Raw genomic sequence first — 71,652 nt, 5'->3', positions numbered from 1 at the left:
CAATTTTTAAAGGATGGTGGCTTCCCTTGAGTTACTACCAGTCTCTTCTACAGCTTCCTTAAAACTGTTCAATACTTTAAAAATCTATGTACTGTAGTAAGGACACAAAATTTTGTGAAAGTGTGAATTATTAAGTGATGTGTCTACATCTGGAGCTGCGATATCTTTACAATGATTGGCTACATGTGCATTTATTGATGACTCTCTACATGCATGAATCTGTGTGAGATGTTCGTAAAGGCACAAAGGTAATGCACAACACTGACGCTCAGAAATACTCCTCCCGTTCTCTCTCCTCCTCTCTCACACACAAGTTTAGAGTTTGCTATTTTGTTTTATCTTCTTAAATTGTTCCGAAGATTTATCAAGATATGATTGACACCTGCAAATTGTAACATGATTTTTGACGTGTAGGACATGATGATTTGATGTATGTTTGTATTGTGAAATGATCACCACCATCAAGCTAATTAATACATTCAGCACCTCATGTAGTTACCATCTGTGTGTGCAGTGAGAATATTCAAGATCTACTCTCTCAGCAAATTTCACGTATACAAAACAGTATCATTAACTGTAATCACCACGCTATACCTCACGTCCCTACAACTTACTCATCTTCTACCTGAAAATTTGTACCCTTTGGCTAACAGCTCCCCACATTCCCCACCCGCAGGCCCTGGCAATCACCATGCTACTCCCTGGTTCTATGAGTTTGACTTTTTTAGATTACACATAAATAAGATCATACAGTATTTGTCTTTTCCTGTCTGGCTTATTTACATTAACATAATGTCCTTCATAATGTTGTTGCAAATGTTCCTTCTCTTTTATGGTTGAATCATGTTCTTTTTTTATTATTTTTATAATAAATTTATTTTTTATTGGTGTTCAGTTTGCCAACATACAGAATAACACCCAGTGCTCATCCCATCAAGTGCCCCCCTCAGTGCCCATCACCCATTCACCCCCACCCCCCGCCCTCCTCCCCTTCCACCACCCCTAGTTCATTCGCATACATCTTTATCCATTCATCCACCCATCAGTGAACACTTAGGCTGTTTTCATGTCTTGGCTGTTGTGAATAACACTGCAATGGACACAGGGATGCAGATATCTCTTTCAGATCATGATTTCACATCCCTCAGATAAGTACCCAAAAGTGGGATTGCTGGATCATAGGGTAATTCTATTTTTATATTTTTGAGGAACCTCCACACTGTTTTCCAGATTGGCTGCACCAGTTTGCATTCCCACCAACAGTGCAAGAGATGGTATCTCGTTGTGGTTTTGATTTGCATTGCCCTGACACCGAGTAATGTGGAGCATCTTTTCATGTAACTATTGCCCATTTGTATATCTTCCTTGGAAGATCTTTGCCCATTTTTAAGGTTATTTATTTATTTGCTACTGAACTATAACAGTTCCTTATATTTTGGAGATATTAACTCCTTATTGTATATGTGATTTGAGACTATATCATCTCACTCAGTAGGTTGCCTTTTCATTGTCTTAAAGGTTCCATTGCCATGAGGAGCTATTTAATGTGATATGAGCCCACTAATTTACTTTTGCTTGAATTACTTATGCATTTGGTGTCATATCCAAAAAAAAAAAAATCATTGCCAAGACCAAAGTCAGAGAGCTTTTTCCCTGTTTTGTTCATGATTTTAGGTCTTTCATCCATTTGGAGTTCACCATTTTGAATAAGCAAGATGTATGTCCACCCCTTCCTAGGAAACGGTCCTGGGGAAACAAGCAATGGCCCAACTCAAAATTGTTAAGAAAGGATCTGCCTTGTTCATCTGGGGGAAATTCTGTGCTTTGTTCTAATGTCTGTGATCCTGAGTTCCCCATCTCTCCCCAGTTCTCCCCCAAGTAGCTCCTCAGCCTCAAAAAGGCCCATAGTGGCTGTAGTCACAGCTTCCTCCTCAACTCTCACTACTCAGAGGAACCACCGAAAACAATTTACACGTGGCCCTTGGCCAGGTGGCCTGAGGCCCTTCTGGACAGTGGGCTTGGGGTTCTGCAGAACTATACAACAGATCTGATCTCGGCCAGCTCAGTGAGGCCAGAAAGGGGGAAAGAAGTCTGAGCCCCCACTAAAAAATAGGAAAACAAACAAACAGTAACAGAAAGTGCCTAACAGAAGGTATTTTGAAATTGTGGCTGGTGTTTAACTCAGCATGCCAGTACTCGGTGAGCCAGTGGGAAGACCAATGCTACTTTGGAGACCATAAGGAAAGTCTTGATTCCAAAACAGAGGAGGGACCTCTGTGGATCGGTCTGTGCTGGTCAGGTTACCTCTGTTCTGGGCATCATGCTCTGACTGCAGCCCTGACAGTTTCCCTTATGACCCCACTCCAACGTGTGGGTAGTTACGGGGCCTGTGGGTTCCTTGGGGAGTGAAAGAGGTTCAGATATCCCTCTGAAAGAGGGACTTGGTGTGTTACTGCCACACTGGAGTGTTACAGAATCTTCTGACGTTGCTAACTCCCCTGAAATACAATGTGCAACAAGACCAGACAACCTATCTCTAAAAGGCCTCTGTCTCTGCTATTCTGGTTTTTTTCCCAAGTGATCACCAAAAGTGATCTCATAGAGGGTCCCAATCTTCATAGCATGATCTGCAGAAATTATAGGCTGCTGTATTTTCATTTAACACAAGACTACGTATTTTGTTTAAGAATATAATGTTTTATGTTAGTTGAGCCCTAAGTTGGAAGAGATAAGCAGAGGATTTATGACAGGAGGGCACCTGGTTGGGTCAGATATCCCCAACTCTAACCCTTCTTTATCAAGGCCTGCCAGATTTCTACTTTTTACCTTGGATATAGGGTGGGGAGGGGAGTGGGCTTGAAGCCAGGCACCACCTTCCTTCTCAGGATAGCTTCTGACACCACATAAAGTGTGTCCCATAAATTCTAATGGCAGTGGCTTTGGTCCTACCCACTACCCTCCTCACTCAAACAGCTGGAAGAGAGCTGGGATCTTCCAGCTCTCTTCTGGGATCAACCAAGAAGGGAGGTATGAAGGCACAGGGAATGTTTGCTGTCATCTACGTGGGAAGAAACAGAATAGAGGGACATGTGCTACTTGGTGGCCCAGGGAAAGTGGGACCAGAGTTGCCTCCCACAGGATAAGAATTCAAAGGCCAGAGGGATGTCAGCCTACCTAGCATCTACTGAGCTCCTCATAGGGGCCCTTTGATGCTTTGGAGACGAGGAAGTTTTGCATGAATTGTGCAAAACTTGGAATCGTGAAGGTCACAATCAGCTCTGGGTGGGTCCTGCATCATGAGGCACCAGGCTGGCCAGTTAGGGCTGGCTCTCTGAGACGGCTCACAGACAGGAGATCTTTGTATGCCTGCCTGGTTGCCCTGCTCAGGACCCAGGGCAGAAAGAAGGGCAGGGCATGGAGAAGATGCTTTCTCCAGGATCAGAGGGAGATCCTGTTTCTCTTGGCTCGGGATCAGCAACCTGACACGGAGGCAGGGTCCACAGTACGGTTGGTCTGATCCACCTATTCACCCGGATCCATTTGCAAATCAGCCTAAACAGGAAGGTCCTCAAAATTTGCTATACATGTTCCAAAAATATCCCTGAGCCCCCAGACCCTTGTTATCAGGCAGGTGATTGGACAGGCACGCGGCAGAGAGATTGGGGTGGCAAAGAATTCATTTGCATCTATCTCCTCAGTCTCCACCTTGCTCCGACTCAAGTGTCCATACAGAGATTTTTAACTGAATTCTCCTAATCTTCAAGCATTTTCCAGCCACCCAACATATTCTTGCTTTAGGCAGGGAAGGCCTCAAACCAACCCACGAACCCAAAGAGAGCCCATCGAACCCAAAGGGAGCATGGCTGAGAGGCTACCTGCCCTGGCCCTGGGAGCCGACTTTGTCCTCATGTTAGCACTTAATCTTGTGTAGTTTGCAGCAGTGAAAGGCACGGATGATTAAGTACTGTGGGGAGGCATGGGAAACCCACTGGAAGATGGGCTTGCCTGCATTAAACCGTATTTATAACCTTTGCAGTTGAGGACAATTGAACAGCCAAAGAAAATAGCCCAAGAGGGAAACCAAAGAGATTTAGGATGCCTCAATGGAAGGTTCTTGACAAAGCTCCAAGACTGATAAATGCAACCCATTTCCCGATTTACTGGAAGAATCTATGGATAAAAGAGGAAACAGCCCAGGATTGGTCTTATCTGTATGATCAGTGGTGTTTACAAAACACATGTTTGTTGTGTAGCCAGAGAATGTCTGGTACAAGCATGATGTGAGCAACACAAGAGCTCCATTCTCTGTGCCCCCAGGTCCTGGACTGGTCCGTGGCTGCCGTGAGTGGGGTCCCAAAGAATCCCATCTGAAGAAATCAAGAAAGACTGGATGTGTCCTTTAAAATGGATCAAACCAGGAGAAAGCTTCTTGTTCAGACATAGCCTATAACTTCACTCGAAAAGGCTTGCACACCTCCTGGGCACAGCCAGGGCACTGATGAGAACAGGGGATTCAGAAGGACCCTACTCAACTCTAATCACTCAGCTGGAAGTGCAGATAAAATCCCAGAGCCAGGGTTGGGGAGGGAAGGGACAGGAGCACCAGGAGTGTGGACAGTCGTGGAAGCTCTGGAGGGACAGGAGAGCACTGCATTCAACGAAACGTGTCTGTCCTCCAGCCTCATACTGAATGGCCCCTGGATCAGACCCTCCACATGCCTGCTGCGCCCTTTCCTCAGGGCCAGTAAGCTTTGCATTCACTGTGACCCCTCACCGCCTGGGGCCCTGATGCCCCACCTCCTCCACATCCCCAGGTCACCCGGAAAGCCACCCATCCCCAGCCATCACCAACAGAGGACACTTCATGTGGATCTCCAGAACACATGGCAGTCTCTTAAGATTTAGATGCAGAACTCATTTTTATATGTCGATCCATCATCTGACCTACTCAGGAGCTCGGTGGTAAAACGCAGCCTAATGCCTTTAAGAACACACATTTTTGGTGTGTTTGGTTTTCTGGAAGTAAGGCCTACTGGACAAGTTAAAAGATACAGTGTCCACTGTGTTAGTGGATGAAAGGCAGTTTTGAGAGAGTCCTGTGAATATTGCTTCGCTTCGACCACCACCTAACCATTAACAGTCCATTTACTTCTCCATGGGGGTTTGCTGCCAAAGCGCTGCCCTCTGATGCCTCTCCCATCCCGGTGACCCAGCTCTGATCAGAGCGGGGGTATGTGCACATTCTGGGGGTGGATGAAACGCCCAAAGGAGCGGAGCCGCCACGTGTCCACGCCCAGCCGAGCGCACAAGCCAATGCTTATGAGAATGGCTGTCCCATGTGCCAAGCCGCATGAGCCATGGGGCTGCACCAACTTCGGAGGGTGCCTATGGGTTCCTCCAGGTCCAGAGCCTCAATCCAGAACATACTGCACTGATTATTACATTCTGACACGAAGGAGGTCAGAAAGGCAGAGGCATGCACTTGGCATCGAAGAGCAGGCCTGATTATAAACGGAAACTGTCAGCCTGTGTCCAGTTAGGAAACTTACTCCAGGTATTTCAGGGTCTGAGAAGGGTGCGGAGGCAAAGAGAGGTAAGGTTGAATCCACGTGAATGGGAACCAGGAATGCAGCGGGGCCTCCTCCCCACCAGAGCAGGAGCCCCGACAGTCTGCACAGTGTAGGGAGCTGGAGCCCAGGATCCTGCCCAGGAGCCCAGGAGCCCAGGAGCCCAGGCGCCCGGAAGCCAGGCGCCACGCCTCCTGGGGAAGAGCCCAGCTGTGTTGTCCACAAGGGGCTGTTGCTGCCTGCTGGACGTGGCTTCAGATGCAGGGGGAGGAAGGGGTGGAGGTGCGGGCATCTCCCCTCCTTTTGAGAAGGAGAAATGCAGTCCCTGATGCTGGAAGCAGGCATGGCACATACAGTGTTCCCGCGAACGTGAACCACGCACAGAACACCCACAGCAGACACTCGCCTGCACCAGGCGAGAGCAGGCCAAAAGCAAGGCCACTCCCCCATCAGGTGTGAACACGGACCAACCATAAGCACTGTTCAAGCCACGGAGTGACCGACCGTCCCCCGTGCTGGCTGACACTCATGGCTCAAGGCACTCTCCTCCCAGATCAGACTCCGTAGCAAACCCAATCATGGAAATGCTCCTGCTTCCTGGCAGCATGGACCCCTCCTCCTCAGACTCTCCCAGAACCACCTACCACAAGCCCAAACTCTGTAATGGGTTCTTTCCAACACCATCTCACTGGGACGCCTGTGTGGCCATGGTGCGCAATCCCCGCCACGGGACACATACTAACTGAGCTGGCCAACTCCAGGAGAACGCCTTGTGGTCTCCAGCTGGAGGGATTGGCACTTGCAGCCTGCTGCCAGCAAGGGGCACAGTCACCACCTACCAGACCAGTCCAGGCAACCCAGCAAGCCCCAGATGGGAACCAGGGTGACTAACTTGTCTGCATTCTTACCACGTGGCTGTAACTCGCCAGGATGGTCCTCCGCCTCACCCAGCTTCCCTGTGTCACCTCTGTCCTCATCATCTGAGTGCTGAAATAATTTCCATTTCACTAATGCAGTTGCCTGTCCCTCCCGGACAATGGGCGCCTAGCCCCATAGTAGTTACCTGTGTCGTACTGGACCCAGCCAGGTGGAGACCCACCTGATGAAAGAGATCTCCACCCATGTCCTCCCCCCGGGGGGGGGGGGGAAGGATGGCAAGCTCTGGGACGCAGACACCTGGCACCAGCTCTACTGGACCCGTGTGTGTCCTCTTGAGCCTTCTTCATGGCAGCTGTTGTTGGTCAGTTGACCCTGGGTGCCCAGCTGGGTGTTCCCACCATCATGCCACTGCCACCATTCATGCTTGGGCAGACCCTCTCATGCCATGTTTCTGCTTGTCATTGTTATCAATACCAGGGCTGACCCAGGTCTGTCACAGTCACTGGCAGATTCCAAAAGCTGCAGATAACACCCCTGCCCCAAGACTGCAAAACAGATGAAAGTCAGGTCTGGCTCTCTATATATTTGTATATTTTATTTTTGAATGTTTGGTTTTTGGACTTGTAATTCAGAACAAGGCAAAGAACTCTAGAACCCCAGCATAACCCCGGAAAGTTGAGGACCAATGAGGGGTCTTTTCCCCTAGACATACTACAGTATTAAAATCCCCTCTCAGCTGCCTGGACCAAATTATTTGTCTAGGAACTTGACAGTGGGAAGGTTTTATTTTCGTCCTCTTTGTGACAAACACATAAATGAAAGCAATAATGTCATGTGATCATTACTATCATTAATATTCACGAAGACACTCCCTGTTTCCTTCTCTGGGACCAGGAACTGCTCAGGGCTTTGCGCAAGCACCGCCCCTGCGAACCAGAAGATGGTAACCACTCAAGCCCTGAGTCCACTCTGCACGTCCAGGGTGACATAGCTGCTCTGGAATGAGTGAAATCCGCAGGAAGAGGGCCCACTCACAGGAGAAGCTGTCCCCGGGAACGAGCGTAGGGACGGGTTTTACTGGGGAAACACACAACCTGGTGTGATGTGGCACACAGTCCCCTGCGCTGTCCTCATCCAGGGAAGAACACAGGGGCTGGGGCACGTGTGGACGGGGAAGCCGTCCCTCTGTCGCCCCTCCTATCCAGGCCAGTATGAGAGCACGCAGAGTGAGAACAGCTGGTGCTCAGGTGCCACGGGTCTGAGTTTAGACACCAGGTGCTAGAAAGTGGTGACGTTCGAGGAAGCGGCATTCTGGCTGAGGGCACAGGAGCCTCTGGTTCATGGGAACCATGCGCCCAGCCTCTCTCCCTAAGTGGCAGGAGATGCTTGCCCCAGGTGGATGTGCAGGCACCCTGGAAAGGTCCCCTTGGGTCACCCCCAAACAATTCTGGGGGTCTCTCCACAACGTGCAATGAGCACATTCATCTCCAACCTTTCCTTAGCAGAATATTAAAGAATAGGTTCCTCTGAGGGAGCATCTGACTCTGAATCGAGACTGCAAATCCGAGCTTTCTGCAAACAGTAATCCAGGCATCATTTTCTGCAGCCAGTGATGGAAGTTACCATCCTATGAGTGCAAACACACTTACTTGGAGTGAAAGGAAAAAATGCACCAAAACACAAATGCAGCCCATTCAACACAGAAAGGAATGCTGGACGGCCACGTGCCAGGGGTCCTGCAGCTCCTTCCCCACAGTCACGCAGCTGACATGATAGTGACCGTCACCTGGGAGCCTAGGTGTTGGAAGCCAGCCGCAGGCACTGCTGGCAGTCTCAGGGCTGCCACTGGGTGCTCAGCCCTGGGATCTCAGTGACCCGGCTTCTCAAAGACACGGGGCTGGAGAGGAACTTGGTGGACAAAATGGCCAAATGTGCCTTTGTTTTACAGCAAAACCAGAGAAAGGGGAGAAATGTGCTTCCTAAAGCATCATTTCTGCTGCCTGGCTGCAAACCATCTCACTCACTGTTTTAGTACAACACTATATATTGTTAGAGAGGGGGGATCATTGTCGGGTATTTCTTGGCCAGCTGTATTCTGTGAATGATTTATTTCTGCCTTTTGTTGTCATTTTTCACTCGGAGTTTTAAGAAGCGAATCGTAAACATCTCTTACGTGTTAAAGTTACTGGCCATTTCCCTGTGATGCGGTTGGCAGGCAGTTTTTCCCGGTTTGCTGCTTGTCATTCTCACTATTTGACTTACAAACGTCGTAAAAGTAATCAGTTGGATCTATTGATCTTTTTCTTTAAAATTTCTGCCTTTTGTGATTAGAAAGTATTGTCTAAGATAAAAGTTATGTAGGTAATATCTGTGCTTCCTTCTAGTGATTTTAAGGGTTTGTTGGGGCTTTCTTTTTTAACATTTAAACCTGCCCAGACTTTATACTGCTATTTGGTAGGTATGAGCTACATATTCCAGGTATTTTTTCAGTGATCTGATTAAATCATTTCTCCCAGACATAATGTGTTGCTTTTCCTATGGAATGAGCCCTCAGATGCACCTGCACCTGAATCTGAGCTATTCTACCCTGTTGACCAGGCTATACCTGGTCACACAATTTTCATCTTGTAACTTCAAAACATTATATTGTTTTGCAGGACACATTCTCCCTCTTTTTTAAATGTCCACAACCATCCATATGCATAAATAAATCTTCTGTATTAACTTTAAACAGTTTGGTAAAGTTCTCCCCCCAAAACCTCCCATGGGAATTATATTAAATGTGTTAACTGATTCTGGCAAGTTGACTGCTTTGCCATATCCCCTTTGCTATCTGGGAACTATAAATCATGTAAATAATATAAATATATAGAAAACATAAATATACGTAGAAATAATGTAAACTAAGCCAGAGTTCATGACTTCAGCAAACTTTTGTTTTCCTTCTCATTGACCCCAAACATTTTTGTTAATTCCTATGGCATCTTATCTTTGGATAATGGATCTCTTATTCATTACATTATCCAAGTGGTTAATGTTCGTGATTAAGTTTTCCATATTTATTTTATAATCAGACACATTCTGAGATCTCATGTTTGTTCTAAGGCTTTCACTTAAGATAACGTGGGACAATCAGTTTAACATGGGGCAAAGTACGTGTCAATCATAATACTGAATATTTAACTAATTTTAGAATGTAAGACCAAATGCTTTCACCTGAATGACCTCATTTAATTCTCATGAAATTATACGAGATAAAATTCAGTATCCTCTGTTACAGATGAAGCAGCTCAGGCTGTGCAAACGTGAGTCTCCCCAGTCCACCACCCCCACCCCCCACCCCGGCCAGTGGCAGAACTGGAGCTTGAATGAGGGGATTGGATAAAAATATCAACTACGTGGACGATGTGTAACATGACACACCTATTTCATGTGGCTCTACAGCACTGTCTCGGCGCTTTTTTGCAGCTTATACTTGAATTTCTTTTTTTTTATTTTTTTTTTATTTATGATAGTCACAGAGAGAGAGAGAGAGAGAGAGAGAGAGAGAGAGAGAGAGAGGCAGAGGGAGAAGCAGGCTCCATGCACCGGGAGCCCGACATGGGATTCGATCCCGGGTCTCCAGGATCGCGCCCTGGGCCAAAGGCAGGCGCCAAACCGCTGCGCCACCCAGGGATCCCTGCAGCTTATACTTGACAGCAAGAAGAGATGACAAAGAGGAAGAGCTGACACCATGTGGCACATGGGTCAGGCACACAAGCAGTGGGGGCACCTGTCACCACCCAACACCTGTAACCCCATTGCCGGGACATTCCAACTTAATGATGTGGAAAGAGCCCCCTGGTGCAGTGTTGGCGGCAGTGCACAGTCGTGAGAAGTACACGCGCAAGGGCCCAGAAGCCGTACCTGGAGTATCATTGACCCTCAAAGGTGGGTTATCTTTCCCCTTTTCTTCTGTCCTTAGGTCAACACAGAGCTGGTCTCCTTCTTGTGCTTCAGGAACCCGTTGTGATGGTGAAAGACAGTAGCTATGTGGCCCCAGGGTTTCCATTCACCCACCTAACAGCCTGTATCCTCTAACAATTGAGGGCCCCCCACGTAAACCTGAGGCTCGGCCCTAACATCCAGATACAATGGCTCAAGGCCATCCCAGGCTCTGTGTGGAGCCCCCCCACCTCCGCCCCGGCCCCAGCCCAACAGTCCCAGGAGCTTCCGAGTGGATTGGATGCTCCAAACACCCTGGGGAGAGGGGGTCGGTTCTGCAGCCGCTGTACCTGTGTCAGCTGCACCCGACCGCCCTCCCTCTACCTGCCTCCACCCTGCACTGGGACCTACCTGGCCCCAGGTCCTAATCCATCTGCATAGTCTCGCTTCTAAGTATGCAAGTGCACAGAGCGCCTACTTTTGTTCTGAATTACATTGTTCACTCCTTCCTTCTGGCGACACAGGCCTTCCTCACCTACCTTGTCTCTCCTCCCTGGGAAGATTGGTCCAAGTGCCTGTCTCACCAAGTGTCCAGAGCAGCACCCCTCACATGCAAGGCACTGGGGCATCCTCTGTCTTGTCCCCGCCGGGACGCTCCTAGTAAATGTAGGTACGGCATGCTGTCCACACGATGTAGGAAGAAAAGCTGCTCCTGAGTGCAAATCAGAGCAGCCACTGTGGAAAACAGTATGGAAGTTCCTCAAAGATCAGAAATAGAGTTGCCCTACAATCTTGTAATTCTACTTCTGGGTATTTACATGAAGAACATGAAAATATTAATTCAAAAAGATGCATGTACCCCTACATCTACTGCAGCATTGTTTACAATAGACAAGATAAGCAACCAACCCACCTGTCCATCCACAGATGAATGCATAAAGCTGTGATACACACACACACACACACACACACACACACACACAATGGAGTATCACTCAGCCATCAAAAAGAATGAGATCCTGACATTTATGAGCACTTATGTTAAGTGAAATAAGTCAGAGACAAATACTATATGATTTCACTCATATGGAATCTAAAAAACAAAACAAACAGAACAGGAACAGACTCCTAGACACAGAACAAAGTGGTGGTTGCCAGAGAAGGGTGAGGTGGGGAGACAGAGGACAGGGGTGAAGAGGATGAAGAGGTACAAACTTCCAGTTATAAAGTAAAAAGTCACAGGGATGAAACATACAGCACAGGGAATATGGTCAATAATATTGTAATCACTTTGTATGGTGACAGGAGGTGACTGCACTTACCTCGGTGAGCCCTTGAGAATGCACACAGTGTTGAAACACTATGTTGTCCATCTGAAACTAGTATGCCAACTATGCTCCAATAAAAAATAAAAATTAAAAAGTCAAATTAATTTAACAAGTGCCCCTTCCCATAGCCCCTTCTCTCTGCTCCCCTGATCCATGCAGACGAACATTCAGGAACTGAGTTCAGATCACAGCTGTCCTGCCCCGACGACCGGCTTCTCATTTGTCTGAAAAGTTCCCAACGTTTCCAGCCTGGGCTGCAGAATGGCTCCCACAAAGAAGGCTGGTAAGCAGAAAGGCTGTCGTGCCATGGACACTCACAACCGTGTCCATGGAGTGGCTTTCCAGAAGCGTGCCCCTGGGCACTCAAAGAATCCAGACATTTGCCACGAAGGATATGAGCACTCCAGAGGTACACACGAACACAGGCTCCGCAAAGCTGTCTGGGCTGAAGGAGTAGCGGGTGTCGCCTGCCGTATCCATGTGCAGTGGTCCAGAAAATGCAACACAGATGAGGACTCACCAAACAAGCTCTGTACGTTGGGTACCTCTGGGCCTATCACCATGTTCAAAAACCTACACAGTTAATATGGATGAGAACTAACCACTGATTTGTCAAGTAAAGATATAAACCCACAAAAGCAATATTAATAAAATAAAAAATATAAAGTTCCCAGCACAGTGCTCCTTGAGGGAGCGAACAGACCGAGCACCTTGACCTGGGATGCTGCATGGGGCAACCTTCTTCCTGCGGTTTCACTACTAGCACGGGAGAAGGCAACGTTGGCATCTTTGAAAGTAACATAGATCCTGCTGATGGAAATATCGGGGAGGCAGTGATCAGAGCCCTGGGGTAGGCCCATCATCTCCTTCTAGGCACAGCTGGGTCCTTTCCTTGACCTGCTGACCTGGAGGCTGGATCCTGCAGGTGGGGGTCATGAAAGATGGAGTCTATCTCCCCACCTTCCACCCCAGCTGGAGCCCATCACTCTCAGCCTGTCCAGGAAGAAGTCACGGCCAATAAAACTGATCTTTCTTCAACCGGTCCAGCTGTGGGCCATCTGCCTGCATCTCCCTGCAGATCTGGTCCCGGTTACCCCAGAAACACAGGGCAGGGAAGCACCTAAAGGTTCTTGGAAGGGGCGAAATGAGTGTCCCCCCCCGCCACCTGGTCCTGGCTTGCAGTCCTGCCCCCTGTCCTTCGGGCCATGCTGCCTCCTCCCCGTGTCACAGGGGAGCCCAGATGGACAGTCCAGCAGAACCTCCCCTGGAAGAGCCTCCTCCCAGCCTGCCTCTCCTCACACCCGCCTGCACCCGGGGCCCCTGGCAGAGGACAGAGGGCAGGTCAATTCCCTCAGGGCGCCCCCCATGCCCTGGTCTTCCTCTCGTGTCTGATCCCTTGGGGATCTGCTGTATGGTTAATAAACCTGGGAAAAGCTATTTCACACATTCCTTCATTCATCCGCCAAATACACACCGAGCACCTGTTTTGTGCCTGTGCCATTCTCTGCACAGGGAGCATGGCTCTAATGAAAACAGATGGAAATCCCACCCCATTGAGCGAATGAGACTCATCCCAGTGGGGACACTGAGACAGGGGCTGTGTTTCCTCTCCGATCTAACAAAACTCTGCTGAGCTGCCCCATCCCTGGAGGAAAGCATCATACAGACCCATACCAACCCCCAGCCATCAGGTGGTCTCTCCACACACACCTCGCCACACAGGACATATGCTGGGGATGAGCACACAGGTCACCAGAATGTTCCATCAGGGCCACCTCTCCCAACAACAGGGAAGAGCTGGCTGAAAAGACTGTACATTGCTGACATCTCTGACATTTAATTCATGATAATGATGTTTACTTGAGTCAGAATAGCTAAAACTAAACCTCACACTTAAAATATGAAAAGTAAATAGCATTTTCTCAAACATCTAATCAGTAAAAAATCCTGCTGTGATGTGGGCAGTAGCTGCCATCCTGAAAACCACAGTTAAAAAAACTTAAAGGACGGATTCAGGGAAGGGGCGGACAAGCCAGGCGGCTGAGGGTCAGGCGGCACCCTGGGGAGACTCTCTCGATGGCACACATCTGCCGGTTCCCCCACCCAGACACTGGGTGAGCCCCACACCGAGGGGCAATGACCGGCCCCCCCTCTCCCCTCCTCAAACCTGGCTGTCTGTTGGGCAAAGACTAAAGTGAGGTTCCAAACCAGTGTCTGGTTGTGGCAGATGTCTGGCTTGAACTTCCAGCACCCCCAGGACCAGAGTCCTGCTTTTGATGGCAAACTGGTTTTCTGGGACTCTGAAAACCTTCTTTCTGGCTGGCGTCACTCGGGTTAGCTGGCGTGGCATTCTTCTGGACAGAAGCCTGTGTCCCCAACCAGGCCAGTCACCTAACCTACCACCTGGATCCTGGGCTGCAGGTGACCATCTACCTGGACACCCTGGTGCTGGCCACACCCACCACCTCTGGATTTGGTAGTAAGTCCAGAGGTCCCTGGAAGCAGCTGTCATCATACCAGTGAGCTGTGTCATCACAGAGTAGCCAAATTATCCCACCAGGTGGGCTTCTGGAGGCCATATCTGACTTCCTGGTCTCATGTGCAATGTCGACCTAATTGATAGAATATTCTGGCTCATTCCTGAAGACCCCGGGGTGCTCAGCAATGGGATAGTGGCACAGGCTCACTTCCTGTGTCACTGATATGAGGAAGGGATGCAGGCCCAGGGGCAGAGATCACACAGGAAGCCACACCGTCCTGGTCCCCCTCCTGATCCATCAGAGCCTTTGCTGTTTATGTAAGAAAAATAACTCATGGGGGACACTTAGGAAATGTCTGTTTGCCTCTCCACCCCAATGGAGGTAATGCCTAAAGATAGATCAGAACAAGCCAAAAATGAAGCTAGGGAGCAGAGCTCAAGGGGGCCGGCTGACACAACACTCTGGCCTCCACAGGGTGACGCTGTCAGCAGTTTCTCTGCCTCAGTCCTGCTCCCTGTGGTGGGCAGGGGGCGGTAGGATGGGCCTGGGGCTCCCTGTAGCCGCTCAGAGAGGCTCCTTCCCTTCGTGCACTTTCCCTGAGTACTTTTCGCTTCCTACCACTGGCGAGGTTTTACAGGAATGTGAAGCCAGGTGTAGGAGGCTGAGAGTTCAGCTGGCTTGCTCTTAGCAAAGGCCGAGGGCCTGCCGTGGGCTGCGGGAGCTCCCGTGGGGAGGGTCCCATGGTCCTTGGGTAGGGGGGAAGGGTACATCCAGGGCTTGCCCTCAGTGCAGACACCTTCCCTGGCTCTGTCTAGCTGGAGTCACTATACTCGAGGAGCCTGTTGGTCAGGAGGACAAGGTCTTCTGGTCATTTCTCTCTCCCCCTCTCTCCCTGTCCCCTTCCCCTCTTCCATCCTGCTCCAACCAAGAACCACCAAACCATTACTTTCATCTTCTGGACAGAGATGAATGGCAACACTGGGGCCTTTATATCAGGCCAAAGAAGAGTATGACACATTCCTACTGTCCCAGTAGTTACGAGCCTCAATCCTCAAAACGTCAGAAGACACAGCCTAGCTGCACACAGGAGCTCTTTTTCCTGCACTTGGGCTCTTCACTGTCACTTCAGGCTTATGCAAGGGAAATGTAGGGGCCACCCACCATCTCTGATCCCAAACACAAGCCTCCAAGCCTTACTCATGATCATCTAGGCTAGGATCCATGGGAAAGCTGGGGCCACTGGCTTCTCCCTGAGAGGTCAACAACTATTCCATGAGCTGAAGAAGCAGGTGACAACATGTGGACTGGGGGGGCAGGCAAAGTGAGGCAGTGGCATCATTGGGTTGTGCTGAAGGCACTGATCTTATTTCTTCCTTTTTTAAGATTTCATTACATTGAACAATAACATGTTCACTTTATAAAAGGTAGAAAATGTAATTGACCAGAACACAACAAAATCTGCAAATCACATGTGATCTGTCGTTGAGAACCAAGATTTGGTGCTGTCCTGAGGATATTCTGTGGGGACTTTAGTCTATGCAAAAATGTGTGTGGGGGCACTTTGAACTCCAAATGGGACCACACGCTGGACCATGTTTTATAGCCTTCTTTTTGGCTCTCAAGAAAATTATTTTCTTCAAAAGTTTCCTGCACATTTTAAAAACCTTTTTCCTCTAATGGTAAAATATAAATTTTGTCATTACAGTAACAGGGTTTTTTTTTAACATTAAATTTTCTAACCAGCTATCCTTGGTATGTAAAAAAAAATATTGATTTTGTATATATTTTTTTAAAGCTTTTTTTTAAAAAAAATTTTATTTATTTATGATAGTCACACAGAGAGAGAGAGAGAGGCAGAGACACAGGCAGAGGGAGAAGCAGGCTCCATGCACCGGGAGCCCGACGTGGGACTCGATCCCAGGTCTCCAGGATCGTGCCCTGGGCCAAAGGCAGGCGCTAAACCGCTGCGCCACCCAGGGATCCCTGATTTTGTATATATTTTTAAACAGCCTCTTTACTCTTGTTAGTTCTAATAGATTTTTAGCTCATTGCTGTGGGTTTTCCACATTGAGAATCATCTCAGCTACAAATAAAGATGATTTTGTTCCTCTTAAAATCATGACTTTTATTTTCTTTCCTTTAGAAGGCTTAAGTGCAGAAAGAAAAATCAGTTCTTGAAAGGAATGTGACCCACTAGTAAAGGTCTTAAGCATTCCCCAGCTTATCTGAGTACTGTGTTGATTTGGGACAGACTACAGGACACCCTACATTCTGGCACTGGGCAGAGTCTGTCTCTTAAAAAAAAATGGACGTAGACTCGTGGCAGGTGAGCACCAAGGCTGGACTGTTCACTGGGGACCAGAGCATGAGGGGAGTGCCACCCTTTGGGTGGGGAGTCCTCTGGAGAGGAAATGGGGGTGAAGCCAAGTCAAGGGAAGGTCTGCTGATCGTAGAGAGTGGAACCAATAGTCTGTGCTACATAACTGTGTCAAAGAGGTTGGTTTTATTTTTTAAATCAATTTCCCCAATTCGCTTTATGAGGTATTTTTTCAGGGGAACAGAGGAGAAGTAATGGATTCTGAAGCCCTAGTTATTACAGGCTTTTTCCATCTTTTCAATAAGCAGATTCACAATTGACCACCAATCCTAAAACTGCACTTGTCATGGATTTGTGTGTGAACTGAAAAGGCACTTCTCTGGGGTGTCCTCCCTCCAGCTGATCCTGTAAGTCAAAGGGCTGTAGGATACAGACCTGCTTTTCTATCCACACTCACCCGTGATGACTGTATTGGCACACGGTCATCTACACATCTACGAGTCCTGCATCCAGCTGTCAAGTTGACATCCCATGGGATAGTTCATGGGTTCCCCAGACTTCACATGGCCAGTAAAGAGCCCTGGGTCTGCCCCCACCACCCCCACATGAAAATTCTCCTTCCCACAGGCAGACCCACCTCAGCAAATGGGGCCATCTTGCACCCAGCACAAGTCGTCAAGTTGTCCTTGACTCTTCTTTCTTTTGTACTTTCAGCCCAAGAGCCCACCCCTCACCCCCATCCTCACCATTCCACCCGCTGAAGCCACGGTCATCTCTGCCCGGACTGTTATGGTGGCTTCACGCCCGCATCCACCCACACAGCAGCCAGTGGGATCCTGTGAAATATAATCCAACCCATGGGAATGTTTGTAGCAGTTCTACGGGGAAAATCCCAACATGTCCCTCAGTGTTTGAGTTGCTGAGTTGTGGCACACACACACACACACACACACACACACACACCACAGGATACTTACTACACAGAATCAGATGGAATGTGCTAAAAGACACATAGCAACCTCGATGGTCTCAAGGGCACACAATTTCATTTGTACAACATCTTCAAAATGACATGACTACAGAGATGGAGAGCAGATAAGTGGTTGCCAGGGCTCAGGGATGGTGGGCAGAGGGCAGTGGGTAGAACCATGGGCCAGATCTTTGTGGTGAGGGCACGGTTCTGGATCTGGTGGTGGCGGCTCCATGGACCTGCATGCAAGACAGATGAGTCGGGGCTGCACACGCAGCACCACACGTGGCACCAAAGTCAATGCCTGGTTTTGAAACCCTCCCCTAGTTACAAGAGACATGACCACTGATAGAATCCAAGTGAAGGGGATGTCATATATCTCCTAAAACTCTATCTTAGGACTTTATTTTTAGAACAATTTTAGGCTCACAACAAAATCGAGAGGGTAACCCAGAGATTTCCCCCATCCCTCCCACCTCTACATATATGCAGCCTCCATATCATGTCACTCACCAGAATCATTACATTTTTACCAAGGATGAATCTATGTTGACACTCTGTAATCACCCCAAATCCATATTTTACCTTAGGGTTCACTCTTGGTGTTGTTCTATGAGTTTATCTGAATGGTTAATGGCCTATATCCATCATTATAAGATCACATCTCACTGCCCTAAAAAAATCATATTTCCCCTGCCTATTCATCCCCTCCTAGCCCGGCAACTACTTGTCATTTTATTGATTCCAGTTTTGGCTTTCCCAGAATGCCATATGGTTGCAGTCATATAACATGTAACTTTTTCAGATTGGCTTCTCTCACCTAGTGATATGATTTTAGGGTCTCATAGCTCATTTCCTTTGGTGCTGAAGGATAGTCCACTCTCTGGATATACTATGTTTGTCTCTACATGACCACAAAGGGCATCTTGGCTGTTCCCAAATTTTGGCAATTATGAATAAAGTGGTTGTAGATGTTCATGTGCAGGTTTTTGTGTGGACCTAAGTTTTCAATTCCCTTGAGTAAATGCCAAGGAGTGAAGATGCTGTGTGTAGTTCTGTAGGAAAGTGCTGCCCTGGAGGACAGGAGCATCTGTTGCCATGAATGAGCATTTCTGCTGCTCCACATCTTCACCAGTGTGTGTCGTCAGAGTTCTAGATTGAGCCATTCTAATGGGTGTTCTGTACTACTTTTGAAACCTCCTGTGAACTTACGATTATTTCAAAATAAAAATATTTTAAAAAGCAAAGCTTTAGAAGAACAATTTGCCCATCCTATCTTTTTGGTGGCTTCCCATCTCAACTTTGCATAAAATTAAGCATATAGTCTTACTGTGGCCCAGAAACTCTACATGAGCTGGCCCATAGCTACCTCTCAAAATTCATTTCTTACCAGTTGCCCCATTGCTCACTGCCACACCTATTCCTATATTCCTGAAGTTCCCCAAATATGCCCTGAATTTCCTGCCTTGGGGCCTTGCAATTGCTCTTCCTTCCAGTTGGACCATTCCTGCTCAGACACCATCTCAGTGATCCCATCCTTCCCCCCCAATCTCACTAATACCTTTCTGACTCTGTCTCCATCTCTACCCCAGGCCCAGCATTGTCTGTCTTCACTGCACTATCATGACCTAACATCACGCATTTACTGGGTTATTTATTGTGACTGTTCCATATAATGTAAGTCTTGCCAGGGCAGGAACTTTATTTATTCATTATTCTCTTTCCAGTGCTTAACAGTGCCCAGAACATAGCAGACATCTAGTAAGTGGTCATTGAACCAACTACTTAATCAGGACTATTGGCCTTTTTTGTCATGAGTTACAACAGGAGTATTTCTCGGTCTTTGGTTTTGTTTATAGCGTGTGCACATGCAGGTTCTAGTATCGACAATCTAAAATTCTGAGTGGTTGGACTCATTTCTCTCTCCTTCTGGATACTGTGTCATATTTAGAAGTATCTCCCCCAGGCCAAGCTTATTTTAAAATTGTTTGGCATAAAGTAGGAAATAGAGATTTAATTTTTCTGACCTTGAACTTGTGACCATCACTTTGTTTTCCTGTTTGTTTTTATTTGCCTGGTACACCTCTGGTAACCCTTCTATTCTCAATTTTGCAGGATAACTTTGTTCCAGCTGTGTTTCTAGCACACAATGTCTTGTACATTTTGTCTACAATATAGATTTATAGGAGTTCTGCTTTGTGAGCCAAACCTTTTCTTCAAATAGGTGAGTTAGGCCATTTACCTTTGTCTGTATGTCAGATATATGTGATGTTAGTTCTTTTATGCTATTCTTATAGCTTGTATCTCTGCTTCATACTCTTATAAAAGCAATTGCTTCATTATTTTTTAATTGATAATGACATATTTGGCCATAACTTTTATCTGCCCCATGCCAACATTTCTGTTTTCCATTTTCAATGTGTTTTCCCAGGTCTTTCTTCCTTTTATCTTGTTATATGTTTGGATAGACCAGGGCTTCTCAACCTAGGCACCCTGGCATTTTGAGTCATCCACGGATTTGCTGTGCAGATGTTCAGAGACATCCTAGAACCCCACCCCCTAGATGCCTCTTCTCCAGTTGTGACAACCAAAAATATCTCCAGACATTGCCAAATGTCCCCTGGGGGCAAAGTCACTCCCTGTTGAGAACCCCTGCATAGATCAGGAGCTCCTACCTTTGGTTGCTTACCTCTGAGAAAGGATTTTCCCCATGTATGATGATGACCCCTGCTCAGGTCAGGCATGAATCTCCCCTGAGACACAGGGTGAGGGGGTGAACAAGTGCCCATGCCCTCTGCTTCTCCAACCTACCGGGCCTGGCAGCTGTTGCTCTCTTCATGGTGTGTCTCTCCCCTCTACCAGCCTTGCCAAGGGTAGCCCAAAGCCTACCCCTAAAATCTCTCCGAGGATGAAGCCCAACTCCTCTTATGGTAATTCAGACTATTCACTGGCCTCCTCATCTCCACTACTGCTCACACACCCATTCCCCTCTCCTCCATGGCCCAGCCAGCCAGAGTCCTGGCTTCCCAAAGCACTCAAGCAGCAGGACACCCCTGTGCCTTTGCTCCTCCCCCCCCACCCCGCCCGTTCTCCTTCTTCCCCACTGGCTTTCAAGGCCCATCCCAGGAGCTGCCTCCCCCAACAAGGTTCTCTGGTCCTGCCCTGCCTCAAGTCTGGACCTCAATGAATCCATGGGTGCATGAATTAGTGGGTGGACGCATGAATGAATGATTTGCTTTTCTTACTGATTTCATTCTTGCCAGCAGTTTGACTTATTGAAAAATAAGTGAAGGATGTCACTTCCAAGTTATGTCAAATCGAGATAGAGAACAATGATACATTTAATGAGGAGAAACCTGGGGAAATGACTGTTTGTATTTAGCAGCATGAGAACAACAATTACAGCTGACTCATTGTTTACGGCATGCCAGGTGTATCGGTTACCTACTGCTGCATAACAAACTACTCTCCAATTCAGCAGGTCATAACCACAATCACCATTTACCAGTTTCAAGTGGTCAGGAGTTCAAGGCTGACTTAACCAGGAGGTTCTGGCTCATGAAGAACCCTGAAATTGCAGCCAAGATGTTGGCTGGAACTCAGAAGCATGAATGCAGCAGTGCTCAACAAATTAAAGCCCCTGATACTCTGTGAATAATCCCCATCCACCAGATTTCTCTGCAGACACATTTCTCTGCTCAGAAGCCGGCTGCTTTTTACCAGCCCAACCCTTAAAGCAAAACAGAGCTTCATCGGTGTTTCCATGCTGTCCTCTTGTGGTCATTTCTCACACTGCTGCAGTTCTAAGAAAAAGATGAAATTCACTTTGTTTTCATGGAAAAAACTAAGGTATTAAATATGGTACTTTGGACAGTGTTTACTGGGAGCAGTGGAAGATATGCATTTTTGCAGATAAATAAATTTGGAGAATAAATAAATTTTGGAGAATCTATTCTCACCGCGAAGTAAGACACTCAGCCCAGAGGTGTATGAGGGTCTGCGGCGGCTGCACAGGCAGGGCTGGGTCAGGAGTCCAACACTTACTGCTCTCACCCCTGCTGTGGTGGAGGGGGATCTGCTCTCTGCTTGCGCTGGGACGACACTCCATTCCCCACATGGTGCTCCTTGTCCTCGGGCTTCTAGACTCACATCAGGATCCATACCATGGACCCCTTGGCCTCAGACTAACAGCCCTGGCTCTCCTGGTTCTGCAGCCTGCATTTGGCAGACCCAGGGACTTCTCAGCCTCCAGGACCACGTGAGACAATTCCTACAGGAAATGTCCTGTCATAAATCCTATGGCTTTCATTTCTCTATATCTCATACACCAGTCTGGAAGAATATTCCGCCTCCATGCACCAGAGTCACAAGGACAGAATCAGTAGCTCTCTCTAAAAAAAAAATTTAAAAATTAAAAAAAGGAATGGATTTTATTAATCCATTTATTAATCCAATTTATTTTTCAGAGCCTCTTGAGAGGACCAAAGAGCATCCCTCAGTCTACTCTTACAAGCTAGATGGCCTTGGGGAAAGTTGAATCATTCTCCATGCCTTGGTTTCCTCCTTATAAAACAGGAATGTCAGCGGTCCCCATGTAATAAAGCTGTTTGGAGCGCTAAGTGAAAGGATGCACATAAAGCACTTCAAACGGTGGTCGGCCCACAGTAAGAGTAGAGTGTGATTCTTCTGTGGTTGTCATAATTAGGGTGACTTCTTAAATCCCCAGGAGGAAAAATAAGGAGGTTAGCATCTACACCTTGCCCCCCATCTCCCCACACTCCCTAATTCTCAAGTTCAGCTTGCTTACTATTAAATCACTGTCCAATGATCAGGACTGATAGAATGTATTCTAAGCGGATTTTTCCTGGTTCCCTGAGGCTCCTCCTTGGCGACTTCTTCCAGAATGGGTGCTCCATCCCCTGAGTTCTAGATTCTACCCTCGTCCCCTCTTCCCCTGCATCTGGATGACAGCTCTTCCTGGGACTGTCCTTGTCCCCGTTCCCTCTGTATCTGGAGTTGCCGGCAGACACGGTGTTGCTGTCTCTTCCGGGAAATGTCCTGGAAAATCTGGAAATCACATGATGTCTCCCCCCTGTGGACCATCTGCTCTTTGGTCTCTGTGTTTATAACCACAAGTCACACGTGGATGGTTTAGTTTCCTGGAAGCCAAGGACCTGGCCAGGATGTCTATGGTTCTGCTGCACGTTTCCTGAAGTGCAAGGCACCCTTTTAAGCTGAGAATTTACATCTTCCTTTATGTTTTAAAGCTTTAGGTTTTTTTTAAAAGCCAGGAACTTGTGGGATGCCTGAGTGGCTCAGTGATTGAGTGTCTGCCTTTGGCTCAGGGCCTGATTCCGGAGTCCCGGAATCAAGTCCTACATCGGGCTCCCTGCATGAAGCCTGCTTCTCCCTCTGCCTGTGTCTCTGCTTCGCTCCTTGTGTATCTCATGAATAAATAAATAAAATCTTAAAAAAAAAAAAAAAGCTGGGAACTTGCCGTTGTGGTTGTATTTCCTCCTCCAGGGACACGGATGACCTGCACAGGGCACACTCCCATATGCAAATCCCTCAGTCTATCCCCAGTAACTTTCAGCTTGGTGCTCCATGTCTGTTTCAAGCACCTGTCTTGGGTTCTTCTCCAGACTCTCTATCTGTGACCCGGAGGCACCTGTTCTGTTTGGTGTCTTCAAACCTTCTGGGATGGTCCTTCCCTCTTGCACGTGCTTCCTATGATGAGAGAGTACTTTCTCATGTCTTCCATTACAGTATCACCTCTTCTACAATTTCTTGTGACTCTTCTCTGAAGCCGCATTGCTATTTTTCTTTCTTTAAGAATATGGGGGGGGGGGTGTTTGCACTGCTCTGCCTCTTGGGGTGACTCTCCCCCCAAATCTGTCCTTTGTGTGCCTCTCGTCTGTTGCCTCACTCTTATGCCTGGTCTGGAGCTGTCACTCCTGCTTCTGACATATTGGCCACTGGCCTTCAGGAAAAGTGTGCGGGGAAGCTGGCGTGGGGAGCCTGGCCTCAGATGCCTGCTCGCTGGCTCCTCGGGGCCTCCCAGGACAGGCTTCTGCTGGGCAATCTCTCCATCTTCGGCACCACCAAGGAGATGGCAGTTTCCAGTGACACCCAACCAACCACAGGTCTGCTGGAGACAGTTGTGTGAGGGTGGCTACACACCTGCCACTCTCCTGCCCACCCATCTGACAAGCCTGTCTTCCAACCCCCCATGCCTTCCCATTAGGAGGAGAGGACTGGAGCAGGGGCCACCTCTGCCGCTCCCACACAGCCTCTAGAGACACCATTCCCAACCCTGCTGCTCGGCCATTCAGAACAACACCTCCTTCTCTTAGGACAGTCTCAACCCACTAGAATCGCTCTAGGCATCTCCCCCGCCGTTTTAAGCATTGCCGAATTTGACAGCCACTCCTCATAGCTAGGGATTTGGGACTGTGACCTTCTGTGGTTTTAGGGATTTAAATTCTAAATTCTCTGATTAGCTTGGGTTGACCTCATGGAACAGCAGTGGGATGGGGAGGAGGAAGGAGTCGGCTTCCTACATCAGAGTCCAAGACTGTTCTCTTAGCATAGTTACTATTATGCCATGATCCAGAGACTCAGGGGTCGTCTACAAGTCTGCTCCTGACTCTCGGTAACTGCCTGGAAACACCAGTGCTTAGGGGGACATATTTTCTCCAGTTTCTTACCACTCAGGTGAGGGCCTATCAGTTAACCACACTGGTTTCAGAACAAACCATGCTCAAGGGAGAAGCTGCCTGGATACCACCCTGTTTTACTTTGTTTGAGAATGTTCTACTGTCGTTGTTTATGGTCACTGTGGTCTCAAACACAAGGGTTTGGGAGCCTCAGGAACCAGAAGTCTGGCTTGAACACACTCAGCTGAGCCAGAACTGGTTCCTGCGCACCACTGAAAGCTGAAAATAGATCTACAAATGATGAAAACAGTCCGATCAGGTTCTTAGAGGGGTTCTCCAGGATGGGACAGGAAATGTGGAGAAACAAGCCATATGTGAAGCCTGTTGTCTCCTGTGGCCAAATATTGGACTCAGAAACATAAACCAGCAGGAGCAAAATAGCACAAAGCTATGTCAGAATCCAGAACCATAACAACTCAGTAGTTCTGAGGGTAAAAAAAGACTTTTGTCAGAGTTACATGGAGCGAAAGATGGTTGCTTTCCATGCAACTCACAAGGTCCAAGCAGGCTGGTGCCAGGTGAGCAGGGAGGACCTGCCTGACCTGTTACTGCCACCAGAGTGGAAAAGCAGATGCTTCCCAAAGTTGCCCCATAGCCTGTCAGCCAGCTGTGTTAGATCATGCTTGTGTGTGTTTGGCCAAGATGCTCTGTCTGCATTCTTATAATTTTTGCCTGAGGACATGTCACAAGGGACATGGTGGAGTGGTCATCCCCAGGGATCTGCTCCAGGTGAAGTTCTTGCACGCATGCACCCTGGCCCGTGGCTCTCCAGAGATGAGTCTTCTCCTAGAATATGGGGGATGGAGCTTCACAGGGGTTAAATTGGAGAAGGAGCAGACCAAGGTCCAGTGGAAGCTGGGCGGGCAGCAGCTACTCCTCTCAGTGTGGACTGGGGGTGCTCCTCTCAGCGTGGGCTTTACCTGGGCCACAGTTGTCTCTACAGCCGGAAGATGCACCTGAAACTCTGACAGTGAGGAAATTAAGCTTCTCCCCACTCTATGTCATACACTGTTAAAGTCTAGAATAAAACACCATAAACAGTAGACCAGATGCTTTTGTTCAGAACCTCGCGCAACACAGAGATATAATCTCTGGGAAACTGCACCCAGATCCTGGAGCCTGAAGGAGGCAATCGCTAGCCCCTAGCAGCTCGGTGAGGCTGGGGGCAGGCTGCAGGCTTTGACTTGTCTGAGGAGTTGCCCATCCTGCCTCAGGACAGTGGCCAAGCCTCTCAAAGGCAGTGCATTCCTGATGATAATCAACTATCGAACTATCGCTGTCTGTATCTGGGCATAAAAAATGAGCATTGTCCTTAAGAGAAACTCACTCTTTTGCAAGTGTCTTAAAGGGAGGAAGGTTCTAGTAAAACAGGGGCTTCAGGTTGCCCTAAGTACTCCCCACTCCGCCCACCACACCTAGCTCATCCCTGTTGCTTCAGTGGAAGCCGCTCTGGAGTGTGGGAGGCCTGGTGCTCTCTGGGTGCCCTGGCGGGAAAGGTCTGGATCTTCTGAACCAGGGGAGTCCTCAAGGGTCCACTGCAGGAGGTGCTTGCATGCTATCCACTCCACCCGTGGATGATGGAAATTCTGACTTCCTCTCGAGTCTCCTCACACACACACAAGACACTCACAGTGCTTCTGATAGCAGGTGGTTCCCCACACCGAGCAGCTGTGTGGCACCCACGGGGTGTCCTCATGTCACTTGCCTCTGTCATCCACCAGGAGACAGTGTCACATCCCGCCAGCCAAGGGCCCAGTCCTGCCCAGCTGTCCCTACATCAATCGCCAGTCACGAGGTCAGCCTGTCACCTGTGTTCCTGACCCACCGGCCACAGATTGGAGGTTCTCATGTTCCCTTCTCAAGTTCCATTAATTTGCTGGAGTGGCTCTCGGAGCTCAGGAAAGCAGTTTAGTTACTGCTCACAGTTTATTATAAAAGAATATGATAAAGGAGGCAGGTGAACAGCCAGATGGGAGAGGCCTCAGGTGAGGTATGGGGAGGGGTGCGGAGCTTCTGTGCCCTCCAGGGGACCCCTCCTAACACCCCCATGTGTTCACCAGCCCGGAAGTTCCCTGCACCCTCCACTGCTGGGAGTTATATGGAGGCTTCACCACGTAGGTGTGATCCTTCCACTCTCCTCTCTGGAGTATGGGGCATGGGGCTGAAAATCCTAAAGTTCTGAGTGTGACCAGGTCTTTCCCACGACTGGCCCCCCACTTGGGAGCCTCCCAGTGTCACCTCATTAGGACAATAGATGCCTCTGGTGCTCCTATCACCTAGGAAATTCTAAGAGTTTCAGGAGCCAAGCCAGTGCCGGGGGATAGATGTGTCCAAGCGTTTCTTCCTAAGTCATGAGCAGCATGCTGCGTTTGGATCTTATGTGTTTATGTGAGAGTTTTTCTCATTGGTTACACTGTCACCATTCCTCAATTAGAAAAATGCAGATGTGGGCAGCCCTGCTGGCTTAGCAGTTTAGCGCCACCTTCAGCCCGGGGCATGATCCTGGGGACTCAAGATCGAGTCCCACGTCGGGCTCCCTGCATGGAGCCTGCTTCTCCCTCTGCCTGTGTCTCTGCTTCTCTCTGTGTCTCTCATGAATAAATAAATAAAATCTTTTTTAAAAAATGCAGATGTGTGTCTATCTTCATCCCTGTTTTCATTTCCCACGCTGTCTTCTCTGCTTTCCAGCTTCTCATTGGACAGATCCCGCGTTCTTTTCCCGACCTCAAAGTTGTCATTTCTGATTTTGTTCCTATGGTGGTTGCTCTTCACTTAAGGCCCAAGCACACACCCATGTAGCCCTGCAGCCTTCTTCAACTCATCAACAGCAGGATTCCTCCCAGATTAGTCAGGAACCCGACCCGTAGCATCTCAAATGGCAGCTGCAAACACAGCTGCCCTGGATCAGGACGCGGGTGCTTGGCTGCCACGGGTCTCTTCCTTTCCTCCGGCCTCAGACCATTCAGACAACAGTCCCCGGGACTGAGGCAGGTGACAACCCACCTCATCTCTCCTCCTCTGCCCTGCCAGGGCCCCCGACCAGCTTTCCTATTGATGATTTGGCTGCAGGTGGATTTTTAAACCCATAGTTTGGTTTTGCCTTTTCTGTTGGACACTATTACCCCATTTTCTGGGGGGAAATCTGACTCAGTCTGATGGGCAGGGGACTGGCTCCTCATCTCTGGAGGCGCATGGGGCCTCCCCTCGGCTTTCTGTATTCCTGCCGGTCATTGTGTGTCCATGCGGGTGCTAAGCGTGTCCCTCTGTGGGCTCTGTCCTGGGACCTCCCATCTCCCCTCAAAGGATTTCACTACCTCACACATGTTTTTCTTCCTTGCACTACATGCACCCCCAGCTCCTCCCACCTCCCTTGGCTTCACCTTCTTATTACCCAGCTCCTCAGGGCAGGATGGCAGACTTTTGGGCACCTCAGCCCCTCTGTGGTCACCTTCACTGCCAGGTTAGCGTTCCTCATGCACAACCTCTGCACCCAGTTCTCTTTAGACTTTTGTAACAGCAAACTGTCATTAAAATCTCACAGCATCGTTATCACATGACTTAAAGGTTCTGGCCCATGTGTCCCAACGGTTTTCCTTCTAATGACACATAGTGATCAGTGTGTAGTGTTGCTGTCACGCTGTCCTCTGGGGCCTTGTTGCCTGGCCTGGGAGTTCATGTGCCCCCAGGCCCAGAAATGCATATGGACCAGAACCCAGGCCAGGCCCTAGCTGGATTCTTTCCAGGGAGTTTAGGACAGGAGGATGGAGCCCAGGATGGAGGGTTGTGGTGTGCAACAATCTGTTCAATCCAGTGCCTGTGACTGTCAGGGACAGAACAGGGCTGAGCGGGCACCCTAGGACAGCTGGTCAGCTTGCACCTATTCTTGCCAGCCATGCCTGCCGACCTCGGACAGGGCCTGTGATCTGCACTCATTGTCCCCCAGACACAGCAGTGTGAACTGCTGCCCTGACTCTATGTGGAGGGAAAGGCCACGGCAGCCTCAGGACAACAGGGGACTGGTGAGTCAGAGCCCAAGAGCTCGTCTTCCAGCCTCACTTTCAGCACCTCCCACCTTTCCACATGCGGCTCCATGGTCGGGTATGTAGGGGAGTCCTCAGGTGCAGGCTTCCCCTGCTTCTGTGGTTTCTCCAGGCTGGGTGTGGAGGATGGGTGCTTGCTGGGCCACCAGCCTGAAGATGACCTGGGGTCTCCATACACATCCCTTCATGAGCACACACACACACACACACACACACACACATGCCCACACACACGCATGCCCCTTGCTGCCCACCCACCATGTCCAGTACAGACTCAGCACATTCTGCAGCGCTGGCTGGACCACATATAAACCAAGGGTCACTTCACATGTGTGGTCCACCTGGGCTCCAGATCTGAGGACCAGTCCTGCTGAGCTGCCCTTTCATCAGAAGACATGAACAGACAATTATCTAAAGAAGACATACTCATGGCCAACAGATATAGGAAAACATGCTCCACATCACTTGCCATCAAGAAAATACAAATCAAAAAACCATAATGAGATGCCACCTCACACCAATCAGAATGGTTAAAATTATTAAGACAGGAAACAACAAATATTGAAGAGGATGTGGAGAAGGGGGAACCCTCTTGCATGTGGTGGTGGGAATGCAAACTGGTACAGCCACTCTGCAAAAGTGTGGAGGTTCCTCAAGAAGTTAAAAATAGAGCTACCCTACGACCCAGCAATTGCACTACTGGGTATTTACCCCAAAGATACTGATGTAGTGAAATGTCGGGACACCTGCACCCCAATGTTCATAGCAGCAATGTCCACAATAGCCAAACTGTGAGAGGAGCCATGATGTTCTTCGACAGATGACTGGATAAAAACATGGTCTATACGTATGACGGAATATTACTCAGCCATCAGAAAGGATGAATATCTACTATTTACATCGATGTCGATGGAACTGGAGAGTCATGCTAACAGAAATAAGTCAGAGAAAGACAATTATCATATGGTTTCATTCATATGTAGAATTTAAGAGACAAAACAGGATCATAGGGAAAGAGAGGAAAAATAAAACAAGATGAAATCAGAGAGGGAGACAAACCATAAGAGACTCTTAATCAGAGGAAACAAACAGGGTTGCTGGAAGGAAGGGGGTGGGGGTTGGGGTCACTGGGTGATGGGCATTTAGGAGGGCACATGATGTAATGAACACTGGGTGTTGTATACAACTGATGAATCACTGACCTCTACCTCTGAAACTAATACACTACATGTTAACTAAATTGAATTTAAATAAAAAAAAAAAAAGATGAGTTGCCCTGCTTGGCGTATGGAAGAATAGATTCCACTTAATACTTTAATTGCCTGAAATTTAAAAAAAATTGCCTGAAATACAATTTTATAAATCAAAAATGAGAACGTGGCTTTTAATACTTTGCAATTAAAAATGCAACTCAAACACACCCTCCCCTTGAAGGCAAATTATATAAGCAGTCAGATGACTGGTCATCCAAGAGACAGAGCCTTGACTCTGTCTTCCTCCCCAGATCCCACAGCCACCTGACCCACCTGTGCCTCCCCTCCTTTGGCAACAGGCACTCCTAATAAGAAAGGAGACTTTATTTAAGATCTATTTATTTGAGAGAACGAGAGAGCACATGTGAGGGGGAGGGATGTAAGGAGTAAGAAGCCTGATGCAGGGCTGGACCCCAGGACCCCAGGGCCATGACCTGAGCTGGGGCAGATGCTTCACTGAGCCCCCAGGCGCCCCGAAAGGCAATGTTTTAAAGTGAATATGGAGTCACATTCCACAAGGAAGTATGGATGTGCCAAGTGGCATCCATGGAGGGCTGAGCAGTAGCAGGGTCATCTCCTAGGGGTGGCATGACAGGCTCCAGCAGCCCAGACCATGGCATTTCCTTCTCCAGCTCCCGGTTCTCCACATAAGCCCCCAAACACATGGCATCTTCTTAGGAAAGTATGGCTGTCGTCTGCCACCCTCATTAACCTCAGGGCAGCAACTGCCTTCTATTGTAATTTGCACGGCTTGTTTTGGGATAAGGCAAAATGAGAGAGCCCCGAAGTGAGCACAGCGCAGGGGAGTGGTTGGACTGCCCATCCCCACAGGGAGCAGCAGAACGTCAGGATGCAGGTTTCATGTTTCCAGGTAGATGTTCGAGCTCTCAGGCACCATCATATCTGGTTTATTTACTCATGTTTTCTTGGACATTGTGAGGAAAGAGCTAGAACTAGCAGGTGTCCCATCAGCAGCACGCGGGGCACATTCACAGACAGACGCAGTCCCGCAGCAGGGCCAGAAGGAGCAGAGTGCAAGCACAAGGTACAACCACAGGAGCGCCGGCCTTTCTGGGGGCTGTGACTCTCCGCTAACACTCGCTTCCCAGAACCTGCAGCAACTGACCATCCATCCCTTCCTCCCTCCTTCCCAGTTTGAGGAGGATATCAATTTTTTTTTTAAAGTGATTGACTGATTTGAGAGAGGAGGAGAGCTTGCAAGAAGGGCAGGGGCAGAAGGAAAAGCAGCCTCCCCGCTGAGCAGGGAGCCCAACAAGGGGCTCGACCCCAGGACCGAGATCATGACCTGAGCTGAAGGCAGATGCTTCACCAACAGAGCTGCCCAGGGGCCCCAGGAAGGTATTATTTTTTAAAATAAGGAAGAAGAAATAGTATCAAACAGTTATGAACAGATAAGCAGCATCCCTCACTGAACCAAGCTAGGCAGGCCCCATGGAGCTTCTCTGCCACACGATGCAAACCGTGCCTCTGTGCCTACAAGGCAGGAAGAGCACCAGCCAGGCAGCTGGGTTTCGGATCGCTCGGAAGATGTCTTTAGGGCAGACCTCAGATCTTCCATGGAGACCTACTTCAGAGACGCTCGGTCAGACACACTAACTTCCAACAGGCGAGGCCATCTGCTCAGCAACTGGTACATGTTAAGATCTGAGTCTGCAGGACGCCTTGCAGCAGCGAGCAAAGCCATCCCCCTGCCCCGCATCCCCATGGTGGACCTTACATCCCACGAGGCACGAGGGACAGTACATGCACAAGTGAACATCTGTATCAGTGGTGACACATAGCTGAGAAGTGAAGCAGGGGTGGGGAGGCAGGAGGCAGGGGCAGGTGGGGCGACTCCATCTTGAACGGAGTGGTGAGGGTCGACCTGCGGGTAACATGACATCTAACCATGATACGATGGAGGTCACACAGGTATCAGGGAGAGGTGTTCTCATGGGACATTGTGTGTGCAAAGGCCCCAGGGCAGAGGCATAGCCTGGTGCGTGGCAGGAAGAGCAAGGAGACCTGGGAGGGGTGAATGACGACATGGGGTCAAGCAGCCAGTACCCAAAGAGGCGAGACTTCACAGTCCCCCATGGCCTGAGGGACACAAGGAGCCACGGAGGGTGTCAACCAGGGAAGACATGGTCTGACCTAAGGTTTACAGAGAGAGACCAGCGTGGCTGCTGTGGAAATGGCACGCAGCACAGCCACTAACTGCTCTGCTCTGTCCCCTCCTGTCCTCAGCCCCTGTGCTGGGACAACAATCAGATGCCTCCACAGTGACCTTCGGAGTCTGACCCTAGAGGATAACCAGCTCCCACTTCACCGCTTTCATCCACTGGGAGGAGGGCAAATGACCCCAGGCTCTGCTCCCCAGCAAGCAGCACCTCACACACGCCTCATGGGCAGCAGGTGCCCCCCACCCTGCACACCCACGTTCCCAGGACACTGCACGCTCTGTCAGGGCAAAGAAATACAAGCACTAGGGTCCATGGGGCTCCTGCTTAGTTTTTATTAGGCAGAGTGCTGCCTCTGGGAGGCACGCAACTCACCTCAGGCAGCACCCGGCCACAGGCCCTTGCTGCTTACTCAGAGGTCTCCTCTGCCCCCCAGGGCGGGGGGGGGGGACACAGAGCCCAGCCACATGGATGGCCCTTCCCCTCCATGGAGGACAGGACACATGCAAGCCCAGCGATCCACTCTGTGGAGCACAATGAGCGCCCTGAGCCGCCCCCAGGAGGACAGGGCACTGGGGGTCCTCATACAGCCAGACCATGGGCCCTTCCCTACCGAATGCCCTCCTTGGGGCCACACGGGCTGCTGGGCTCTGCAGGCACTGGCTGCTGGGGGGCCACCTGTGTTCCCTGCCCAGGGCCGCCCTGGGGGAGCCGCTGCAGCTTGGCGGCAGGGCCCGGGGCAGGACGCAGACCTAGGAGTGCATCGCCCGGGGGCTGGCTCGCTTCTCCGTGAAGAAGCTCTTCAGCAGCAGCACCTGGCTGAAGCTGACCACGAACAGGGCGACTGTCTCGCCAACAGACCAATAAGACACCCGGCTGTTGAGGTCTTCCGCCCGCGCCCGGTCCTGGGCCTCGCGGAGCCGGTAATGTGTCTGGGAGTCAATCACGGTCTTCAGGGCCTCGTGGATGGTCACACAGGCGGACTCCATCTGCGCAGGAAGAAAGAGGCAGTCACACTCCCCCCAAGAGAGGAAGGCGGCCCACACCCCGGCAGCACATGTCTGTGCGAAGGGCATCTGCGCCTCACTTCCATCTTCAGATGAGCTAACGGGCTCAGGGAGGGTAAGGACCTGGGCCACCCTTGCAGGTTGGCAGGTGGCAGTCAGGTCTGCACTCACCACCTGAGTCCCGAGCCAAACGCTTTCAGGAGTGTTCTCTTCACACTCCTGACACCCGACGGGCAGGGTCCACGGCCCCTACCACGCTGGGTGCCAATGAGGGAACAGAGGTTCAGAGACGCCATGTGATGTGCCCAAGGTCACACAGCTAACAAGCAGCAGGGAAGTAAATGACGACCGTGTGGGGCTCCGCTGCTGAACACAATCTCTGCATAGTGTCCTGTACACACACACACACACAGGAACACGTGCCTCTCATATACGTCACACACACGGGTTTACTGCACCTGCCACAAAGAATCCCGAAACCGTCCCAGCAGCACCAGGACGCCCGGCCCTGATGGCAGCGCCTGTAACAGGATGAGCTCTCCTCCTGGACAGCACAGCCTTCCTCGATGTGGCAACCACCCAGGGTGCCCAACCTGATCCCGTAAGCCCTCCCAAGGAGTAGATTGGGTGTGCCACCGCTGGCCCTGAGGATGGAGAGGCACATGCAGGGACCAGAGGAAGGCCTGGGGCGGGTGCACGAAGCCAAGGAAATCAGGCCACGGTCCTTCAGCTGCAAGGAACTGAATCCACCGACAGCCTCCCAGAGCCCCGTGATGAGGTCTCACCAGCCATGCCCTGACCCAGCCTGGGAGGACCCCAGCCAGACCCAGCCGAGCGGCCGGACTTCCCACCTGCGGGGTGGAGGTAATAAAGGGGTGTGGTTTGAGGCCATCAGGTGCGTGGTGATCAGAACTCATGTACATACGTCTGTGGTCATGAGTTCTCACGGGCAATCTCTAACACGTGAGTTCATCCAAGACCTAGTAAGTTCTATCCCAACAACACGTTCTCGGGCTGCAGCAGTTGCAAAGTGTCCAACAGTCACCTGCTTCGGTCCCCAGACTGCAGAGGTGAACCATCCACACAGTGAGCATAAGGAGGGGAGACCGAGTCACTGCACCACCACCTCACTGACCCCCAAGACCCTCCTCTCTCACACAAACTAAACCGTCCCCAGAAGACAAATGGGTCTCGAGACTCCAGCCAAAAAGTGCCATTGGCTTATTCCTCTGGCTGGGGACTCCTGACTCCTGGGCCACATGAGGAAAGACAAAGGCATCCCCTCAGCCTTGTATTCAGGAGGCTGTGTCCTGGGTCCGCCTGACAACCAGCCTACCTTCCAGGGCCATGGGTCTCCTCCATGCACATGGCTGGCCCTCTCCTCTGGCCTGTGGGTAAGAGGTGGGAAGAGCCACACAGATGGAGTAGTGACAAGGTCACCAAGCATCAGATGGAATTCAGAGAACCCTGTGGGCAGACTCCATGATAAAGGACAGCCTGTGTGGCCTCCAGTGGGCTGCCCAAGGGTACCTCTATACTGCTTTCTGGGTGGCATCCTGCAGACCTTGCCATCTTGGGTCATAATCTCCAGGCCAAAGTAGTCGGCACTGGGTAGTTAGCTCGTACCTACTGTTGCTTGATATTGAGAAACAGCCAGCTGATCCTAGAAGGGATCCTGATGTCAAGAAGCTGGTCCCCAAGGGGACTTTCAATGCCAACTGGCTTCAAATGACAGCCTTCAGCAGGACCGCTCTGGGCACAGACCTCTGTGCTGGAGGTGATGGTAGCCTCTGCAGGCACGTTCCCCTCTGCCCCCCAGGCCTCTGGCGATGCCTCTAGAGCTCATGAAAGCACAGCCACCCTCACAGAAGGAACAGGGGACCAATCTGGGAAGGACCAGGGAAGGGGCAGCAGCACAGTCAGGCTTACGCTCTGGGAGCCTGCATCCAGGTCAAGTCAAGACATGGCATTTCCAGGAGCCTCCCTAGTGCTCACTTCTGGTCACTCCCTGTTATGCGGGAAGATGTGGAAAGTCAACATGGTCTGCGTTCACACTGCTCTGCCCATCCCTGCAAGACCCGAATCACTGCCAGGGGGTGAGGGCTACAGACGAGCACCTGTAGGAATGAGACAAGAACTTCAATGGTGCTTGCTGGCTGTTCTCTCACAGTCTGGACTTCCACTAACACATTCACTCACGTGTACGGCGATTCATGCCTCACCAGCTTCCGGGCACTGTGCTAGGCCCCAGGGATCAAACACAGAGCAGGCTCAGGCCAGTCCTGGATGCCACAAGTTCACAGACTAAAGGACAATAGAGAAGACTGGATGCACCCTGAATGGGGCTGGCCAGGGGGGTGTAGCATGGTGGGACCACCCAGGGCTGGTCCTACAGGGGGAGGTGGAGGCACCCTTCCCACAGGAGTGCCCAAGGGGCAGATGGAGGGAGGAAGAGGAAGGACTCAGAAGTCATGGGTGTAGAGGACACATCAGAGATGTGCCATGAGAGGCACCACCTGAGCCCTGGGTCAGAGGCCATGGGCCAGAGACCGGCCAGAGACGGTTCTGGGCAGAGAGCCGAGGCAACTGCAAAGTCTCAGATCCAACTGGTGACAGGGAAGGGGGCCAGGTCCCAGAGGGCAAGCCACAGCAGGTGCTAACACAGCTTTCCTGGCATCTAGTTAGGACCTGGCACAGCCCCACAGGAGACCTGATGGCACACACCCGGAAGCGTCAACCTCCCACAAGAGCACACTCCATCCCATCCACAGGGACCTTCCACCAGTGCTGGTTTAAGAGGCACCTCCTCGGCCTGGTACCACAAAATTTCAGTTGGGCAATCCGTCCAGCTGCCAGCGGAATACATTCTGTCTTTCCAGAGCCATGTGGCCTGCAGGGTGGAGTGCAGCCTTCTGCACTGCCAAGACCACCAGCCCCAGCTGCTTTCCAGGGTCTGAAAGCCCCCCAACAAGCATCCTGGTTGCTGCTCCATCATGACAGTTGGTCCCTGGAGACACCCTGACCTGTCCCCTACCCAGGACCATCCCCTTCCTCCACTGCCCACTGTCTCATCCTGTCTCGACCAGCTAGTGGTGCTCAGGCCTTCAGCCTGTGACCACCAGCACATTCCCCCAGGCCTCGCCTCCAGAAGGCCTCCACTGGCAGGATTACTTGGTTCTTTACAGACTTCAAGAACTCAAAGATGGGGAAGCACGAGCTGACCTCAGAGCAGGCACAGGAAAACATTTAATCCTCCCAGACCACCAATGAGGCAGCCCCAGGCCTCTGACCAAGTCCCCGTGGCCTCCAGCCCTGGCCTGGGCCTCGGTCACTCTGGATCCTGCTCTTTCATCCTAGTATGGATTCCTTTGCTAACATAGCGGACAGGTTGTGCAGGCTCCCACACAGAACCTGCCCGGGCTGCATCTTCTACCAGAGTCACACAGCCAGGCTCAAAGCCAGTGCTGCCAGCGCACCTCTCCATGTGTGGCCACTAGCCACCTGTGATGCTGAGCACCAGAAATGCTGCTAGAGAGCCAACAAGGAAGGGGTTTTTAAATTTAATTTTTAACACATTTAAATTGTTACAGCCATGTGTAGCCTGGCCACTATGCTGGACAGCGCACCACTAGCCTTCCACCATTCGGAGAGGACAGAGGAGCCCATGGGCAGAGCCACGGAGGAGCAGGGGCCACCTAGAGGCAGCCCAGATCATGACCTGGCCCTGGTGGAGACTCAGATGCTCTGGTCCAAGAACTGTGGCCACAATGATCCATTCCACAATGATCCACAATGATCATCCCTGTCTTGCAGGGTTCCCTGGGCCCTGTCACTCAGTGACTGGATAAATACTCCTTGCCAAGCTCCAGGCACTGGGACGCAGGGGATAGCAAGGTAAATGACATGGAGCGCTGGCCTCGGGAAGCTGGGGGCCTCCACGTGAGAGGTAGGAGCTTTACCAACAGGGGTGGGGGGAAACAGATGAAGGAGCCTGGGATCAGATTATCACTGACCCCGAGCACCATGCACAACGGAGAGGACTATCTGCCCCGATTCCAGAGTGTAGGGCCCCTGCTACGAGTGCACTGCACAGTGGGACATATCTACCAGCCTGCCCTGCACACAGATGCACCACGTGACTATGAGCGGCAGGAACGCACGTGCTGTATGTCACTTCTGGGCAGGGGCTTTTAAGAAACAGGTGGGGCTTTCTCATGCCCCCTTCTTCTGTGGTCAGGGATAGAGGGGCCTGGAGTCCTGAGGGGCAGCAGAGAGATGACAGGAAAGAGAAACCCCAGGTTCTTGAGTCAGCCCCTGGAGGAAAGCTCTCCACCAACCTAGATTATCACTTGAATGAGGAAAAATCTTCCACAGTGTTAGGCCATCGACACCTGGGGCACCCCTGCTACAGTGGCTCCTGTTACCGTAACTAACACACCACACAAGCAGGCCCCCGGCCTCTGATGCAGACACACAGTGTAACGAGAGGGGAGCACAGCACTTCTAAAGCAGTGCTGCTTGCAAGCCTGGGTGGGAACCGAGGAATTCCAGAGGAGAGTACCCCAGGGATCCCGCTAAACAATGCAGGGGGGCCAGAGGGGAACAGTGTCCTCGAGGACTGAATGTGGGGAGGAATGAAGCCCACGCTGAGCCTTCCAGCCCTGCAGCTGGATGGGGTGGTGACGCAGAGCAACAGCCATGACAGGAGCGGAAGGGGGACAGACTGAAGGCTGAGCCAGCCTATGCCCTCCAACGTCCACTCACCTGCGTGAGAGCTGTGACCCTGTTCCCCATGTCTGGGAGGATGGGGGGCTCGTCACCAACTTGAAAGTCAAAGTAGACGGTCTTATGAGAGAAAGTGGAAAACTCGTTACTGAAGCAAAACTGATAAACGCCCTTGACTTCAGCCCGGTGCGTGAAGCTGTCATACTGCTTCTTGGTCTCTCGGTAGATTGTGTTCCCCAGCGGGTCCTCCACGTAGCAGTCCACGTCGTAGTGGCCTCCAGTGATGACCTGACAACCACAAAGACACCCGTAGTGCGCTGCGACCAGCGGGGCAACCACCCAGTACTAAATGCCGACCAGGCACCACCATCAGACTTTAGGAATGTTTTTGTTTTCAGGTAATCTTCACAACGTCCTAAAGTAGGTGCCAGGACACTCTGTTTTACTGGGGACTACACTCAAGCTGAGAGAGAAATGGGTCATCATGGTCACACTGCTTAAAGGTGACAGGACTAAGATCTGAATCCCTGTCTGCAAGTGTGCAATGAGCTTGATCCTTTCCATTTTACAGAGAGGACGCTATGGCACCAGGCTCAAGGGGACTGCAGAGCGGGTCTAGTAAACATTAGTATCCCTACTGATTGAGTGCAAGAAGGCAAGTGCAGATTAAAGTGGCCATCAGAGGGAAGAGGGTCCCGGGAAATTCGGAAGTTCAAATTCTCTTTATAAACCTAGGAAGATGGGCACCCGGCAGAGTCACACAGGCGGTCAATAGCTACAACCCAGGTCCACCAAGGGACGTATCAACTGCCTCCATCTGCTTCCAAACTTCCAAAGTTCCTCTGCACAGGTGGGAGAATTTACTTTGCGAAGTGGTGAGCGCCCTGCGGCTGGAGGGGTTTAGACTAAGCTGACCGGCCCTTGGCAGGGGATTCCCGACCTTGCAGTGACCTCCGAGGCCCCTCCAGCCTCCTAATGATCGCGCTGCAGCGACAGGGCTGAAGTGGCCGCATCAGCGACCCCGAGGCCCCCCCACAACCCCCCCACACACACACAACCCCCCCCCCCCCCCCCCCGCTGTCCGCGGCACAAGCCTCTCGCAGCGGCTGCGGCCGGCGAGGACCAGGGAGGGGCCGCCACGCCGGGAGGCCGGGACGCCGGGCCGGGAGGCCGGGAGGACGGGCCCGGGCGGGCAGCCGCGGCGGATCCGCCCCACGCAGCCCGGCCCCAGCGCACCTGCCGCGCTGCCCCCGCCCCCCCATCCCGGCAGCGGGCGGGGCGCCCCGGGCCGCCCCACCTGGTAGTCCAGGGAGAACCGGACGCCCCGGTCCACGTCCTCGTGGAAACACTGGCGGGCGCTGTCCGGCAGCTCGAAGGTCAGCTCGGCGCCCCGCGGCCGCCCGGCCCGGAGCAGCAGCAGCAGCAGCAGCAGCGCGGCCGAGGCGGAGGCGGAGGCGGACAGCGCGGCCCCGCGGCCCATGGCGCTCGGGGGGCTCCGCCGGGTCCGGGCCCGCGGCGGCTGCGCAGTGCGGCGAGCGGGGCGCGGACGTGGCGCGGCGGCGCTTCCGGGGGGGGGGGGGGCGGACGGACGGCCGGGTGCGCAGGCGCAGACCCGAGCGCTCCGGCGGGGGCCGAGCCTTCCCCGCTGCGCGTGCGCGCCGGCTCCGCGGGCGGGTCACGCCCCTGCCACGGCCCTGCCCCGGGCGGCGGGGCGCTCCCGGCTCTGGCCCGCCGACTGCCGCGCGCCCCCGGGGCGGCCCAGGGCCGCACCCCGCCACGGAGGCTGCACGAGGCACGGTGCGGGGCCAGGCGGGGGACCCTGGGCGCGGGCCCCGCAGGTGCTGTCTGCACCTCCAGACGCGGCGGGGTGCACCGTTCCCCCGGGTCCGTCCGGGTCCGCACCCCACCACCACCAGCAGCCACAGCGGCTGCACGAAGCACTGGGGAGGGCCGCCGCGGGGTAGGGGGGAACACGGGGTCACCCTGCGCGCGGGCCCCGCAGGTGCTGTCTGCACCTCCAGACTGCGCGGGGTGCAGGGTCCACCCGGGTCGGCCCAGGTCCGCACGCCTCCCCCCGCCCCACCACCCGTCGCAGCGGCTGCACGAAGCACGGTGGCCCACACCGCCCTTCCCTGGAGGACCAGCCTCCGGGTGCAGCAGTAGGCGCCCCCGCCCGCACCGCAGTTGGGGGGCTGCAGAAACAAGGCCTGGGAACACGCTGAGGACGCCACCTCCGCCTCCCGGTGTAGAGGCTGCAGCGACGCGGGGAGGTGACCTGCGCTTGCACACCTGCGCTCACACGGATGCGGACTCAGGTCTCTGGCTGGGCAACGCAGAAGTCCCGACCATCACAAGGTGAAGGTTGTCCTGGCATCACACCCTCCCTCTTTCCCTTTGACTTCTCAAATGCCCCGAAGCTGATCAGTTGATTTACTGCCAGGGGCAGGGGCTGGAAGTCCACTACCATTGGCTCCAAAAGATATTTTGTATAATCATTACTACAGGTTTTATAGTCTATGATCAGATAAAGAGAAAAAGACACTGATTGTGGTCTGGCTACTCAGTAAAGGGTTTTTTTCAGGTCAGCATTATCAGATGTGCATCTTGATTTCAGCAAAGATTTTAGCTGCCCATATAGATGTCTACTCAGATGACGGAAGAACTGCCACCAGGCTCGCTGGGCGGTGCATTACCACGCAGACAGATGTGAAAGCAATCACACATAATGCTGTTGTTGATATTTACTGACTCTGTACCAGACTCAGAGAAGTTATGGAGGACTGTACCTTGGGACTCTTGCCCTGGCTCTCTACTGCTGAACATTATTTTTTTGTTACCCATTTTTTTAGAAAAATGTAAGAAATAATCATTTCATATGGACGCAGCCAGGGAAGAAACAAATGACAGATGTAAGAGCAAGAGGACCTTGGCCAGCTGGCGGGCTAAGACTAACAAAATGGAATTTCACCGGGTTTAATGTGAAGTCCAGGTGTAAGTTCCAAGAAAACACCTGCATAGGATCAGAGACGGGATGCCTGACTTGGCAGCCGCTCAAGTCAGAGCACTGGGAGACTGATCATCAACAGGTAGCAGAACGTCAGTCAGCAGAAATGGATGAACTGGAAAAGGAGCCTTGACTTGCGCCTGTGAATCAAGAGCAGAGCTGTTTCAGCACCTGCAGCGTGCAAGCAGCTATTCCTGGAGGCCACTGTTGCCTGGTCCCAGGCAATGATCAGAGTACATGTGTCATACTACTTTAGGAGGGGGCTAGTATACATAGTAAATTGCCAGGAACGCTTCTCAAACCAGATGAAGTCCAAGGAAACAGGATTTAACCTCAGAGAATAAAATCTAAGAATGAGGAAAGTGATAACTTTAAAAGTTTGCATAACAGGGGTAGCCCGGCTGGCTCAGCAGTTTAGCACCGCCTTCAGCCCAGGGCCTGATCCTGGAGACCCAGGGTCAAGTCCCATGTCAGGCTCTCTGCATGGAGCTTGCTTCTCCCTCAGCCTGTGTCTCTGCCTCTCTCTCTCTCTCTCTCTCTCTGTATCCCATGAATAAATAAATAAAGTCTTTAAAAAATAAGTTTGCATAACAGCTACCACTTACTTAGCAAATGAAGTGCACCTCCTGCAGTACTAGCTACGTATGCACTTTGCATATTTTGCATTAATTCTCACTAGCAACTGTGCAAAAAATATTATCTTCCCCCTTTGATGATTAAGACACAGCAGCTCAGGATGTGTAAAGAAATCACATTTCCGCTTCTGTCGGCCTTTCCTGTGTAACAAACTACCCATGGCTGAAGCCAACAATGATTTACAATTTCTCCGAGACAGCATCAGTTGGCTGGATGGTTCTTCAGCTGGCTGGCTCGGACTTATTCATGCACCTGCCTTCAGCTGGTGGACCTCTGAGCTGGAAGTCCAAGATGGCCCCACTCACGTGTGCACCAGCTGATGTGGGTTGTTGGCTACAGCAGCTCAGCCCTCGTGCATCCTGTCACCTCTTGCAATTACATGACTTCCTTATATAGCAGGCTCAGGGTAGCATCCCAGAGGCCAGGGCAGAAACAGCAAGCCCCCCCCCCCAAAAAAAAAAACTACACCCCAGTGTCTCTTTTGCCAAAGCAAGTCCCAAGTCCAGCCCAGATTCAAGGTGAAGAATTAGACCATCTCTGGATGGGAGCAGCTCTAAGTCCCATTCAGAGGAGGAGGATACTGGGACAGCAGGAATTTGTGGCCATTGAACAAGCGGCCATAGCGCCCAAACTCACTCAGCTTATTCATGGCTAAGCCAGCAATTGAACTCGGATGCGCCTGATTCTAAAGGCAACATACCTCCCAAACACACTGTGTCCACCTGTACCTCAGGGCATTTCTGTCCTGCATGTTCCATCTTGTGTAACCTGGAACAAAGCATGAGTCTGACAGTGAGGTGCACTTTAACTCAATATAAGAAAGGACTTCTGGCAATTAGGGCTTTCCAAAGCTTAATGAACAGGGATACTGATTTTTTTCATCATTAAAATATTCAAGCAGAGACTAGATAAGCAAGCAATTCACATAGTGTCCAAAGGAAATGAAAAACCAACTTTAATTAAAGAATACAAGGATATCTTCTTTCATGTAGCAGAAAGTTCAGAGGTGAGTGGCTGCAGACATAGCACGATCAAAGTGGATCAAGGCTCCACTTTCCTCCCAGTGCTACCCTCCTCTGCATGTTGGCTTCATCTTTAGACTCTATGCTCAAAAGAGAGTCATCAAACTGAACAAATAAGCTTTGAAACAACATGTTTATTTGGTCATGTCTAATGGAAGGAACAGCAAATCTTTCAACCATGGGACATATGTCCTTACCTTCAGCCCAACTGGTCCAATTAGGCAACCTATCTGTCTCTGGACCTAAGGCACTGACTCGAGGAGAGTCATGGAGATTGGTTTAGATTGGATCCTTTAGCCAAGGGCTGATAAGGAGAATGGACTTGTTCTGATTAACTATGACCAATCAGGACTTCCCTAGGGGTGACTAGAGGTGGAGCAAATTTGCTTCAGTCAAAAGAGAGGCAGGGATATATACAGCAACTACATGAACACAATCAGGTTTGTTAAAACAAGAAGGGAGAAATCAAACCAGACAGGCAACCAACAGTGCATACAGTTGCAAAAGGTGGAGGCTGGGGGGGGGGGTGTTAAATACTTATTAAATTCTAATGGGATAATTACAAAATCAGTTCAGCTCCCTTAGCTCTCCCCATATGAGAAATCCTTTTTGCTGTAGATCAAGGGTGTCTGTGCTTCCTGGGTCCATCACCCCAAGGGAGGCTGAGGACTCCCGGATGGAGATCCAGGAGATGTTTCTCCATGTGGGCTCCCACCCACCTGCAGGACCTCGACCTCTCTGCCCTTTCCTTCTCATCCCCTCTGTTCCTCTTCCTTCCCTGTCCTTCCTCACAATGCTGACCCTTTCTTTTCTCCAGCGGGTGGCGCTACATTTTTACTGTATGATTTCAAATCCCACATCCACCGTTAGCGGCGTCAGATCAGGGAAGCACTGTCAGCGGAGGATTCCCACGGAGAACTTTCCAACACCCTCCTCCCTGTGGACCCTATCTGGCATCCTTACAGCTGGACAGTAACCACCTCCCTTGTCTTGCCTGAGGTTTTCCTCGCCTTTGACCACCTCCCCCAGGCAAGTTCCAAGTGTGATGTAGGTCTCTTCCTTCTGACACTGTGCTATAGAGCAAGGATTGCTACAAATTTCATGACCTTTGGATATAAGAAACATCACACTTCTTCACTTTCCTAAATCAAATTAAAATGGATCTGGTCCCCCACCCCCGACCTTAACAAAGACGATACGAATGTTCATCTCAATCATGGAAGAGCTCTCCTGGCCTCATTCCTTTTTTTTTTTTTTTTTAAGATTTTATTTATTTATTTTGAAAGGAGGGAGAGAAAGCACAAGCGGGGGGAGGGGCAGAAGGAGAGGGAGAAGCAGACTCCCCACTGAGCAGGGAGCCCGACACAGGGCTCCATCCCAGGATCCCGGGATCATGACCTGAGCTGAAGGCAGATGCTTCACGAGCTGAGCCCACCTGAGATACTCCCAGGTGCCCCCTGGCCCCATTCTGTGGCAGTCTTCAACAGTGCACAGCATTCAGGCTCTGGGTGCCCTTCCTCCTCCTGCTCACCAGCCATGCTGAGGTGTACACCGTCCAAGCTGCAATGTTCCATCAGGACAAGTGGCTTAGAGTCCTTCCTGCCCAGCCTGACCCTCACCCGCCTCCCAGGATGCACCACGTAGCCTCTCCCCTCTACGGTTTTGCTCTGGAAGGGAACAAGTTCTACTCAAGGGACCCCAAACTTCTAAGCCTTCTATCAATCTTGGGAATGCAACCTCTCCCTCTGGTGGGCCACTGTGGCCTTGTCCCTCATCACCTCTCCCCCATCACTCCCATCAGTTTCTTTCCCCACCCCTGTAGGGTCCCTCAGGGATTTGGAGATGACCTGGGCCTGCCTTTCCCGAAGACAGAAGTGGGGAACAGATATACTGAACCTATTCCTTTCTTTCCCTTTTTTTTTATAATAAATTTAATTTTTTTTGGTGTTCAATTTGCCAACATACAGAATAACACCCAGTGCTCATCCCGTCAAGTGCCCCCCTCAGTGCCCGTCACCCAGTCACCCCCACCCCCTGCCCTCCTCCCCTTCCACCACCCCTAGTTCGTTTCCCAGAGTTAGGAGTCTTTATGTTCTGTCTCCCTTTCTGATATTCCCCACACATTTCTTCTCCCTTCCCTTCTATTCCCTTTCACTATTATTTATATTCCCCAAATGAATGAGACCATATACTGTTTGTCCTTCTCCAATTGACTTACTTCACTCAGCATAATACCCTCCAGTTCCATCCACGTTGAAGCAAATGGTGGGTATTTGTCGTTTCTAATGGCTGAGGAATATTCCATTGTATACATAAACCACATCTTCTTTATCCATTCATCTTTCGATGGACACCGAGGCTCCTTCCACAGTTTGGCTATTGTGGACATTGCTGCTAGAAGCATTGGGGTGCAGGTGTCCCAGCGTTTCATTGCATCTGAATCTTTGGGGTAAATCCCCAGCAGTGCAATTGCTGGGTCGTAGGGCAGGTCTATTTTTAACTCTTTGAGGAACCTCCACACAGTTTTCCAGAGTGGCTGCACCAGTTCACATTCCCACCAACAGTGCAAGAGGGTTCCCCTTTCTCCGCATCCTCTCCAACATTTGTGGTTTCCTGCCTTGTTAATTTTCCCCATTCTCACTGGTGTGAGGTGGCATCTCATTGTGGTTTTGTTTTTTTTTTAATATTTTTTATTTTTATTTATTTATTTATGACAGTCACACAGATAGAGAGAGAGAGGCAGAGACACAGGCAGAGGGAGAAGCAGGCTCCATGCACCGGGAGCCTGACGTGGGATTCGATCCCGGGTCTCCAGGATCGCGCCCTGGGCCAAAGGCAGGCGCTAAACTGCTGCGCCACCCAGGGATCCCTAATTTTTTTTTTTATTTATTTATGATAGTCACAGAGAGAGAGAGAGAGAGAGGCAGAGACACAGGCAGAGGGAGAAGCAGGCTCCATGCACCGGGAGCCCGATGTGGGATTCGATCCCAGGTATCCAGGATCGCGCCCTGGGCCAAAGGCAGGAGCCAAACCGCTGCGCCACCCAGGGATCCCTCATTGTGGTTTTGATTTGTATTTCCCTGATGGCAAGTGATGCAGAGCATTTTCTCATGTGCATGTTGGCCATGTCTATGTCTTCCTTTGTGAGATTTCTGTTCATGTCTTTTGCCCCCTTTCTTTCCCTTTTTGTTGGCATAATTCATTTCAGTAGTCTAGGGGAGAACCTAAGGAAAGGTTTGAACTGTTCAGAGAATCAGGGATGGTGGGTGCAACGTGAATCACAGAACCCTGTACTTTAAGAGACGAGGGCTTGTCCTCTTGATGCTCTGCCCTCAAGTGGGAGTTTATGTTACCACTGGTTGACATTAGACACAGGCCTCAAGGAGAGAGAGCCAGTGGCTGCAGTGGGTGACAGGTGTAGCCCCAGGAAACCCAAGCAGTGGGGGCAGAGCAGACACCAGCTCTCACCATGAAGTGCACCTTCCTGTCCTTTGCCTTTTGTTTAATCAAGAGAGAAACTATAATACTTGGGTAAGTAAAAAAAAATTAATTTTTAAAATTATGCGTGCAGGGCACCTGGGTGGCTCAGTGGTTGAGCATATGTCTTCGGCTCAGGCTGTGAAACCAGGGTCTGGAATCCAGTCCCACATTGGGCTCCCCACCGGGAGCCTGCTTCTCCCTCTATGTCTCTGCTTCTCTCTCTTTGTCTCTCATGAATAAATGAATAAATAAAATCTTTAAAATAAAAAATAAAATAAAGTTATGCATACATAAAATACTGGGTGTCTGCTAAGGTTAATGTTCCTAAGCAGTCATGTCAACCCCATTGTAAGGAAAAGTTGATATCTGTCCTTGAGATTTCACTACAAAAAATGGGGCAGGCTATGGAAGGATTGCGATATATCTTTTATTGACGTATTAGAGGTACCTAAAAAGCTCCATTACTTGCATTTTGAAATATCTTTGAGCACATTGTCAGCTTGAGACTAGAGTATAATGTCACAGAGAACCGATTCAAGCAACACACGATATGTCCAAAGCACCAACACACACAAAGGAGGAAGGTCAGACACAGCCTGCATTTTGCAAGATACTGTTTACCTGATGAAATTCTAGAATAATTGACAATGGGTTTGAACAAACAAACAAAAACTGGCTTTGGAGTGTCTAGAAACTAAACTTAAGTTCCAGACTTTGAAACTTTAGGCTCCTGTTCTATAATATGTTTTGATAAATATTCCAGAAAGTTAAGTGGATGGGTAATTACAACTACAGTTTGCAGCTAACTTCTGTAGTGATAGTAGTTTTCCAAAAGAAAAGCTAATCTCTGGTCTAGAAAACATAGTTGAATCTAAAGTACACTTTTAAGAAGCATCCTTGTGAAGTCTGTCAACGTGGACAAAATCACCTACTTATGCACTAATCGTGATAAAGTGTTGTGGTCGCACTGGTTTGGAACAGTCTAATCCAGCTAATGCATCATTAAACAGGGATGAAAGAAGGTTCTCTCCTGGAGACTGTCCAGAGAAAGGCCAATGGACAGGTCATAACTGATGGAGGCAGGCTGTGAGTGCCCTGAGAGCACCTGCTATAGGCATTCGTGGGACAGACAGGTTATTCTGGATAAATAACTATCATGTTTCATGTCTCACCTAAGCTAATTGTTATGAATGTGACTCACTCACTATTTAGGATAAATTAGGCTTTCAAGTCTTAGCTAAAGGTTTGGGGAAATGGACATGTGCAGTGGTAGATCTACTAGCAGAGATCTAGTAGGTCTACGAGATCCCCACGACTAGATCTACTAGCAGACGTTAGTTTTCCCTGGCACTAACGACAATTGGAGTGTATGTGTGTAGCATGTGTGTGCACATGAGTGTGTATGGGTATTTAATGAGCTGCTGAGAACAATGGTTGTCTGTGTGATTCTCTCTAATGCATTGGAGAGTTGTTTCTTTGCCTGTAATCATGTCCATTTGGTAAGGACTTTTCGTGACTCAGTGGTCCCGAGAAGCATATGGATTGTCCATGCTAAACCAGGTTCCTGATCTCTGTTTTCACCAGTTTACATGCTTTTCTTCCCCCCTGCAAAGTACAAGAGGCCACTAGCAACCCATTTGTATTTTGCCAAGAATCCTAAGGGCCCAAGTTATGAATCGATTAATCATCCTACAAAAGCACAATTCGATTGGCTTCAAGTCCATAGGAGGGCTGACCCAGCCAGACCCACACCTCCATGCAGCTTTGTTGGTCTCGACATATTTCTGCCAGATGCACTGTCAGACTCCCAGAGCAGTGGTGATCAGCCGAGGTGATGCTGCCCCCAGGACATATTTGGTTGTCACATGTAGGAGGAAGATGCTACCCGTGTCTGGTGGGTGTCAGGCCAGGGCTGCTGCAGAACCTCCTACAGTGCAAAGGACAGTCTCCCATAACAAAGGATTATCCAGTCTAAAATTTCAGTAGTGCCAAGGTTGAGTATGGGCCTGCCCCAACGGAATGATTAAAAAATAAATATTCGGTTTATTTGTAAACATCATCAGCATTTTTGTTCGGGATAAATGTCTGGCAGATGTGGCCAAATATATTCTACTTTGCCAACGTACTGAGGGCTCAGTATTATGGAATCACTGGGAGTCTCAAGGAGACACTTGAATTTTTCAGCTGGACTTTAGTTCATTTTGTGTAGGATATCATGCATCGTGTGAGATGGGGAAGCCTCAGAGGTCTGAAGATGTGAGTCAGAATTAGCTACCTCCCATCCACTTACTTATCCGTGCCAGGCACGGTGGCAGGCTCTCTCGGGCACACTGCACTTCACTCTCCCTTGCCCTTTCAAGGTGAAACACTGTCAATCCCCTTTTGTGATGAGGAAGTGGAGGCTTAGGAAAATCACAAAGTTGGTGAATGATGAAACAAGGATACAAACCCAAATCTCAGAGCCTTTACTCATTCCTCCTGGGATGAGATGCCCAGGGATCACCAAATTCTTCTAACCCTAGAGCAAATGTGTCTGGGCAGCAGGAAAAGAAAAGTAGATGGGAGATAACCAGGAACACCTTCATCTGAAACACGGCTACAATCCTCCAAATGTGCCGAGTCTCTGCTTCCCTCCTGGGGTGAGTGCAATGTGGCTGGAGAAGGTCATTCAAGGAGGTTATTTTTACAAATCCCCCATCACATGGAAAATTCAGGCAAAGCAGAAACTGGATTTTTCTTGAATTACCTCTACAAGAGTAGCTGAAATGACAGTCTGCACCCCTTAGCATTTTCAGGCTATATAATTCAGTCCAGTCCCCACTGCTTCTGGCCTGAGAACCACCCACTTGTGCTTTTCATCTGTATACACCCCATCATTAGTTACCGCTCTGGCTTTGGGGATCTCTCATCAAGTTTTCTTAAGAACAAGCATGAAACAGGTCTATTCTGGAAATTGTATCACATTCAACACATTCCAAATTAATGAACAGACCCTGATTGTTTTTTCACAAGCTTTCAACGCAGAGCTTGCTTCGGGGCGGGAGGGAGGCAGGGATGTCTCTCGGAGGCATCAACGAGTGGGGCACATCAGAATTTGGGGGACATGTTATGATAGTTGGGGAAGCACATCCAGATATGCGTGCGAACACAGTGTGTAACTGGGGTTTGGAAAGATCTCGAGTGTGCCGTGCTGGATGGTGCCCTACCTGCTAGAGCCCCCTGACGGGGGAGCTCACTTCTCCTCCTTCCAACAGAGCACAGCTACCAGATTTCCTGGCTTCAGGGTTGGTTTGGAGCTTTCGCACATCCCGACAAATGTGAAAGCCTCATCTTCTTTGTAGGCACTTTATAGATTTATTACAAAGGGCATACTTTGAATATTGTCGTAGACTCTAAGTTCTTGTCTGTCTGGCAGAAGAGAACTGAGCCTAGATCATTGTGCTTGCTGTGCTCCTTCCAAACCCCGGAGGCTTTCTTCCTTTGGAGAATTTTTTTTTTTTGTGATGATTTCCTGTCTAGGACCCAATTATTCCAAGCTCTCTTCAAGTAAGCCTGTAAAAACCCAGAGACCATTTCAGAAGGGAAACAGCACCCTGTTCCACATCTTCCACCAGCCCTAAGGGATGAACGGGATGCACAGGGTCTGCATGGCTCTGTTGGCCAAGATTACAGACCCTTTCATTAACTACAGAGTCTTTTTTCAAAACCCCTCTGAAAGCTTCTAGGTCATGATTTCTTCAAAGTCAGATAGCTGCTTCATCTGTTCCACTTGCATAGAGTGCCTCCTGAGGAGCTTCTTTTTACTTCTCAAGTCAACTCTCTTTGGTGAACTTGGCGCAACGGGAACCATGGATTTTAAGCCACCAGCAAGTGGAGAAGGAGGTTTGCCGCTAGATCTGATATCTGGGATGGGTGGGTTCAGATTTACATTTAAAGGCGGGAGGAAGCCTGGCCTGGTGTGCGAAATTCGATCCAGCAGCAGAGTTCCAGAACCTCGCCTCTCCAGAAGATGCGGTGGCCTGCGGCGTGCTGAGCTGGGGGACGTGCTGGGTGCAGCATCCAGGGACTCCCTTGAGCCATGGAAGAGGGCCAGGTGGGAGCCGTTGAGCCTCTTCCTGTCCAAGGGCCCTTTGCTTGGCTCTAGGGACACAGAGCTGAGCTGCTCCGCTGCTGCCTGTAAATCTAAGTCATGCAGGTCATTCTCTAGCCATTTGAGGGACACTGAATCTTTGAGAGCGGGGGACCCTGTGGCACTGACACCAGCCTTCTCCTGGTCGATGGGGAGAGTTCCTCTTCGGGCCAGGCGAGGGTGGGAAGCCTGGCCCTTCTCATAGGCTGCCTTCCAGGATGCTGGTGCCGGGGAGGCTGGGATCTTGAGAACCTGCTCTGTGACTGTGGGAAAGAGGGTGGGGTCTTTGCCATCAATACTGTTGGTTCTGGAGAGCGGCCCCCTTTTGGGGAAGGACATATCACTAATGCTCTTGATGACCTCACTATCTGCGCTAGCACCGTAGGTCTCATCCTGACGCGTGTTGGCAGCCAGCACGGACGGCGCGATCAGACCCCAGGGTTCAGACTGGAGCCTCTTCAGTTGGGGCAGGCGGGCCCTCTTGGGGTTCCCTGCTTTCCTGGTGGGTGACCCAGGCTCATTCAGAGCCTTGGCAGTGTTGCAACTACTCAGATGCCCTGTTTGGAGGCTGAAGAAATCATCTTCCCTCTCACTGGGTGGAGACCCCAGGCCTGGGGCTTTCAGTTCAATATCTGAGGGCGACATGCACAGTGGAGGTGGCTGTCGGTCTTCCACTTTGGGTGAAGGAGGGACATTGAGATACTGTTTGGTGGTTTTCGTGCCTGATGATGATTTATCTGTCGTTATAATAATCACCTCCTTCCCTTTGGCTTTGCAGGCATCGAGCAAGTGTTTCAGGGCGTCTTTGTCATCTGCATTTATGGCGTAGACCAGCGCTGAAGCCCCAGTGCGGTCCTCAAGGCTGGGATCAGCTCCGTTCTCCAGGAGCAGGGAGACCACTTCTCCGCCAGCCCCCCTGATGCAGGCATGGATAAGAGCTGTCTTGCCAGACTTATCCTGGATATTGGGGTCAGCCCTCTGGTCCAGCAGGTACTTCACCATCTTGGACTTGCTGATGCTCTGCTGGTCCACGTGTTTGGTGATGCAGGCCACCATGAGAGCCGTCTCCCCTTTGTCATTGCTTTCGTTGATATAAGCGCCCCCCTCCAGGAGGAGCCTGGTCAGCCTGAGCCTCCCCAGCCACACAGCCTTTAGAAGCGAGTTTCCATCAGTCCTCAGCTCTGTGTCGTCATCCATCCTACTGGCGCCAGCGCCTTGGGGCCACCGTGGCGATCAGACCTAGCGAGGGAAGAAGAGAGAAAGAGTGTCGTGTGTTCTGGAGGTGATCTGAGTGGTGCGGCTATTACAGGGCTGGATGCAGTCAAACCCCAGCTGATCCTGAGTGATGCCACCTTGGCCAGGTGACCTGGCTTGTCTGCATCCTTTTCTTCATCTGTACTGCGTGGGGGTTGGAAGGGTGGCAGCTGCTATAGAGCCAGCATGGAGATCAAATGAGAGCACACACAGAAAACCCTTAAGCACAGTAAAGCAGCTGACACAATGCTACACCTAGTAACCAGGACAAGCTGCCGTCACTGGGCTGTCTGCTCCATACTTACCTCAGTTGTCGTGTAGGAAACTTTGCTTCGTGCCCGTATGCACCACTAGCATCAAGTCCCACAAGGAAAGGTGTGTGTCTCCCTTGTTTGCTCTGCAGCCCCAACATCTAGCAGCGATTTGCACATCATGTCACCTCGTAAATGATTGTCTACTGCATTGTTCTTCCAGCTGGAAACACACCAGAATGGTAATGGAATTATGGGCAGCCTTCATCTTCTTTTTGCTGTACTTCCTAAAATAAGTGTGCATTACCACTGTAACAGGGGAGAAATCAGGAAAAAAAATCATTATAAGGCAAAATCAGAAAAAAAATCATTATAGAGCTACCCCTATCTGGGTAGTAGTCTCTGCTCTTCCAGCAGATGTCAGAATCCTCCCCATCCTCCTCCCAGTCTTCCAGAATGATGCCACACCACATCCTTCCCATAAACAGGTATAGAGCAGAGGACCAACGGATTGCACGCCTGCCTGCACAGGAACTTCCTCAGCTGAGGCCTGTCAAAGCTAGGTTTTCTGGTCTGGCTGTCCCCATGTCCATCACCCACTTCCTGCACCTGGAGCCTCCAAACTGGGTGTTACTGGGTGTCCCACAGATAAGTAGAGGTGGGGGCCCGGGCACTGGCACCCCTGCCGGCCCATGGGTCCCTCCCTGGCCCCTACCTGTGCCATCACAGCCCCTCCCCATGGACCCTGTGCCCCCTGGGTCCTGCTGAGCAAACAGCCACAGCTCTGCCCCCCACCTTACCACCCCAAGCATTACTGATCAGCTTATGATCCTCTATTAAATTGGAAGTCAAGAGCCTTTCCTGGCTGAAGCTGAGAGATGGATACATAGCCTTTATAAATTTGTTGTTGTTTTTTTTTAATAAGATTCAAACTTTTTTTAATTTTTATTTATTTATTTATGATAGTCACAGAGAGAGAGAGAGAGAGAGAGAGAGAGGCAGAGACACAGGCAGAGGGAGAAGCAGGCTCCATGCACCGGGAGCCCGATGTGGGATTCGATCCCGGGTCTCCAGGATCGTGCCCTGGGCCAAAGGCAGGCACTAAACCACTGCGCCACCCAGGGATCCCGCCTTTATAAATTTGTAATGCATTAATAGATACTTGCTATTTTTTTAAAAGCCCAAACCACATTTAATTATGTGAAGAATGGAGATCCCTGGGTGGTTCAGTGGTTTAACGCCTGCCTTTGGTCCAGGGCGTGATCCTGGAGACCCGGGATCCAGTCCCACGTCAGGCTCCCTGCATGGAGCGCGCTTCTCCCTCTGCCTGTTTCTCTGCCTCTCTTTCTCTCCTCTTCCCTCATGAATAAATAAATAAAACATTTAAAAAATAATAATTAGGTGAAGAAGAGCTCTCCTTATGCATGCGTGTGAACACACACACAAGCCTCCTTGAAGCCACTGTCTTCAGAAGCGACTATGGTTAAAGGTCTAAGGAAGCATTGTTTTAAGAGCTACATCTCAGCGGGATCTTGTTGCAGTTCTGTTTGTGTTCCCAGGAGATCTTTTCTGGAAATGTTTCCACCCAGGGACCACATGCTGTTAATTATGTGTGCAAGTCTATGTCTTCCTATCTCTCTGCTTCCTCCTTCTAAAGGTTCCTGCTGACCTGTGGATGTGTGTGCAGTGTGAGTGTGCACACATATGTGTGTATGTGAGTGTGTGCACATGTGTGCATGTGTACACATGTATGTGTGCATGTGCATGTGGGGTGTGTGCACATGTGAGTGTGGGTGTCTGTGCACACATGTGGGGGTGTGCATGTGCATACATGCATGTATGCTCTCATGTGGATTACATGGGTGTGTACACGCATTTGGGTATGTGCACACCCATGTGCACATATATGGGTGGTTGTGCATGTGCTCCCATGTGCGTGTGTGTGCACAAATGTGGGGTGTGTGTGGATATGCAGTGTGCGTTCATGTGGGTATGTGCACACATGGATGTGAGGGGTGTGCATGTGGGTGTGTATGCATGTGGGGGGTGTGGATGTGTGTGCACATGTGAGTGTGTACATGTATGTGCACACATGTGGGGTGCATGTGTGTGGGAGTGTGTGTGCACATGTGGATGTGGGTATCATGCGTGTGTGTGCACGCATGTGGGGGTGCACACATGTGTGAGTGTAAATGGATGTGGGGGTATGCACACATGTGGATATGTGCTCATGTGTGGATTCTGTGGGTGTGTGCACATGAGTGTGCACACATGTGGGTATGGGTGTGTGTGCTCATGTGTGCATGTGTGCTCACATTGGATGTGTGTGCACATGTGGGTGTGGGAGTGTGTTCATGTGGGTGTGTGCGCACGTGTGGATGTGGAGGGTATGAGTGTGGGTGTGTGTGCCCATGAGGCATGGCCTCTCTTCTGTTTCCACCATCACCATTCCTCTCTGGTCCCACACAAACAGATCACTTTCCTGAGGTCTTCCGTGTTAGGGGTGCCCTCCCTGCACTCTGGACACCTGAAGCAGGGTTTCCACACGTAGGGGAAGGAGCGGAAGCAGCCAGGAGCAGGTCGCCTCTGCTCTGTCTCCTGCCCCCTGTCTGTGGCCCAGCCTCCCTGGCACCACCCACTGCGGCTCCTGTCCCCCCAACACACACACTGTGGACCTCAAATCTGGCTGCTTCTCACATGCCCGACTTTGTCCCTTGTAGCCCTCTTCATGTTTCTAACTGTAAGGCCTCCCTGACCTTTAATTATTCATCAGCCTGCAAACCTCAGCTCAAATGTTACTTCCTTTTTAATCAGGAGGAGACTAGGTGGAGATGGAAGCGGGAGGGCGGCATGAGATTACCACTGACTCACACCCAGGCTATGGAAACAACTCCCACAAATCACTTCCTCCAAAAGAGGATGCACAAATGGCCAGTAAGCACATAAAAAGGTGCTCAGCCTCATTAGTAGTCAAAGAAAATCAAATTAAAGCACAATGAGATAGCACCACACCTGGTGTCTAACTCAGCAGGGCCGAAACCAGACCAGGGATGGACGAGGGTAGAAGGCAACAGGAGCCCGGGGCACAGACCAGGCCTCCAACCCCGGTAATTCCCTGCCTGCACTTCCACTTCTGGTAGATTGAAAAGCTTGGCCACAGAGTCCCCCCACCCCCGCCCGTACCCCGTGTGCAAGGAGATACTGGCCCTCCTCCCGTCAAGAGGAGGAGTCGGCGTGTGACCTGCTTCAACCAATAAAATGCAGCCAGAGTGACTTTCAGGCAAGGCCTCTGTGGATCTGACAGCTTCCAGTGTGCTGTCTGGAGCCAAGCTGCCTCAGACAGATGTGTCAGCTGTCCTGCAGAAAGGACACAGGGAGCCCCAGCTGACCACCCCGGCTGACCACCACCATGTGACCCACCAGCCAGCCCCCAGCTAGTTACAGCTGCGGGAGGGAACCCAGGTGAGGGCAGTAGAAGTTTCCAGAGACTAGTTCAAACTGCAGAAATATGCACGAATAAATGGTTATTGTTTTAAGCCATTCATTTTGGGAAGGTTTGTTCATATCAGCAAATTACCAATATATCTGTATAGCCACACATATATGAAAATGTTCCCGGCAGCGCTATTCATAAAAAATAAAACCTAGAAACAGCCCCCCAAGAAGAAAATGAAAGAAAATGAAGAAACGGTAGTATATTCACACGCTGGAGTACTTTACTACATCTTTGCATTCTTGCTCTCTTTCTCACACTCACACACAGCACGCAGACTCTTACCCACACACACAACAGAGACACACAGCCCACACTCACAACACAACACAAGAAAAGCTGGATGCTGCATGGCTCCTAGATACTTTGCAAGCTTCTCTGCTGAGCATTGGCTTGCTAATCTCCTGGGCAATGTCCTTCCCAGAGCACTGAGCCCCCTTGCCCCCTCCGAGCCCCCAAGGGAGAAATGAGGTCTTCTCTCCCTCATCAGCTGTGCCACAGTTGAAAGAAGAATAAAGGAAGAGTCAAAGGGAAGGAGGAAGAGACAGGAAACGGAGGGTGGGGAGGACATGAGGATGGACTGTCGAGTGATCCCTCTGTGGCACACACTTGGGGCAATCCCAACCTTCCAGAGTACTCCAAAGTCCAGGGTAGGGAAGGAAGGAGGAAGGGCGAGAGGGAACAGGATGGGATATCTAGCTCTTCCTTCACTTGGAATGAGGGGTCACCTGCTGTCCTGAGCTAGGGCCTCGTCCCAAATCCTAGCTCCTAAGGAGATAACAGAATGCAGACAAGGCATTGGGTTGTTTCCCAGCCCATCAATGGGCACAACACTCTCTGTGTGCAGGGAGGATTTTTCGCTTTGTCCACAACCATTTTTCCACTGTGAGCCTTGCAACTGGCATTCCTGAATGACAAAAATGCAAGAGCTTTGAGTGAGGACAGAGTTGGACCCTGAGCTGACCCTTGCAGCCCTGTTCCGAGGCCGGCTGACTGGAGTCCTGCCATTCACTTTTCTGCCTCCCCCAGACCGACAAGGTCACGTTGACCTATCCATCTCAGAGCAGTAGCCACTCACCTGGCTTTCCCATCTTCATGGCCTCAGATCAGTGCTACAGGGGGCAGGTGGCCCGAGCCCCTGGTTTCAACTGATCAGGAGCCACGGTTTCCCCAGTGAGGCCACTGGGCACCGAAGTGGGGGCAAGTTAACCTTTTCTAGAGCAGACATTGACTAGTAGGGGGCAGGGTAGGAAGGAGATGTCAGGCAGTCTCCTCTCCCTTTCTTCCCCCCAGAGCCTGTGGGCGGTGGGTTTCAAGGATTTGGGCGGGATGTGGTAGAGGATGTGATTTCCACAAGACTGAGCTCTCGGTGAGCTTGTTGTTGGGCCGCAGCTGGCTCCATGTCCCCCTTCTATTGGCTCCTCCTCCCTCTTCACTCTACTTTTCATTCTCCTCACTCCTACTCCCCAGGGTTTGATATCCCCATAAAGAGCTGATAAACTGGCATGTTTTTATTTAGGAAACTTGAATTAATTTCTATCACTTATAATAAAGCAAACCATGACTGACACCCTGGCATTACTTGCTCATCCATCCATCCATCCATTCATCCATTCACCATCAAATATATACTGGGTGTCAGTATACATGCTCAACATTAAGGACAAAGAAATGTGTAGAAGTCAGATTTGGAAGAGTCTGGCCGGAGGCTGGAGGTCACTAGGAGCCTCTGAGGGATGAAGAGGGTCAGAGGCACCAGTGCAAGGAGGTCAAGGGAGCATCGCGCGGGAGAGGAATTCTAAAGGTAGATTTGAATAGTGAGCCGCTGGATGGTGGGTCAACCAAGATCTAATGTATGTTGATTTGGGAATTTATCTCCCATTGTGCACAGTAGAGAAGGAATGTGAGGAGCACCAGACACAGGAAAGATCAGATGCCTTCATGGTTCCTTGGATCACCGGCGGAAGGAAGCAATTCTGACTGGACAGAGCTGACATGTGCCCAGAATTTTGAAACCCCAAGTGTTTCAACTGCTAGGCATCATGTCTTAAAATTAGCAACCCCAAGTGGTTTTTTTTCACATGTTTCAGAAACAGAGTTAAGTGAGAAGTAAGCAAAATTTGGGGCGCCTGGGTGGCTCAGTGGTTGCGCATCTGCCTTTGGCTCAGGGCATGATTCTGGGGTCCTGAGATCAAGTCCCGCATGGGGCTCCCCACAGGGAGCCTGCTTCTCCCTCTGCCTGTGTCTCTGCCTCTCTTGTGTGTCTCCCATGAATAAATAAGTACAATCTTAAAAAAGTGAGCAAAACTTTCCGGGTTCCTTCCCTGCTCCCTGCCCCTCCCCCCACCCCTCCGCTCAGGGTAGTTTCCTCCCTCCCTCAACCACAGCACAATGGACCAAACACCCCTCCCAGAAGCCCAGGGACTGTAAGAGAAACACTGAAAACTAAAACATCACCAACATCAAAAAAACAAATCAATGCTTTCCCTGATGAAGTGGGTGGGGGGAAGCAGTTGCCTGTTTTGTCCAGAAGCCCTTGCATTATTTTACTGTCCACAAAATTGTGAAAGTCTAAGACTTTTGAAGCTGCGAGGAGCCATCTTGTTCAATCATTCCCAGTTTAGAAATAGGGAATTTAAAGACAGAGTCTTTTATCTTGCTGAATGCAAGCTCTTGCGCCTCTGCACATCTTTAGCCTGAGCAGCGTAGATCAAGGCTGTACAATAAAGGGCTGGGGGCCAAGTTTGGCCCCCAGGGACATCTTGCTTGACTGGCACCATGTTTTAATTTTTTTAATTTGAAGGTTTTAAGATGCATCATTCATTGTTCAGTTTGGCAAAGGCCCTGCCACTCTCTGTAGTCTTACCACTGGCCTGATTCACACATTCAGGCCATTTACCTCTGCAGAGATGTGGTTTTATGACACTAGACATAAAGTCAAATACTTGGGGGTGCCTGGGGGGCTCCATCTGTGAAGCGTCTGCCTTTGGCTCAGGTCATGATTCCAAGGTCTTGGGATAGAGTCCTTGCATCGGGCTCCCTGCTCTGCGGGGAGTCTGCAGCTCCCCCTGCTTGTGCTCTCTCCACCCACCCCCTCTCTCAAATAAATAAATAAAATATTTTTTTTAAGTAAAATACTTGGAATACAAGTCATGATGCTTCATTTTTCCCATGACTTCCTAGATTCTTCTGTCTAGAGGTTTGTTAGGAGGATCCAGTGAGCTAATAGATGCAAAAGCCCTTTTCATAAACTTTAAAGTATGGTTTGCTTCTGTGAGCCATTATAAACTAGGTAATCAACAATTACTTCAGTGCGGGGATCTCTGGGTGGCTCAGCGTTTTAGCGCCTGCCTTCGGCCCAGGGCATGATTCTGGAGACCCGAGATCGAGTCCCACATCAGGCTCCCTGCATGGAGCCTGCTTCTCCCTCTGCCTGTGTCTCTGCCTCTTGCTCTCTCTGTGTCTCTTATGAATAAATAAATAAAATCCTTTAAAAAAAACAATTACTTCAGTGCAAATAAAATACCATCTGCTTAATCTCTTCTTCCTTGAGTCATGGGGCATCAGATTTCCAGTTAAACCCCCTGTTTGGCACCAAGATAAATCAGAGGCTTGAGGCATTGCATTCATTTGTGTTTGACCCTAGTGGAAAAATGATGCAAAAGGAGGAAGGCCAACTGAGTCCTGCAAATGTCTACATAGTGCCTCATGTTCCCGAGAAAGGGACTGGAAATACACAGGACTGTACTCAGTGCCCCAGAGCAAGTCTCTAGGACTTTCTAATGCACGTGCTTTGTATCCATCTTACTTCTGGTTATGGCCTTAATCTTGTTGCTTGCCTACTTTCTCAACTTCCTCCTCCTCCTTTCTTCCTCTTCCTCTCCCTCCCCCTCCTCCTTCTCCCCTTTATCCTTCTCCCCCTCTTCTTCCTCTTCTGTTGTTGATGAAGGACATGTTCAAAGCAGTGGTAGTCTCAGGGAGATAAGCATATGGCTGTTCTTATGTTTGCACACATAAGTTTGCACACAATTAAATCTTAATGAATCTCAACTACTTCTGATATGTGTCAACCTGACACCTTGTGGATCTTTATAAATTGCTTTAAAGTCTTTGTAGAGGGGCATTTGGGTAGCTCAGTCAGTTAAGCATCTGCCTTCGGCTGGGGTCATGGTCCCAGGGTCCTGGGATGGAGCAGCCCCTTCCCTGCTCCGCGGGGAGTCTGTTTCTCCCACTGCCTCTGCCTGCTGTTCCCCCTGCTTGTGGTCACTTGCTCGCTCTCTCTCTCAAATAAATAAGTAAATAAAATCTTTAAAACAAGTCTTTGTGGAACAAAATAAAATAGACTCAATGAGCATGCAAATCTATATGAATTTGCTATTTCTGTAGGTCAAACAGTGGTTTAAAAATCACTTTTCTTTCACATGGTTTGTCCTGATATTTATGTGTTTCTCTAAATGGACCCTAGTTCTGTAATTGTTTCACAGTCCAAGCTCCCAAGGATGGACAACTGTGGCAGAAAGATTCCAGAGTAGAGAGGTAGGTGACCTGGATTCTAATCTCAGCCCCCAGGTACTAGGTAGCTGTGGAGCTGCTGGTAAGCATCATTTTGCCAAATAAATAGAAGAACTTCAGTTTTGCCTTATAAGATTGTTATGAGGGTCAAATGTAAGCAATATGTGAACACTCCCTACAAAGTCCTGTAAATAAGGAATTATTATGTTGAATTAAACTCATCCAGGATCCTCCCTCTGAACCCTCCCACTGGGGTGCCCAGCACCCACCCCAGTGCCACTGCCATTCATCACCCACCCTCTTCCTCTTCCAATCACCTGCTCCTCCCTTTCTGGCCTCCACTTCCCAACCACAGTCTGCAGTTTGCAGAGTTTTCCCACATCCATGATCTCTTCAATCATCTTCCTCAGCACTCTTGCAAAGGAAGCATTATTATCCTAATTTTACAGGCACTGAGCCTGAAGTTCAGACAGGTTGGGTGATTTTGCCCAAGAGCACACGTTCGTAAGTGGTACAGCTTTGGTTCAAACTCTGCTCCTCTGAACCCAAGCCCGGAGCTTTCAGGAGGGAATTTCACCCACTCAGGCACACCTCCCCAGGACCGCAGCCCCGGGTGGGGTTTACAGGTGCGGGACAGCACTAGCCGGTTGTATAGAATGGGAAGGGCTACTGAGCCTCTCTTGCTGAGGTTTTCCATCGATCGATCGATCAATCGATGGAAGATAATAGCACCCAAGCTCGCCGCGGGCCGTGCGTAACAAGAGCAGAACGCATGGAGAGCGCTTAGCACAGGGCCCTGGCGCAGAGGAGCGCTCAAAAAATATTAGATTTTGGAGGAGTTTGGGTACGCCTTTTAAAATGCAGGAGGCCACACCGTTCCGGAGTAGCATTCGCGGAAGCGTGGGGATGTTTTATACTCCGCCTCTTCCTTCCGCAGCCACGGGAAGCAGTCAGAGGCGGATCAGAAGCTGAGCTCCACGTTAGCGTTAGCGATTCAGGAGGAGTCCCTTCTCCGGGGCCTTCGGGCGGCGATGCCCAGCGGGTCCCGGCGGCGGGGCGCGGGGGGCGGGGCGCGGGGCGCGGGGAGCCGGGAGCGCGCAGGGCCCGGGGCTCAGCGCGATACTGGCGCTGTCCGAGGTGCTGGACGCCGGCGGTGAGCGCTCCGGGGCCGCCGCTGTCCGCCGGCATCTCCGCGAAGGCCAAGCGTGGCGTCAGGTGCAAGCAGCGCGGTAAGTGCTTCTCCATCACTGCTTTGAAACGCTCAGATTCAAACTCTTTACAATTTCTCAAACGTGTTCCGGATCATAACCTCTCATAACCCGATCCTCACAGGTTTCTGCAAAAATGTAGGCTTTGCTCCCCCTTCAGTCCTTGCAGGAATTCAGACGCCTATCACCCAGCACCACTCCGCAACCATTTCCTACAAAAACCCAGGCCCCTACGCATCTCACCCCCACGCGACAGTGCAAAAATGAGAAAAAATGTAAATCTATCTTCCACACCCTTCACCCACAATTTCCTGTGATAAAAGCAGCCTCTCCCAGCCTCCCACTCCTGCCTGGGCTAAACATCGTGGACTTACTTCTCCGGAGCTCAAGAACCCTCCCACCCGCTGCAGCGGGGGAGACCCCTGGGGTGCTCTTACCTGGCGGAGACGCTCACCGAACCAGGCCACCTGAGCGCAGACCACTGGTAGGGTCATTACTCCAAAAGCAAAGTCCGGGGTCACCTGGCATTCCCGCCCTCGGCTTCAAGCTGGTTCCCCAAGGGCACTGCCAGGCTGAAAGCGCCGGGAGCTGGGATGACTCCGGCCTCGTGGGTCCTGTGACTTGCCCAGAACTTGGTCAAATAAAACCTCTGCGTCAGTGCCTTTCTGATCCCTCCCTGGCTCCGCCAAGTTCCAGTGAGAACAAGAGAGTTCTCTCTCTCTTTTTTTTAAAGGGAAACAAGGAGGCGTGGAAGAGGAGAGCTGCGCGCAGTTCAGTCTTGCAGGTCTCCTGCGCCCCGCGCTCCGCGCTCTGCTCGGTCCCGGGCCGGGCCGAGGGCTGACTGGCGGCTCCAGGTCTCCAGCCGCGGCACTGGCTGGCAGGCTGCGTGGGGTGTGTGCCTGGGAGGAGCGAGCACCGCGGGGGCAGCGGGGGCGGGGAGAGGCATCCGCGCCCCGCCCGCACCCGCACCCCAGAGCAGGGTCAGCCTGGCCACACCACCCAGCCTGAGCTGGCGGTGAGGGTGGGGGGCCGACGGTGGGCACGGGCCCCGGGGCAGGAGCAGGGCCGGCGCACCCCCCTCCCCCAGTCGACGCCACACGTGCAGACCCAACTCAGGATTCGAACTTGCATCTCCTCTGCTGTCCACGTGGCCCTGCCTTGCTTGGGTTTCCTCCTCCGCCAAACTCCCCCAATCCAGAATGTTCATCCACAGCGTGGAAGGGAGAGGAAGGGTGGGGGAGGGCAGGGCAGGAGACCTTCCAGCTGCCCCCCACCGGGGGCCCTGCATGTACAAACCACTGTCCTACTGTACAGACCCTCCAGGTGGGGGGAACCTTCCAGCCCCCCACCCCGGGGAGCCCAGCATATACCAACCACTGCCCTGCTATATAGCCCGTCCAGGTAAACATGCACACGGGGTCCTTTTTCCTAAGGAAGAATTGACTCCTACTTCTAGGATCAATTTTAATTATTTAGGTTTTCCTACAAAATTGTCCATCATTTAGAATTTCAAATTCACAGGCACAAGATTACAATGAGCGTTAGCTTTTAATTTTTCATCTCCTCTAATCTGTTCTTACATTCCCTTTTCATTCCTGATATTGTTGCATTTCCCTCCTCTTATTTTTGGTGTTTATGTGTAACGTTACTTTGCCATCGTCAAATTATATGATCTATGTAATTTCTATTTTGTTGCCTGTTAAATGACCAATTTAAACTCAAAAACCATTTTTCCTCTTACTCAATGAAAGAAAAAAATGAACATTCTGTGCTTTGGGGTATAAACATACAAATACACCTGTAAAGTTAATTGCATGTTGTTACCATCTATATCTTCACTAGTGTATTGGTTAAGAGCAGAGTCTGCATGCATTTAAATTCTAATCAGCCACTTACCAGCCACGGATTTCTGGTGAGTCACTAAACTGGCCGGTACCTCAGTTTCCACCTCCATAGAATGGAATGAATAATAACATCTGTTGCAGATGGTAGCTACATTTACGGTGAGCATAGCATAAGGTAACTATAAACTTGTTGAATCGTGTCATACACTTGAAGCTAATGTAACGTTGCGTGTCAGGTAGGATCTGTTTCCTGGGACCTGAGAGAAGGGAACTGGGTTAACACATGTGCAGTGTTAGTGCCACTGCCTGGTCAGGGCAAGCACTGTATAAGTCTTAGCTATGTGCATCTATCTGATCCATTAATATCCAAAGTAAGCTGTTAAAGTGTTTCAGGATGCTCGGATTCATTTATTCAAGAAAAATGTATTGAGTTTGGGCTGTGTGACCAGATCTGCATTTTTTGGGGATGTGCTGGAGATTCAGCTGTGAACAAGAAAGACATGTTCTCTGCTTTCATGGTGGGACTTTCTGAACATCTAGATTTGTCAGCATCTCTTTGGGTGTGTTAGTGTACGTGTGAATCAGTGTTCTGCTGTTGCATCCTACCTGTTTCATGCAAGAGAACATGGGTAAATATTTTACAGCCTCTTCCAAATCTGCCTTCTAGTAGAATCTCAGTCCCTTCCCCAGAGATGGACCCATATGCTAGACCCACTTGATTAATAACAACAATATTTTTCAAAAATAGTCATGACTAATAGTAGCAATAAGGAGTTTTAAATCCTTACTGTTGTCAATACCTTCTAGCCATAGACCTCTAGGAACACACCAATTATTATATTATCATTATTATTATTATTACTTGTTGCAGCAAGGGAGAATGCACACCATGGGAAATAGTAGGCACCTCAGTAAGAAGGTGCTAGAATGTGTTACAGAGTTAAGGCTCTGGTTGGGAGATTTGGGGAAGGGTTTGCTCCACTCAGAGGAGAATCACATCAGATGGTATTCTAACACCACGAAGAAAATTATGAAGTGACCCTAGGTGCCCTGCTTCTCATGCACTGTTTTTGTTTTTCTATTTTTTTAGAGGCAGTTGGCATATAACCTATTAGCTTCAGATGTACAACATAATGATGCAGTATTTGTATGTATATATTGTAAAATGATCACCATGGTAAGTCTGGTTAACATCCATCACCGTCATGGTTAGAATTTTGTTCTTGTGATGACAACCTTTAAGATCTACTCTCTTTGCAACTTTCAAATATACAATATAGTACCTATTCTTAACCATAGTCATCATGCTATACCTTACATTCCCATGACTTATTTACTTACCCTTCTCCCGTCTTGCCTGCCTCTCCATCCGCCTCCGGTAACCACCCATCTCTTCTCAGTGCCCACACCATACACACCCTGCTCTAAGCCAAGGGAGGGATAGTGCTTGTCTCTTGTTCCTGAGCAGTTTCCCTGCACAGAGTATATTTCCAGCCAGTCATTGTCCGTAGGGAAGACAGACTCAGAGGCCACTACTGAGTGGCTTAGCTAGTGCTCTTAGCAAGGAGCCAAAAGTCATTTGAGTCACAGTCTTTCCACACTCTGGGAAGCTATGTTCAAGAGCCATGAGGTGCTTTCCTGAGATCACACAGCACATTAGTTCTAGGCTACCTGGCCTCTTGGGATCAGCTTCGTGGGACTGGATGTGTTCCAGACTGTTATAAATGTTTAAATAACCTTTACTAGATTGTTATTACAAGTATGTTATAGGTATCACCTAGAAAATAGAGATAAGATATGGACATTCTGGCTTTTAATGTTAAGTAATGGTTTCTTTCAAATGCTTTTATAAACTCCACAATTAAATCAGAGAAGTTTTTGCTGCAAGTATCATAAAATCCATCTTAAACGGACAAAGAAGGACTTCTCTTCTTACATAACAGAATGATGATGGATCAGAGGCTCCAGACTTCCAGGGCCAGCAGTGGTGCTTGTGGCATCTCCCTGGAGTTTACCAGAAGGCTGCCATCAGCTCAAGCCATAACATCACATCCCAGACAAATGTTGAGGAAGGAGTACAGCCAATCACATGGGTCCCTCTTATCGGGGGAGTAAACCTGCCCCAGCAGTAAATACACCACACAGCCAGGTTCTCCTCGAATCTTGTTATTCAAAATGGGGCACATGTGAGGGATACTAGGAAAATGGAAAGCCAGAGTGCTGTGATTGGTTCAGACCACAACCAATCCTTTCCTTGGTCTGGTCTAATGGCACTCCAAATGAAATAGAATTCTTTTAGCAAGAAAACACATAGGAAGTGAATGATGTGAGTGTCACAGTGCTTGTTATTAAGCCCTTGGGAAATGCAGAGGAGCAAGAAAAAGAGACAATCAATAATATTTATAATATATAGGTATAATTTATAAAACTAGAATTAAATAATAAAGTACATTGTATTAATCTTGTATCTCTTCTTTTTTCCTTAAGAAATCTGCTATAAAGCTATCAAGTCAGATAATTTTTTGCTCTGTGACTTATTTCCACATGGTTGCATGCAACTCTTCTGCTTCGTTGTTAATGGCTACAGTATATTGAAGTACATGCATGAGCCAATTCTCTGTTGAAGATGTAAAGGTTTCACATGGTTTCTCTCTATTGTAAATTACACTGCGGTGAAGAACCTCTAGTTAATCTTCAAATTTCAGAATTATTTCCTTAGAGCAAAATACCTGAGGTTTTTGACTAAAAGATATGCAAAATTTTATCATTTTTATACATATTTCAAATGCATCCTCCATGAAGATTGCACCATTTTTCATCACCCCTTGGTCATATTTAAGTGCATCCTCAACCACGTGAGATCTTATCATTAAGGAAATTTGCTGATGTGATCATTAAATATGTATCAGGTCATTGTTTTCACTTGTATTTCTTTTATTACCAGTCAGGTTGAATTTTTAAAAAATGTTTGTTGCTGATTTTTCTGTAAATTGCTCATTTATATCTTCTAAATTTTGTCTTAGTGTTCGTGATTCACACTTGAATAGAAAATGGAATAAAGCAAAGAAGATTGTTCATTATTTCCCAGAGATGATCACTATTACTCATTGCTCATGCAGGTTCATGTGGGTTATATATTCTTCTCTCTCTGTTTCTGTTTCTCTTTTTCGGTTTCTGTCTCTATCTCTCTGTCTCTTTGTCTCTGTCTCTCTCTGTCTCTGTATCTCTCTGTTTCTATCTCTGTCTGTCTCTGTCTCTCTCACGTCTCACATCTATCTACTTATTATTATTACTATTATTACATCTACTACTTATTATTTCCTTTGAATAAATGGCCAAAAGTCAGATTTCTGAGTCCATAGATAGCAAAAATGTTTAGGCTTCGAATAATTGTCAAATTGTTCTCTGAAATGTGGTAATAATATATCAAATTCATGATACACCCTCATGGGCCCTACCTACAGTAATGTTATTTTTAAAAAATACATGCCACTGGAGAGGCAAGATTGTAAGTCTTTTGTGTGATCGTAGCTTTCTTTGGTATTCCCAGGGTTGGCTATTTGGGGCCTCTTTTCTCTTCTTCCTTCCTAAGACCCGATCAGACCTGATCTACTTCTTCATTTGTCTTCCACACAGAAATCTTTGACATTTGTTAATTGTAGTATTTTTCTAGTTTTAATTTACTACTGTTTTCCTTTAATTCCTATTAATTCCTTACTCTTGTTTTCCTGATTTTATTTTTTTGAGTTGAATTCATGGTTAATTCTTACACTCCTTTGCACTCAGTTGAATTCCTTTAAGGATATAAATTATCCTCAGGGCACAATTTTGCCAATCCCCTTCTCTTTTGTTGTCTTCAAACTGAAAATAACTTTTTGAAAAAAATGACACTTTAATAATATCAGAAATTTTAAAGAAGACAGAAAAGCACACACTCACACAAAAACCAGAAAATCGTTTGAAAGTCTACAACTTTGAGTTAACTATTGTTAACATTTCAGGGAACATCTTTCCAGAATTTTGTCTTATAAATGTACATACAAATTTTGTGCAAATGGTGTCTTACCATTCTTTTAACAATACACTGTATAATGAAAATGTTTTTCTCTTAGTGAATGCAACACACACAATAACTTTCAATGAGTCCATTGTATAAACATATTATTGGGGTACCTGCTTGGTTCAGCAATTGAGCATCTGACTCTTGATTTCGACTCAGTTCATGATCTCAGTGTTGTGAGACTGAGCCCCTGTTCTTACTCTGTGCTCAGCAGGGAGTCTGCTTGGGATTCTCTCTCCCACTGCCTCTGCCCCCACCGCAAATAAATACAAATAAATCTTTAAAAAAATACATTATCATTTATCTAACCAACCTATAAGAGATGCACATCATAAGTCTTTCTAATTTTTCACTGTGATAAATAACTATCATACCTTAGTATATTTGCCCAGCCATCCTCTTAAATACCTACAAAATAAATCGCTGAGATGGATATATATATAATGGAGAAAATATTAAAAGTTTTAATAAATATTTCTAGACAATCTTCCAGAAAGATTATAAAAATTTACACTCCCCAAACAGAGTATGAGACTAACCATTGTCTTACACCCTCATGGGTTCTGGATAGCATCAATTATCTTAATCCCAATCCCTACAATCTAATAAGCAAAAAAAAAAAAATACTTCTTTTTGCATTTCTTTAGCTACTAATCACCTTGATTCACTTGTTATGTTGTGTTGTGCATGTTATGTTATGTTTTGTGCATGTGCATGTGTGTGAGTTGATTGCTGGCATCCTTTCCCATTCTTCTATTTGACTTGTCTTATTAATTTTTGAAACTTTCTCCATATATTATGTTTATGTTCTTACTCTGTCACGCATATTACAAATATTTCCCAGTGTTTTATTTGCATCTTAGTTTTATTGCGTTGTTTGTGTCATAAATGAGTTTTTAACTTCTAAATTGTCTAAATCTATCTTTATTTTCCTTTAAATTTCTTGCCTTTAAGGCATCATGTTTAGAAGATATAAACCCTGCCTTGGTGCACCCAGGGGGCTCAGTTGGTGACACGTCTGCCATCAGCTCAGGTCATGATCTCAGGATCCTGGGATCAAGTCCTGCATGGGGCTCCCTGCTCAGTGGGGGGTCTGCTTCTCCTGCCCCCCCCCCCATGCTCTTGCTCTCTCTCTCAAATAAATAAATTAAATTAAATTAAAAAAAACACACAAAAAAACAGCTTCCTACTGATGCTCTTCGGGTTTGGTATTTCACAGTCAGATGTTTGCTTCTCCTGATCTGTAGTTCATGCAGTTAACTTATGTGCATTGAGATTAATTGTGTTTCCAATGACAAACTAATTACCCCAGTGAAATTTTTGAAAAACCTTTCTTTCCCCCCTCTGCTCTTGAATGGTGTTTTTATCACAGGCTACATTGCTGTAAAAACTTGAATTTATTTGTAAACTTCCCATTCTAGTTAATTGATGTACCTCTCCCTCTATTTATGTCCCTTCTTTCTGGTTATTATACGCTTATGTTACAGTGTTGGATGTAATGGTGTAGATTTCTCTTTAGACTACTTCTCCCAAACTTCCTGATTTTTACCACAGATTTACCCTTTCAGATTAATTTTGGAATCATCTTAGATTCTAAAGAATACATTTTTGATCAAATAGTGTCTTTTTTCTAATCATTATGACACTACTGAACTATCTTCTTATTGCTGAAAATAAGCATGAGTTCCATATTTCCAGGGAAAAAGCTCACATTTTTTCTTGGGGTCCTCAGCCACGGTCTGGTGTAGAACTGCCCTGAAGACCTCCACAGAGAAGCCCAAAAGCCTCCAGGCTGCTATATGCAATGGACTGAATTGTGTCTCCCCTCTCCCCAGTATTCATAGGTTGATGCCTAACCCCCAGTGTGATGGTATTTGGAGGTGGGCCTTTGGGAGGTAGTTAGGGTAAGATGAGGCCATGAGGATGGAGCCTTTATGATGGGCTTAGAGCCCTTATAAGAAGTGACAGAGACCTTGCTTCCTCTCTTTCCACCATATCAGGACACAGCAGGAAGATAAGGGGCCGTCACTAGGAACTGAAACAGCCAGCGCCTTGGTCATGGACCTCCCAGACTCCAGAACTGTGAGAAATAAATGTTTGTGATTTGAGCCACACCATTTATGGTATCTTGTTATGGCAGCCCAAGAACAAGACAATCTACATGAACTTGGCCATATGCTGAGTTCAATCATCTGAGTCTGTTCATTGATGATTCTCTCCCCACAAGACTCATAGCTTATTTCTTTGGATAAGATTCCTAGAAAAACCAGAGGTATTTTCTGACTGTAACTCCCAGACATGTTCTTATTTCTTCAAGTCTGTGTTATAAGCATAGAAACATTTAGCAAGATTGGTTGGATTATGCACTCTGGTGATGGCAATACGCCTCCTAAGGGACATTATACTTCAAAGCAGTCATCATGGGGTAGCATCAGGGCATGGACTTCCTAGGCAGTGAGACCCTCCCAAAACCCCTCAAAACTTTGGGCACCAGCCTATGTAAAGCACTAATATTGATGTAAGTTAGTACTCAATGAGGACTCATAGATTTATATATGTCTAAGTGTATGTACATGTGTATATGTGTACATGTGCATATATATATACATACACTCAATCTATATATGTGTCACACATCTATGTATAGTGTATATCGTCACAAAGGCTCTGGCATCAACTCTAAACACCTCAGTGGAAATTTGGGACAAGACTCTAAGGAACTTGTGCCTCTCAAAACTTTTTTTTTTTCAAAGCTTATCTTTGTGACTTCCAAGTTATTGTCACCTGGGAAGCAACTTGGGAAGATATTTTGGAACACTGGCATCTTTGCATGTAGTGGTGTTCTGGCAAAGGAAGCTGGTTTTCTGCTGGGAAAATGGATGTACATATTTGTAAATATATACATCTGTATAAATGTATATATATGTATGTATATGTATATATGTACGTATATACAGACACACATATAAAAGTTTATTCCTAACCTGATTAATGAGGTACCTGGGTGGCTCAGTCCATTGAGTGTCTGCTTTCAGCTCAGGTCATTCATGATCTCGGGGTCCTGGGATAGAGCCTGTGTTGGGCTCCCTGCTCAGTGGGGAGTCTTCTTCTCCCTCTCCCTTTGCCCCTCCCCCACTTGTGTTTTCTCTCAAAAAAAAAATCTTTAAAAAAGCTTGTCAATAAATAAATAAATAAACCTGATTAATATAAATGGCATGTAGCATGGTATTTACAAATAATAATAAAATATACAATCTATTTTTTGTAAATTCCATACAATCAATTGCTTTTCATAGAACAGGTTCATCGATTTTTAACAAACTTTTATATCCCCAGTTTATGAATGCAAGCCAACTACAATTTCACAAATGGAGCTGCATCCCAGCCCACCTACTCCTTCCCCCCAAAATGTACTGTCATCCCGTCAGACATGGGATCTACTCTTCAACTGTTTCTCACTGCATACAAATTACATTCGTGAAACGGAAATCTGCTTCAGTTTCCACACTAACTTTATGTTTGATCTGCATTATTATAAGTTTTCCCTGTTAGGTACTTTCTTTGGTGTAGACAATCAGTCAAGCAATAAATCAATAAATAAGGTTTGTTGCACCTGCCAGTTGGGTTGTGCCAATTCTTCCATGTGGCCTATTCCAAGCTGCCATTGGGCTATCACCGAATGCAGAGTTGGGAAGAGAGACAAACCTCTATATAGTATTCCCAGCATACCGACACAGCAAAGCTAAAGAACCTCAAGAGCACAGATAATATAGTAAAAGGTATTAAATAATTAGGAAGGGATAAATTTTGAGTATTTATCCCCTTTGTTTTTTAATGGAATTTAATTGTACGTTTATATATTAATTTTTAATAATGTTTATGTTTGACAAAGGCTCAAAAAATTCCAGGAACTGCAACTACCAGTTCTCATGAGCCGACTCCAGCTCTGCTGCCCCACACCCCTGTGATCGTGGAACAGCTGGGCTGGAAAGGTGTTAGCCATGACACACTGTCCACGCACATCCTATGTGGTTGGAGAAGCAGCAGTCTTAGGGTTACCCGAGACCAGAGCTAGTGACCATCAAAGAAACCCTCTGTTTCCCAGCAACTGGGCCAGCATGTTCGGCTCTGCATCCTGCTCTCCAAGTGTGGTGCCAGCAGCAGCAGCATTACTTGGGAGCATGTTCAAGACACAAAATCTCAGGCCTCTTCCAGACTTGCTGACTCAGGAAAATAAACTCCAGGTGATTTAATGCCCGGGATTAAGAATTTCAGGTACACTGTCCTTGCCAGAATGTCACTGTGGACACCCGAGGCTGCTGACACCGAGTCTTTCTGGAAACAGGGTGAAGGTGAAGCTGGCTACACCTGCGGGTGGCTGGAAGTGAGCACACCCACAGTTCCCCAAGCTCGCCCTCCTTCTGCCAAGGGAAGGAGTGAGGACCCCTTGGAACTTCCTAACACTCTCCCGTCCTCTGGGGAAAGTGGGAGCTGTGGGAAAATCAGCAGAGGTGCTGAGCTCACAACACTCGTTTGATGCCCAATTTCTGCTGCCACCTCTGCTCTGCTCTTTCTCACTTGGCTCTGAAGAGGTGGTATTCAAAGTGTCGTTGCACCATAAACGCTACAGCATTGTGATCGCCGGTGTCCTCACCACCCTCTTCTGAGGGCTCCTGCGGAGATTGTTTTTATCTTTTCGGATTTGAAGTGCTTTATAAAAATACTCAGCAAATATTTCAGTGGAACGAATGTCCCTAAATAGGCACTCTATCCAGTGTAAGTCATGATCACCAATGTTCCTCTGAAATGCCCAAAATAGAGTCCGTGCTGGCACTTCCCTCCGAAGAGCAGCCTTGTTTAGCTAACCTAGTTAGAAGCTGTCAGCTTGTGCTTTGGGTCCTGTGAGTGTCTTGTGATTCTTCGTCTCCAAACGCTTCTCATCCCCTGGAGGAGCTTCACCATGTGCAGGGTTCCAGAATCCAGAACAGGGGCCCGTGGCCCACCTGTTCGTGGGGACACAGCCCCTGTTTGCAAAGCCCATGGGAGCAGCGTATGGGCTTGCAGCAGGGGCAGCCCCTGAGCAGAAGATGCTGGAACTTCTCGGAGATGTTTCCTTTGGGCTGTGTCTCTGCTGGTGGGGTGGGCAGGTGTGCTGCCCCCCCCTTTCTTCCAAGACCCCTTGTCTGGCTCCGACAGTTGGTCACTTCCTTTAGGCCAACATATACAGAGGGAAGTTCCTTCATTTTAATCTGATTCCTGCCGTGATCCAGGAGAGGAAGGGGCATTTTTCACATCTGTCATTCCAGGGGGACAAGTGACCCTGACACCACCAGAAGCAGCCGAGGACTAAGGTAGCATTGAAGTCCAGGTGGG

General features: G+C 49.1%; 2 protein-coding genes across 2 annotated transcripts; both read right to left on the bottom strand.

Annotated features, from left to right (window-relative positions):
* Positions 1-30,366: 30,366 nt before the first annotated feature.
* On the bottom strand, positions 30,367-38,936 carry TMED3 (transmembrane p24 trafficking protein 3). The gene is made up of 3 exons (XM_055326757.1): positions 38,684-38,936; positions 37,426-37,674; positions 30,367-32,643 (listed from the first exon to the last, which is right to left on the bottom strand). The coding sequence occupies exons 1-3, from the start codon at positions 38,864-38,866 to the stop codon at positions 32,407-32,409; spliced, it is 669 nt and encodes a 222-aa protein (XP_055182732.1). The 5' UTR covers positions 38,867-38,936; the 3' UTR covers positions 30,367-32,406.
* A 10,313-nt stretch (positions 38,937-49,249) lies between these two features.
* On the bottom strand, positions 49,250-50,854 carry ANKRD34C (ankyrin repeat domain 34C). Its single transcript, XM_055325936.1, has one exon. The coding sequence runs from the start codon at positions 50,852-50,854 to the stop codon at positions 49,250-49,252; it is 1,605 nt and encodes a 534-aa protein (XP_055181911.1).
* Positions 50,855-71,652: the final 20,798 nt, after the last annotated feature.

The sequence above is a fragment of the Nyctereutes procyonoides genome, unplaced genomic scaffold, assembly GCF_905146905.1.
Source record: "Nyctereutes procyonoides isolate TBG_1078 unplaced genomic scaffold, NYPRO_anot_genome, whole genome shotgun sequence".
In the NCBI taxonomy this organism is placed as follows: Eukaryota; Metazoa; Chordata; class Mammalia; order Carnivora; family Canidae; genus Nyctereutes; species Nyctereutes procyonoides.
This window is presented reverse-complemented; position numbering and strand designations above follow the sequence as displayed.

Excerpts from the sequence above, each read along its gene's own strand:
- TMED3 (XM_055326757.1), bottom strand. The coding sequence starts at position 38,866 with ATGGGCCGCGGGGCCGCGCTGTCCGCCTCCGCCTCCGCCTCGGCCGCG. Across the intron at positions 37,675-38,683 it reads GGTTCTCCCTGGACTACCAG|GTCATCACTGGAGGCCACTA; the intron begins GTGGGGCGGCCC and ends TGTGGTTGTCAG. Across the intron at positions 32,644-37,425 it reads GGGTCACAGCTCTCACGCAG|ATGGAGTCCGCCTGTGTGAC; the intron begins GTGAGTGGACGT and ends CTTCCTGCGCAG.
- ANKRD34C (XM_055325936.1), bottom strand. The coding sequence starts at position 50,854 with ATGGATGACGACACAGAGCTGAGGACTGATGGAAACTCGCTTCTAAAG.